The 65,438-nt window shown below is 43.0% G+C and overlaps 5 protein-coding genes and 2 pseudogenes across 8 annotated transcripts; 5 read left to right on the forward strand and 2 right to left on the reverse strand.

The window, feature by feature from the left end:
* Nucleotides 1-372: 372 nt before the first annotated feature.
* LOC139383490 (angel homolog 1 (Drosophila)) lies at nucleotides 373-8,495 on the reverse strand. 2 transcript variants are annotated; one of them, XM_071128047.1, is made up of 10 exons: nucleotides 7,248-7,424; nucleotides 5,810-6,754; nucleotides 5,449-5,684; nucleotides 5,267-5,336; nucleotides 4,685-5,127; nucleotides 4,402-4,552; nucleotides 4,135-4,245; nucleotides 3,964-3,991; nucleotides 1,797-1,963; nucleotides 373-1,678 (listed from the first exon to the last, which is right to left on the reverse strand). In XM_071128047.1, the coding sequence occupies exons 1-10, from the start codon at nucleotides 7,342-7,344 to the stop codon at nucleotides 1,518-1,520; spliced, it is 2,409 nt and encodes an 802-aa protein (XP_070984148.1). In that variant the 5' UTR covers nucleotides 7,345-7,424; the 3' UTR covers nucleotides 373-1,517. The 2 variants fall into 2 exon arrangements, with proteins under 2 accessions (XP_070984148.1, XP_070984149.1); XM_071128048.1 differs by lacking the exon at nucleotides 7,248-7,424 and adding an exon at nucleotides 8,461-8,495 and having other exon boundaries at nucleotides 948-1,678.
* A 966-nt stretch (nucleotides 8,496-9,461) lies between these two features.
* On the forward strand, nucleotides 9,462-13,720 carry LOC139383579 (leucine-rich repeat-containing protein 74A-like; annotated as a pseudogene).
* LOC139383977 (olfactomedin 4, tandem duplicate 1) lies at nucleotides 12,237-16,647 on the forward strand. Its single transcript, XM_071128603.1, has 5 exons — nucleotides 12,237-14,158; nucleotides 14,239-14,400; nucleotides 14,813-15,025; nucleotides 15,171-15,315; nucleotides 15,652-16,647. Exons 2-5 carry the CDS (start codon nucleotides 14,356-14,358, stop codon nucleotides 16,476-16,478), a joined length of 1,230 nt encoding a protein of 409 aa, XP_070984704.1. The 5' UTR covers nucleotides 12,237-14,158; nucleotides 14,239-14,355; the 3' UTR covers nucleotides 16,479-16,647.
* Nucleotides 16,648-18,077: 1,430 nt separating this feature from the next.
* On the forward strand, nucleotides 18,078-22,247 carry LOC139383580 (uncharacterized; annotated as a pseudogene).
* Nucleotides 22,248-23,131: 884 nt separating this feature from the next.
* On the forward strand, nucleotides 23,132-31,793 carry LOC139384220 (ribosomal protein S6 kinase-like 1). 3 transcript variants are annotated; one of them, XM_071128948.1, is made up of 12 exons: nucleotides 23,132-23,190; nucleotides 25,104-25,226; nucleotides 25,778-25,951; nucleotides 26,377-26,501; nucleotides 27,046-27,138; nucleotides 27,421-27,468; nucleotides 28,449-28,581; nucleotides 28,845-30,317; nucleotides 30,428-30,517; nucleotides 30,670-30,752; nucleotides 30,955-31,050; nucleotides 31,209-31,793. In XM_071128948.1, the coding sequence occupies exons 3-12, from the start codon at nucleotides 25,816-25,818 to the stop codon at nucleotides 31,317-31,319; spliced, it is 2,388 nt and encodes a 795-aa protein (XP_070985049.1). In that variant the 5' UTR covers nucleotides 23,132-23,190; nucleotides 25,104-25,226; nucleotides 25,778-25,815; the 3' UTR covers nucleotides 31,320-31,793. The 3 variants fall into 3 exon arrangements, with proteins under 3 accessions (XP_070985049.1, XP_070985050.1, XP_070985051.1); XM_071128949.1 differs by lacking the exon at nucleotides 23,132-23,190 and having other exon boundaries at nucleotides 25,059-25,226; nucleotides 25,778-25,878; XM_071128950.1 differs by lacking the exons at nucleotides 23,132-23,190; nucleotides 25,778-25,951; nucleotides 26,377-26,501 and having other exon boundaries at nucleotides 25,154-25,226.
* A 3-nt stretch (nucleotides 31,794-31,796) lies between these two features.
* On the reverse strand, nucleotides 31,797-41,361 carry LOC139384223 (dihydrolipoyllysine-residue succinyltransferase component of 2-oxoglutarate dehydrogenase complex, mitochondrial-like). The gene is made up of 15 exons (XM_071128952.1): nucleotides 41,230-41,361; nucleotides 40,092-40,125; nucleotides 38,541-38,580; nucleotides 38,364-38,425; nucleotides 38,168-38,242; nucleotides 38,003-38,058; nucleotides 37,740-37,848; nucleotides 37,390-37,560; nucleotides 37,116-37,201; nucleotides 36,845-36,942; nucleotides 35,700-35,830; nucleotides 35,113-35,186; nucleotides 34,375-34,458; nucleotides 34,132-34,299; nucleotides 31,797-32,917 (listed from the first exon to the last, which is right to left on the reverse strand). Exons 1-15 carry the CDS (start codon nucleotides 41,290-41,292, stop codon nucleotides 32,783-32,785), a joined length of 1,386 nt encoding a protein of 461 aa, XP_070985053.1. The 5' UTR covers nucleotides 41,293-41,361; the 3' UTR covers nucleotides 31,797-32,782.
* On the forward strand, nucleotides 40,422-57,522 carry LOC139384221 (prospero homeobox protein 1-like). The gene is made up of 5 exons (XM_071128951.1): nucleotides 40,422-41,465; nucleotides 45,671-47,328; nucleotides 49,018-49,125; nucleotides 50,620-50,814; nucleotides 56,626-57,522. Exons 2-5 carry the CDS (start codon nucleotides 45,766-45,768, stop codon nucleotides 56,791-56,793), a joined length of 2,034 nt encoding a protein of 677 aa, XP_070985052.1. The 5' UTR covers nucleotides 40,422-41,465; nucleotides 45,671-45,765; the 3' UTR covers nucleotides 56,794-57,522.
* The last annotated feature ends 7,916 nt before the right edge of the window (nucleotides 57,523-65,438 follow it).

A 65,438-nucleotide genomic window follows, 5' to 3' on the forward strand; every position in this document is an offset into this window, starting at 1 on the left:
GTGGGGGTAGGGATGGCAATGTTCAGTGGCAAGAATGATTTCAAATGTATGAGGGCACAGAGGGAGACAAAACAGAAGCCCAGAGGTAACAAACACTAGGTACTACCGCCCCCACCACTGTTTATGAAATGAAGACAGAAGGAATAGTGGCCTACTTTGAAAAACCTACTGACCCATTTCTCTTCAGTGCATGTGTTTTGTGCCACGGGAAATGTATTTTCGTGCAGCACAGTCAAACTCATGTATAGGTTAAGGTAGATCCTGGAATTCTTACACACTGAACCCACTGCCTGCCTTTATGCTAACTTACGTTTAAAAACTCTTTCAGTGATTCATTATGAGATACAGAAAATAATTCCCCGGAAGACCTGAGAGAGAACACCTACTGATTTATTGTAGTTAGACTAAAGGAAGTGTCAGACCTTGACATTTGTGTCATTCCAGTGAGCTATAACTAGAGGTCTTAGTGTTGACAGGAGTCTGTTGGCTGTTCCTCTAGACCAGGCTTTCCCAAACTCAGTCCTGGGAACCCCCCTGCCCGGTGTACCTTTTGGTTTTGCCCAAGCACTACACAGCTGATTCAAATAACCAACTCAAGTTTTGATTATTTGAATCGGCTATGTATTGCTAGGGCAAAAACAAAAACGTGCACCCAGGGGGAGTCGTAGGACTGAGTTGGGAAAACCCTGGTCTAGACTGCAGTGTACACACACACACACACACACACACACACACACAGAAGCCCCGACAGTGCCCTAGCATGCATGAACGCTCCCTCCCTGCAACCTGAATGAATAATTGATTCATGCCTCAGCCAGCCACACTCATCTTCTCCTTGACAGAGTGCCTCAGTAGAGCGAGAGCGCTTCCATCTCAGTGTGGCACTGCCAAATTTCAGGTCACAATTTTAACACCCAAAGATGATGTAGATCACCCTAATTAGACTGCCAAGCTATTGTTAGATTTATTTAAGATTTCTACCATTTGAACAAATAATACTGACTGGACCAAAGCCAGAGGATAGGGGGGAAAACAGCTAAATAAATAGAAAACATTGACATTCAATTATTTCACAGTTTGTAAATGTTTTAAGACAAATGTTCCAATTTACTAGTGTAGCAGATTGTGAACAAACTGAGTAAACAAAATCCCCATAAACCTTTAAATCTAAACGCTTATTGTATTCATATCTTAACAGTAAGAGCATTTGTCAAATAAACTCCAACTAACTGAATCTAACCGTTTTGGTTATTTTCTCTCTCTATACATGTAAACAAATATAATTCAGAGGACATCCCATCTCTTCTGGAAATGGGGCTGAGTAGTTTTTCTTCAGGTAGGAAACAAGCAGAGTATTAGATGGGACTCAAAACTCTCTGTGAGCCCCAGGGACCAAGTAAGTATTCACTTTTAAACATGGAATTGTGCCATGGACAAATCATGTAAGGTTTGAACAAAAATGTTTAAATGCTTGACCTCTGTCCTCCTGATTCTTCATTGACCATAGACAGCCCAAATCACACAGGATTCAGGTCCAGCTGGAACTTGGCCAGGAGACTGAGGTGGTCCGAGGGGAACATTTCATTGGGTAAACCGTTCATTGACCAGAGGTCCTCCTCTGGTAGGAGGGAGAGACGACCAAGCAGCTTCAGACCTTGGCTCTGCCGTTGACCTCCACCTGAAACAACGTTTTTGGTACACCATCTCTCAATTCTTCTTTCTCTATACACTTACTAGACTGGAGGACAATATCAATGGCTATTATATATATTTCCTTTGGATTACATGCCCCTTACCTTTCTGATCAGCACCAGAAATGCCACGCCTTGGAGAGTAGAAGATGTAGTCGACTGTAGCTCCAACCTCGGAGTGCAGCGTGGTCACCTCAGCACGGTCTGTTCCAAGGATGAAGTGGCCGTAGGCTGACCGCAGGTTCAGGTAATGGGAGATAGTCTGTCTGAACCTGAGGAAGGACATGGACAATGTTATTACATTTAACATGTATTCAGCACTGTCAGAGTGCCTTCAGGAAGTATTCAAACCCTTGACGTTATCCCCATTTTGTTGCGTTACAGCCTGCTGCTACTGGACTCCTATTTACAGTTGAGGTCGGAAGTCATTAAAAATATTTTTTCAACCCCTCCACAAATTTCTTGTTAACAAACTATAGTTTTGGCAAGTCGGTTAAGACATCGACTTTGTGCATGACAAATAATTTTTCCAACAATTGTTTACAGACAGATTATTTCACTTATAATGCACGGTCTCAATTCCAGTGGGTCCGAAGTTTACAACCTCAAAGTTGACTGTGCCTTTAAACAGCTTGGAAAATTCCAGAAAATGATGTCATGGCTTTAGAAGCTTCTGGGCTAATTGATATCATTTGAGTCAATTGGAGGTGTACCTGTGGATGTATTTCAAGGCCTACCTTCAAACACAGTGCCTCTTTGCTTGACATCATGGGAAAATCAAAATAAATCAGCCAAGACATCAGAAAAAAAATTGTAGACCTCCACAAGTCTGATTCATCATTGGGAGCAATTTCCAAATGCCTGAAGGTACCACGTTCATCTGTACAAACAAAAGTGCGTAAGTATAAACCCCATGGGACCACGCAGCCGTCATACCGCTCAGAATGGAGACATGTTCTGTCTCCTAGAGATGAACGTACTTTGGAGCAAAAAGTGCAAATCAATCCCAGAACAACAGCAAAGGACCTTGTGAAGATCCTGGGGGAAACAGGTACAAAGGATCTATATCCCCAGTAAAATGATTCCTATATCGACCTAACCTAAAACGCCGCTCAGCAAGGAAGCCACTGCTCCAAAACCACCATAAAAAAAGACAGACTACGGGTTGCAACTGCACATGGGGAAAATATCGTACTTTTTGGAGAAATGTCCTCTGGTCTGATGAAACAAAAATAGAACTGTTTGGCCATTATGACCATCGTTATGTTTGGAGGAAAAAAGGGGAGGCTTGCAAGCCGAAGAACACCATCCCAACGTGAAACACAGGAGTCGCAGCATCATGTTGTGGGGGTGCTTTGCTGCAGGAGGGCCTGGTACACGTCACAAATAGATGGCTACATGAGGAAGGAAAATGACGTGGATAAATTGAAGCAACATCTCAAGACATCAGTCAGGAAGGTAAAGCTTGGTCGCAAATGGACAATGACCCCAAGCATACTTCCAAAGTTGTGGCAAAATGGCTTAAGGACAACAAAGTCAAGGTATTGGAGTGGCCATCACAAAGCCCTGACCTCAATCCTATAGAACATTTGTGGGCAGAACTGAAAAAGCGTGTGCGAGCAAGGAGGCCTACAAACCTGACTCAGTTACACCAGCTCTGTCAGGAGGAATGGGCCAAAATTCACCCAACTTATTGTGGGAAGCTTGTGGAAGGCTACCCAAAACGTTTGACCCAAGTTAAACAATTTAAAGGCAATGCTACCAAATACTAATTGAGTGTGTTAACTTCTGACCCACTGGGAATGTGATGAAAGAAATAAACGCTGAAATAACTAATTCTCTCTACTACTATTCTGATATTTCACATTCTTAAAATAAAGTGGTGATCCTAACTGACTGAAGACAGGGAAGTTTTACTAGGATTAAATGTCAGGAATTGTGAAAAACTAAGTTTATATGTATTTGGCTAAGGTGCATGTAAACCTCTGTATATATTACTGCACAATGTCTGATCACACAATCCATTGCACAATTCTTCAGCAAGTGTAAATATCCTACTTCAATTCATTGAGTGCCTTCTTCTATTGCATAAAAAATAAAAAATAAATAAAAATGAATTGAGCTTTCAGTATGGTTTTATTCACTTAATTACTTTCCCATTGTGGAGTGGTGAACCTGCAGGTCAGCATTTTATTGCACATCAGGTGTATATGACATATAAACAAAATTGAACATGAAATGTGGCCCTTTGAAAAGGGACATAAAATCTGACCTTGTTGTGGGATGCTTGTCCTCAGGATCTATTGGAAATAAGTGAAAGAGTAACATACAGGAGTCATTAACTGTTCTCTACACAACTGTGCTCTGGGGTCTCACCTGCCGTGGGTATAGTTGAGATTAAATGTTTTGGGGTCTAGTTTTAGTGTGTGTGTGTGTGTGTTACCAGGTGTGTTGTCAGTGACCCCTGGGATGAGCTCCAGGTCCTGTGGCCGGATACAGGCAGCCTCACAGAAACGCAGCTGAAGCAGGAAGCCATGGTTGTACTGCAGGTTCCCTACACAGGAAGAACAAATATAGAGTGGCCAGTCAGACCATCACACAAGACTTAAATGGAGATACTGAGTAAGAAGATTAATCGATCAATTGTCATAATGGGAGCTTGACCAACAATCCACCCTGACATGGTCCAAACAGAAAGACTGACACATACGTTCTGGACTCTGGGTTGACGTGATTTGACTCTTTGGCTCATTTACAGTTGTGTACTGGCAGTTGTCATCGATGCCCACGGTGCTTGGCCAAAGGGGAGCGAATACCCTCCTATGATGGACGTTGTAGGACAGATCCTCTTGACCTGATATCTGCCACACATAAGGAAACAAAACACAGAACCCATTGGCCAAGGTAACATACTGAACACCAACTCACCATTGAATTATTAATTAAGTAGCTTAAAATTGACAAGTCATTTTCCATAGGAGTAGTGTGCTCACCATCCAGGCAGGTAGACCATGATAGTAAAGCTGTCTTGTCGTGATCAGTTGGTACAGAGGCATGTTGGGTAGAGCATTGAAGTCTCCACATAGAACAACATTGCAGTGCTCTCCCTTCACCTTGCAGTTCCTCACGATGTAGTCGATCTCTGCCAGCAGCATTGCAAGCTGGGTCAGCTTCACGTCACCCCTCCTGGTGTTGAACAGGAGGTGGGTGGTTGCCACACAGACGGGTGGGCCCTTGGCAGTGACTTCTGACCCCTGTGTGATAATTGGCTGGAGCAGCAGGACAATGCCCACGTTGTCTCGGTCCAGCAGCTCACACTCTGGCCTGTAGAACTCCAGCAGACTCTCTGACACCTGGGAGAAACGGTCGCCGCGGTAACAAATCACACAGCCGTCAGTCTTGGTGCCGGTGCGCCGCTTGTAAACACAGGTGTAGCCTTGAGGATTGAACCACAAAATTACAAATATTGATATACAAACAGCTATTACATGTCTGTTACTAAGTGTAGCTGACTTGCATTATTCTGCAATGGTCTTGATTGTGCCATTAACAGATGCTGAGGAACTTGGACCTACCCATGTCACGAAGGACAGGATGGAGTTGCTCTGTAAAGTGGTTCTCCTGGACCTCTTGCAGACACAGGATCTACACATGGGAATAACATACAGCTCAATTCACAAGGAGACTCCGATGACAATTGTTCAGCAACACAGTGTCAATAGATGTTACTGTATTAATTTGGTAAGGTCAGACTGACATCTGGTTCCCATTTCTTGAACTCCTGTGTGAGGTTTGGGAAGCGGTAGTCCCAGCTCAACACCCCTAGAGGGCAGTGTGTGTACAGCTCCTGGTTGGCCTCCAGCAGGTCCTGGGCCAGGATGTTGTAAGACATCACTGTGAAGTCAAACAGGGGCCGGGGTTCTGAGGGGGGCCTTTGGAGAGGCTCTGGCGCTGTGTGGGTCTCACTGAGTTCCTCCCACACCCTCCACACCACTGAGGGGGAAGCAGAGAGATGTCTAAGCAAACGGTAACACTGATATTCTGATGGTGATGTGGGTTCACAAACAATCAATCAAAAACCTGTACTTAATGTTACAGATATCATGCAAAATGCTCACCTTGGAAGGTCTCTCTCTCCAGTGAATGTGGGTAGTAGCTCATGCTTGGGAACGCTGTGGAAGGGCAGAACAACACCTCTTTCAAGCCAGGGCCGATGGGGAAATGCCAGCCCTTGGGTGGGGGATGAGCCCTACTCTCCCATGGCTGTGTCTGGGCCTCTGCCTCACAGAGAAGGGAGACCAGGTCCAGCCCAGGATCCCATATCTCAGCAGGCACTTCACTAGTGCTTGCATGTGGGTCTACAAAAGAGCTCAAGTCTAGTCCTGCTGCAGTCTGGCTCTCCCACTCTGGTTTTTGCACCTGTGCCTTGGTTACTGACTCTCCCATGCTCATCTTTTCAACTATCTGTTCTAACAGGACATGGACAATCGCTTTATCGTCTGTTGTCCTGCTGTCCTTGACTGATGGATTCTGTACTTCAGATGTCTCTGTTGTTAGCCCCAGTGCTGGGTTACTGTTCTCCGACTCCTCTGTGGGGGAACAGGGAGCCTCCTGCACGCCATCATCCCTCATGAGCTTCTCTGAGTAGAGGATAGTCTGCTCCTGGTCCTGCTGCTTTGGACCTTCCTCTCTGACCCCGTCCTCCTCCACGCCGTCTCTCACCTCTGGCTCCTCTTCCTTCACTCCATCAAGCAGCCGACCCTCCAGAGTTATGAATACAGGCTCTTTCCTGTCTTTCTCTGGTTCAGACCCCATCACCTCTTTCACGGTGCTTTTCTTCATCTCTGCCTCTTTACTCTTCTCCTTTTCTAGTGCGCTGTTCTCCTTCAACCATTCCCCAGTCACTCTCCCGGGATCCTTCTTGGCCTTTGGGGGCCCGCTGCTTGTACTAAGCCACGGATCCAGCAGGCCTGCCTGCGTTTTAGGAAATCTTTTGGAAGGGACTTCAGCATCCCACACCTTCTTGCCATTAATGGACACAGAGGGACCCTTTTTCAAGGGTTCTGTATAAAATAAATGGTGCGATAACTTACATATGTGTTCAAACCCTAGCTTATAATTACTGCATGCATCTATAATAAAACAAATATTTTAAGCAATTATATCATTACTCCTCATAAAATCAAACAAAAAGCTGTCAGTCACTGCACACACCACAACATATGCACGTGGTACTCATATGACGTCACGCGGTACATTTAGAATCCATTGCGCCTAGCTAAAATGTCAATGCCATGTGTTTGCTATTTAGATTATGTTCAAACTCAAATAGCATGCGGTAGCTAAAGCAGACCAGATTAGCCTTTAGTTAAATCGTCGATTAAAAATTGGTCTCCAACTAAATATGTGCTACGAGACGTGTAGTTAGTTAGCTAGAGCTAGCTATTCGGCCATTCGACTTTATGCACCCAAACGAGCCATCATGTTAGGCGAAAATGTACAGGCAATAAAACAAAAATCTATGTGTCAAATGTTTTTTGTTTGTATGTGGTTTACCTGTGACGCAGTTTATAAGCCGTGTTAACGGGTAAAGCCCGTAAAATATCAGGCTCCCAATCATGCTCCGCTCCAATGATTGGGCGGACCCGATCATGCCGAGCCGCGGGGCACCGGGCTATGGCCCGTGATATGAACGGGATGAGTGCCCTTCTCAAATCGAACAATAATCTGCGCCACGAGGTCATGTTCTCAACAAAACATCCATTTCCATAAAATGTTTTAATTGTCTAACTAGTTTTCAGTTGGAAGGCAGATTACGCGTTTTATCAAAAACAATCACCTTTGAAAAAACTAAGAATCCTGTTCATTACTCCATGTGCTTAATTTACATGTCACTTTTGTTTTGACACGATTTAACGTGGGCATTTTCCCTATTCAAAACAACTAGGAACTCGGAAATCTCCGACTTCTGATTTAAATGCGTTTTGTATTTAACATTTAACTAGGCAAGTCAGACAACTGGGTACTCGGCGAAAGAAAATAGTTCCGACTTGGGAACATCGTTTTGAATGGTCATTCAACTCGGAATTCCATGTCGGAAATTCTTTCTAGAACTCCCGAGTTTTTTTCGTTTTTTCACCGAGTTCCCAGTTCCTCATGCCCAAGGGCAGCCAGGCCGTTTCCAAAACGAATGCAATCAACTTTCATCCGGGCCAGATTAATCGAATCCCCTCACTGGTATGCTCACATGAATTATGTATAATTGTCTTTAAAAAAGAAGTTAACCCATACACTACAACCATCTCAGTGGCAGACTTCATTATAGTGATAACAAGAAAGCTGCACGTTGGAATATAGAGACTCCTTTTATGTGTTTGTAAACAGTGCTGCACGAGGTGGTGGCAAAACACGCGAGTTCTTATGGAATGCCAGCTAATTAGTGCAGTTCACACTACTTTTGGATTATAATTGGATTTTAAGGCTCGTATGAATGACCTGCTTAATATAATGTGTGTCATCATCGCAAATCAACTGCATTATGCTTACAAAAACACTTAAACTTCAACCAGTAAAATGGCCCATTGACTTTTGCTACACCCAATGTCAATGAGCGTTAGCATTCTAGCTACCTGCTGCATTAAAAATAGGTATTTTGCAAAGATCACAACCAACTATAATCTTAGCGACGGTTCAAGCAAGAATCGAAACATTATTGTAAGCGCATGACAACCCCAAAAAGTTATTTGGTTTAGAAGTAATAACAACGTACGGGCGTTGCAGCCAAGAGTCGCGTAACGTCAGTGTGTCGTGCACTGGAAATTGGCCTATTTGTAAAACATTATGGTCTGGAACTGTGAATGCAGAAGTTTTATGGATTGACAGTGAAAATCGTCCCAAATCTATAATACTCAATGGTGTACTACCCAGGAATATTTTATATATTTTTTCATGATAAACACTATAAATACAAAAGTATATGGACATGCCTTCAAATTAGTGGATTCGGCTATTGCAACCACACCCGTTGCTGACTGGAATAAAATCGAGAACACAGCCATGCAATCTTAAATCAAATGTTATTTGTCACATGCACCGAATACAACAGGTAGACCTTACAGTGAAATGCTTACTTACAAGCTCTTAACCAATAATGCAGTTTTAAGAAAATACCCCCCCCCCCCCCCCCCCCCCCCCCTCAAAAAAAGTAAGAGATAAGAAAAACAAATAATTAAAGAGCAGCAGTAAATAACAATAGTGGGGCTATATACAGGGGGTACCGGCACAGAGTCAATGCGTAAATGTGCTGGAGGCACCGGTGTTGAGATAATTATGTACATGCAGGTAGGATTATTAAAGTGGCTATGCATAGATAATAACAGAGAGTGGGGGGTGCAAATAGTTTGGGTAGCCATTTTATTAGTTGTTCAGGAGTCTTATGGCTTGGGGGTAGAAGCTGTTTAGAAGCTGGGGTAGAAGCTGTTTAGACTTGACGCTCCGGTACCGCTTGCCGTGCTGTAGCAGAAAGAACAGTCTATGACTAGGGTGGCTGGAGTCTTTGACAATTTTTAGGGCCTTCCTCTCCAAAGACAAACATTGGCAATAGAATGGCCTAACTGAATAGCTCAGTGACTTTCAACGTGGCACCGTCATAGGATGCCACCTATCCAACAAGTCAGTTCGACAAATTTCTACCCTGCTAGAGCCAAGGATTTTGGAATAAGATGTTCGACAAGCAGGTGTCCACATACTTTTGTTCATGTAGAGTACCATATGGTGGGAAGTACTGTATCAATGAAAGACATACTGAAATGCAAATAATATTTCAACATGTATTTGTGGTGGACCTGGATCTGGTGAGAGTTGAACACAGGAGATGTCTATCCTATCTCTCGAGTCTGCCAAGCAGATAATCTCAGTCCATCCCTTGCAGAAGACCTAGACCTGCATGATGAGTGGGATACAGACCTGGAGGTTGATGAGTATGCTATTTTATTGACATTTTATGGAAAAAAAAACCATCAGATCACAGTAGTTATTACAATGTATTATTGTTTGTATTGTAAGTTGATTTGTTTTATGCATATCTCACCCTGATGGTTGTCTGATAGTGACACCACTTCTTATCATCGTTAGAGGTGAAAAAGACCACCGCTGAGATGTACCTGCAGGCCTGCAACCTGGTCCGAGTGGTTCCTGTCTCTTACTTCCTCTGGAATCTGGGCACCTCCACCATGAGCCACAACCACCACGGCGTGGGACCCCTGGGGGGAGGCGCTGGTCATTGCCCTGGTGATAAGTCTGCTGGATGTCTATTGACACATTATCAACTTAAAGGAATGCTCATCAACAGGACATGGACTATCACTCTATCATCTGTTGTCCTTGACTGGTGGATTCTGTACTTCAGATGTCTCTGTTGTTAGCTCCAGTGCTGGGTCACTGTTCTCAGACTTCTCTGTGGGGGAACAGGGACCATGCACATCACCAACCTGGAGCTGGCAGGAAACTACCTGCTGGCTGAGGGAGCCAAATACCCTGTGGCGATGTTGAAGGCCAAATTTCACCATTCGCCATCTGGTAAGTTTGTATGAGTTCTTTGTAAGAAGGTAATGTAAATGTATCTGGTAGCATTAACATCTCTTATTAAACATGTTCATTCAGAAGTGGGACAAGTATGATGTGCTACATGTCCCACAATCTGCCACAAGAGGGCATTGGAGTCGTGCAGGCCATGCAGTCCTTGACATTAAGAGATGTATTAAAATGGCCACTGTCTAGTAGAATTTGTCCAACAATCGCTTACTGTCTGAAGGCGCTGAGTGCAGAGCAAAAATGTTGCTTGACAACATCAAATCCGTCAAACTTTCAGGTGGTACACACAGATTTGAACATGAAAACAAAAAACTCTGTTCATTAGATACACTGAAAAAAATATAAACGCAGCATGTAAAGTGTTGGTCCCATGTTTCATGAGCTGAAATTAACGATCCCAGAAATATTCCATACTCACAAAAAGCCTATTTCTCTCAAATGATGTGCACAAATTTGTTTACATCCTTGTTAGTGAGCATTTCTCCTTTGCCATTTCAGTTGAATGCATTCAGTTGTACAACTGACTAGGTATCCCCTTTTCCCTTATGATGCGTTTATATTTTTGTTAAGTATATATTATATTTCTCTACTTTATTTGTGAATCTTTATTTCAAAAATTTCAACAACGTGGAATGGATACATAGAGGACGATGCTAAAAGTTTTGCAGATGCCCTGGCAGTAAGTGAATAGAAATTACATTAAAAAATGCAGGCATATTGATGATAATACTGTCATTGGAGTCTATAGCTAGCTACTTGCAATATCTCTCCCTTTTGAACAACTACAGAGTAAAGGAGCTGGACTTGAGCCACAATCAGTTCTGTGGGAGAAATGGGGAGCATCAGGGGCAGATGTTAGGTAGAGACCATTTCACTTTATGTCTGCATCTCACATCATTACGGTTGAGCAGTCTCATGGAGTCATTCGGGTTACAATCATTCACAATGTGAGTGTTTAGCGTTTTGCATCTGCTGTCACTGACCTTGTAATCCTACAGCAAATTATGAAGATCTGGCGGTACTAGACTTAAGATGGAACATCTGCAAATGAAAGGAGCTGTGGCTTTCTGTGCCGGCCACAAGGTTTGGATAAACATACTCATCCCAATTCCCACATTCAAAGTGTAATTGTTCCTTTAAAAAAAAATAGTTAAACAGTATGTGATGAAGATATCTCCTCTTCACAAAGGTGAATGTGACCCTGAAACACCTAGACCTGTCCTGGAATGTCTTTGGGAATAAGGGGCCTTGACTTTAAGAGAGGCACTGAAATTCAGCAACACTCTGGTATCGAAATATCTAGACCCCAACTACAACCGCATCACCAATGAGGGGGTGGGCATGCAGTGCAAGGGCTGGAGGCCAACGACACTCTTGGAATGCTGACAGTAGGTGCTTGATTGACAGCGCTCACATCCACTGACCTGTGTGGTGTGGAACTAGGGGGACTTTAGATGTTTTGTGTCCCTGCAGCTGACTTATAACTCTCTGGAGGGGCGCTGGCTCTTGTCACTGTGGTCAAGAACACGCCCAGAACTGCTCTGGAGGAGTTCAACATATCTGTGAGCATTGTTGTTCTCTACTTGATGTACACGAACAGTGTTTTGGTTCCTCTGTTAACACTCCAAACCATGGTAAAAAAGTCCTTTGTGTTTGTGAGTAGAATCCAGTCTAGAGGTGCTGTATGGAGGTGTCAGAGGCTTTATCGCTAAGAAATCATCCAAATGCCTTGACCCAGGTACACTGACTGGTCATATAATTTTTGTCAAATGTGTATTCACATGCAGTAGTTACAAGTGATTGTAAATCATAACTGAATACAGAGTATTTAAACAATTTTTAAAATAAACTTCAAATTCAACTCACTGGTACCTAATGTTTTTCAAACCAGTGCAAGATGTGAAATAGGGAGGATTATGTCAAGGAAAAACATCTCTGCTCTTTTCTTTGAAGGATTATCTGGATCAACAAAAGCTGCACCTTTGGGACTGTCCCAAAAAGATGGGACAATGCAAGTGCCTGTAGCAGACTTCAGGAAGGCTGTGCAGCTCTCAAACTAATTGCTCATCTCATAGTCTCTGACATTTGCAGGGTCCGTTGAGCTAATGCATTTCCAATGCTCGAAGATACCCCGGAATACCCTCACTTGCATGTACTCGTATGAGTGGTTTCTGTAATGTTATTCTCATACACTGAGTGTACAAACCATTAGGAACACCTTCCTAATATTGAGTTGTACCCCCCACCCCTATTCCCTTTGCCCTCAGAACAGCCTCAATTTATCGAGGCATGGACTCTACAAGGTGTCGAAAGCATTCTACAGGGATGCTGGCCCATGTTGACTCCAATGCTTCCCACAGTTGTGTCAAGATGGCTGGATGTCCTTTGGGTGATGGACCATTCTTAATGCACATGGGAAACTGTTGAGCGTGAAAAACACAGCAGTGTTGCAGTTCTTGACACACTCAAACTGGTGCATCTGGCACCTACGTTCAAATGTACTTCAATCTTTTGTCTTGCCTATTCACCCTCTGAATGGCACACATACACAAAACATGTCTCAATTGTCTCAAGGTTTAAAAATCCTTCTTTAACCTGTCTCCTACCCTTCATCTACACTGATTGAAATGGATTTAACAGGTGACATCAATAAGGTATCATAGCTTTCACTTGGATTCACCTGGTCAATCTGTCATGGAACGTTCCAGAGACTGGATCGTGAAAGGACAGGGATGGTTGATTACAGGTGGGCTTTTCTCATACAGTACACACTGTCAGGGTGGGGTGAACTAGCGACATTATTTGAAGACCGCTATGAGTGTGTAAAGAAAACACCAAACATCAGCAATAACCTGTGAACTGAACAGAAACTTGTCATAAACTGTCCACACATCTGTTTGCCCTAAAAAAAAACTCATCATGAGCAGACGTTTATGGTCAAAGTGTCGAAGTAGGGCAAACATATCTATTTATTATTGCTTGTAGTGTCATGCCAATGTTTTTCCTTTTCAAACGCTAAGAAAGTCCTTTTAGTGAAACATCACATTAAATACGTTCTTTGGAGTCTCTCCTCAGGGGTCTGGACGACACCAGGAAGCAGAGGATGCCAGCTGCATAAGATGGAGTCCCGTCAGAAGAAGGAGAAGCATTAGAGCGAGCGCATCCTGAAGACCTTCCACCACCCCCCGCAGCTCATGGTCATGTTCCCGGGGGGCACCAAGGAGGACTCCAGTGGCCCCCAGCACTTCTCTGCCACCCCACTGAACTCCTGGCACCACATCATCATGTCCAACAGCAGCCGCTACTCCGTCACCAACCTGAGCAGGGAGCGCATCCACTATCCCATGCCCGGGAGCAGGACCCACCACAGGCCCACCAGCTCCCCCACCATGTGCTCCTACTCCCAGCCCAAGCTGACGGAAGACTCTCCACGCTAGCCCCAATCTAAACCCTGTTATGTAATTTTACAGAGAAATCACTGGCTTCTACATACAGTCCATGTATTACACATATAACCATAAAATATACATTCCTCCAGTATACATAACCACGTTTCAGGCCAACTTTATGAATCAACTGGGGAAATTATAATACCACACCATTATGACATCCCTGCACCTAAAATATCCTAGCAGTTAGAATCTGCTTGTCAAAGATAACTGACGTCTCACAGTTGTAAAAGGAGTCTAGATACTCTGTGACGTGTATCTATAATGGTGTGGGTGTGAAGGATACAGGTGCTGATTTTCTCTGAGATATGACAGGCTTTATAAGTCTGCGGACCAACAAGTCTGAATCATAACCACCTCAACTACTCCAGAATGACTTCCACTCTGTTTGTCTTAGCTCTCCTGAGAACCACCTTGGCCTTTGGGGTACGTGTGATGTGATTCTGGTGCATCTCTCTCATACTAACTGATGCCTATAGAAGTGACTTGTTTATTTGCCTTCTCAGCCTGTAGGCCCGTAGAGCGAGAGGAATGGGACGGAGGATGGAGGTGGGAAGTGCTCCTGTGAGGCCTTCCTGCCCGGCTCCACCTTCCCAGTGGGAGAGCTGGTCCTCCTGGAAGAGATGGCTATGCAGATCAACCACAAGCTGGAGATGGAAATGAGCAAGGTACACCAGTATGGAGTTACATAGATGGTTATAATGGTGGTTATAATGGCCTATCACTCTCTGACACACTATATACACCATACATCCTATCATCAAATCCCATTTTATTTGTCACGTGCGCGGAATACAACAGCTAGACTTTACCATGAAATGCTTACTTAAGAGCCCTTTCCCAACAATGCAGAGTTTTCAAAAGTAAGAACAATTTGCAAAAAAGGAAATGGTAACACAATAAAAGAACAATAAGGAGATTATATACAAGGAGTACCATCGTAGACCTATAGCTAAGCTATAAAGATTGAGCAATAAGCACGGGTTCTGATGACCTACTCTTTCCTTAACAGTAGCTCAGTTTTCCTATTATAATATGACTGATACGGTCATTTGTATTTCAAATATCCCTTCCCTCCAGTTTGAGACATATGAGAGCAAGCTGACAGTGTATGCAGAGAGGATAGTGAACCTGACAGTACTGGTGGAGCTGATGGAGAAGAACCCTGACGCGTACAGTGACGCCTACATGCAGGAGGTGAAGGTGCAGATCAAACAGTTGGAGGCTCTGGTACAGGAGTTCCTGGGCTCCATACAAACCTCCACTACCGTCTTTGAGTCTCTGCACCAGCAGGTAACTACCCGAAGACTGTCCCCAACAACTCATCTGGCCACGATACAGCTATAAACAATGACCATGTCTACTTTTCACTTCAGACATGTATCTTTTGAAGGACTTAAACTTCTGGTCTTATGGTTGTTTATCTGTGTTCTCACAGATCTCCTCCATGGTGGTGGTCGTGACCAAGCTGGAGAGATACAATAAGAACCTGATGTTGGTGACCCGTCGTGAGTACATCAACATACAGCTCAAACTGGAGGAGTGTGAGAAGTGCCACAATGAGATCTTCAACCCCAACATCGGTAAGTCTAAGACTACTTTTATGGTCTCCTTTATGGTCTATCTATGCACAATCACTTCACCCCTACCTACATGTACAAATTACCTCAACTAACCTGTACCCCCGCACACTGACTCGGTACCGGTACCCCTTGTATATAGCCTCGTTATTGTTATGTTATTGTGTTACATTCTATTATTTGCATTTCACGGTAAGGTCTACACTTGTTGTATTCGGCGCATGTGACAAATAAAGTTTGATTTGATTTTGAATTGATGGTGATACACCCCCGCCTCATGCCAAAACATTTGTAGACCATTGCATCTTTGATGTCACTGACTTTACCCTCTTTTCTCAGGGTCCTGTGAGCACGGAGGTATAACCAGAGTCAGCAAGCCCATTGTCAGTCAACTGAATGCCCACTTGAATGCTGGCTTCAAATGGGGAGGCTGGGGGAAAGATTCTAAGCCTGTGCATGGTTCTGAATCTCAATACAGGTACTCTGGGTATAGTGGGGCCTCAATTGTTGACATGAGATTTTATAGTAGCTACAAAAATCGTATTTTGAGAACTCCATTTAAACACCAAAGCTTGTCAAGTAGCTGGTATGGAACTGGTAACAACTTCATTGTTCGTGATAACACCCTGTATTATCAATTGAACAACCCATTTAGCATGGCCAAACTGAATTTTACTACTATGAACTATGAGTACAGGGTCATTGCAAAGGCTAGCACCAGATTCTCGTATAGTCACTCACCCAATCAGAACCTAGACTTTGCTGCTGATGAGAATGGGCTGTGGGTGACCTATGCTACAGAGGAATCCAAGGGTAAAATGATCATTGCTAAAATTCATGAGCCATCATTTGGTATAGAGGAGTTGTGGGAAACCAGTGTGTACAAACCATCTGTGAGCAATGCCTTCATGGTGTGTGGAGTCTTCTATGCTGTCAGAACAGTTGACATTCACTATGAGGAAATATTTTATACTTATGACACCAAGATAAAACCAGAGATCTACATGAGTATTCCATTTGAGCGGTTCCAGGACAAGTATGTCAACCTGGACTACAACCCCACTGATCAGAAACTCTACATGTACAACGATGGCTACTATGTCAACTATCATCTCTGGTTTGACAACCAGGCCACTGTAAACACAACACACCCCTTGGTCAGATAAAAGGCCTATTGTGGCATCTCTCATATTGAAACTCGTTATACTCAAGTCAGATTTAATCTCTTTTGTAGTTGCTCTGATTATATAGAATATCCGGGCTCATCGTGTTGATTTTAAATAAATTGCTTAAGCATTCTCGTTGTGTTCAAGGGTTTACCTTTGATATTCCATCTGCAATAGTACTGTCTTCATTGTATTAAAGTATTATGATTCCGTAATCTTCAGTATACATCAGCATCTGTATAATGAGGTGTATACTAGACCCCAGAGTCAGCCAAATTAAGGTCAGTTGTGGCTAATAAGCATGATACAGTGTATCTCATATAAAATACTTTAAATGAGTCCCTTATGCTTAACAAATTCGGTGCCAAACATAAAGTCAGATGCCAATACATTTTCTGTCTCTAGACTGTCTTGTTAATCTTCATGTAGGCCTACTGTAGGTACTAAACAGTCTTACTCACCAACATCACAGAGGGGGTTTGTGATACTGTTTTAGAGGAAAATCTCTTTCAATATGCAGCACATTGTTAGGAATTAATGAACAGTAACACACTTAATTCCTGAGAATACTTAGACTGCTCATTATTGATATCTAAACATATAGAAAATAAAACTTGTACAATATTATGTGACATTTTGCAAGGATGGGCTACTGCAAAGTCTTGAAAGAACAACATTTGTCTGTTCCTTGTCTTATCTAAAAAATACTATGGTAAAACCATGTTGAACACAGACCCAATCCTCTTTTTGCCTCTTTGGCCATTTATTTTGTTAGCATTACAGTATGGATTTGAACTATGGAAAGTGGCTTAAGTGTTAACTATTTAAACGTAGTTTGTGTACAGGCGCGCTATTCAGTCTGTATCGCCGAAGCATCGCAGATGATCCGAATCCCGATTGAGCCGACATATGCAGCCCGTGAATGCATTCTCCGGGACAGCAGAAACATTGCCTTTATTAATTGTCAATCACATTATAACGCAGATCTTCAGCACCTATACTTCTTACCAGCATAATCTAAAGTCTCAGGTGGAGGACAAAAGTTAGCATAATACTTGTGGAATTGTGTGATGGAACTTGCTAGGCTATATCATTGGAATAAGGATGAAAATGCTTTATTATACTATGCTTATCTCAACATCCTGCCACATTGTTGATGACTAATAGTAAGATCCAGTTATGTAGTTGATAATATCAGGTGCCATCTACCATATGCCATTGTAACGGATGTGATTATTTTATTACAAGCAAACAAGGATGTCTGCATATAATTCCTCAAGAATTGAAGGTAGTCTCTTAAGAAACAGCAGTAATTATGGGAAGAAGCAAGATGTTTCTCATTAGCTGATAGGAGGGAGTCTTTAAAAACCCAGAACAGATGGACAAGGACCCACACCAGAACACTGGATACAAGATGGTTCTGTTTCTAGTGCTCCTGTCTCTCCTTTGTCCTGTAGTGGCTTGGCTGTTAAGGGACTCTCATTTTCTCCTTCCACTAAACCTTGACAGTTAGAGATACTTCCAAAAAGAGTGCTAGTTTACTACTTGAGTGAGCCACCACTGTGAAGTTCAGTCCAAACTTGTATTTTCCTCCAGCCAATGGAGGACTGGGACTCTGGAAATGTGACTGCAAATGTAAGTGAGTTGGGGCAATGTCTTAGTCATGTGTTTCTTCCTGACATCCCTTTCCCTGCTGACCATGTGGAACACATGCAGCAGGTCACCAAGGATCTAATGCTGGAAGTGGGAATCCAGATAAAATCATTTACTGTTGTATTGTAATGAACACCATGAGGTTTGAGCCCCCTGAACAGGATGAATCCATATTGCATTTACACACCAGGTTGTAGAGTGATGTTAACAGTAGCCTACTCCAGTTTATGGAACACGTCTTGTAAACCTTGGGGGGGATGCTTGTGTATATTTAACCGAGACCTCATTCACAGTATACCCTACTAGATATCTTACATCGGGACTACTACCTGTGTCTCTCTTGCAGCTGGACAGTTACAAGGGCAGGATTGTGATCTATTTGGCTGAGTTAAGCAACCTGACTATCCGAGTGGAGGTTGTGAAGAGCGGCCCTGATAAGTACACCCGACTGGATTTCGAGCTTCTCAGGATCGAGATGAGAGAGTTTGAATTGTTGGTGACACAGCTGAAGGAATCCCTCAACTCCTCCTCACCTATGTTCGACAGCCTGTGCACTGAGGTAAATGGGTGATAGGTAGACAGACATAGCAGAATGACTATTAATGACTGTCATTGGCATTATAAATAAGTGACAGCTAATATCATGTGAAGAAAGAGTAATGTTGTTATATGGAACAAATGACCTATTTGTCCTTTGTACACATGCATCCATAGATTCACAACATGAGCCTGATTGGGAACCAGCTGGAGAGCTATGACAAGAGTAACCTGGAGGTTATCTGTATTGAGTTTGGAAAACTGCAGAAGAAGCTGGAGGAGGGCCAGAAGAACCAAGAGGAGGGGACAAACCCAGGTATTGGTAAGAAGCCTCTGTGATGGTAGCATTGTTAACACATTGTATCATTATTTCAAAGCCAGTAGTTTGTGGATTTGTTTGTCTTATATATTATTAATAGCTATTTATGTTTCCCCCAAGGCTCCTGCAACCATAAAGGCATTGCCAGTGTAGGGAAGCCAGTGATCAGCCAACTGAATGCGAACATGAATGCGGGCTACAGATTTGGGGGGGTGATGGAAGGCTCAAAACCCAATCGTGGCTTTGAATCAATGTATTGGTATGGTGCCTATAGCAGTGCCTCAGTGCACGACTTTTATCTTTACTCCGGCTATCAAAATCTGGTTTTAAGGAATTCATTTAAACAACATAACTTGCCAAATGGATAGCAGGGTACTGGCAACATTTACATTGTTCATGGTAACACCCTGTGTTACTAGAAAAACAGCCCATTCGGCATGGCTAAACTGAATTTGACCACCGGAGGATATCTTGGACGGTAAGGGATCCTGGACGTGGGAGGAGATCCTGGCTAGAAAGGATTGCCTTCCATGGGAGCATACAGAGGCAGCGAGGGAGGAACAACGATGACACCGGGGTTCGCAACCATGACGCAAGCATGAGAGGCAGCCCCCCAATTTTGGGGGGGGGCACATGGGGTGGCTGGCGGAGCCAGGTTTCAGACCATAGCCAACTCCCCGCACTCGCTTGAAGGAGCGTGTGACCGTTCAGGCACCATGTTATGCGGTGATATGCACTGTGTCTCCAGTGCGCATTCACAGCCTGATGCGCTCGGTGCCAGCTCCCCGCACTTGCCGTGTGAAAATGAGCATCCAGCCAGGACGGGTTGTGCCGGCTCAGCGCTCCTGGTCTCCAGTACGCCTCCTCGGACCAGGATATCCTGCGCCGGCTCTATGCACTGTGTCTCCAGTGCGCATTCACAGCCCGATGCGCTCGGTGCCAGCGCTCCGCACTTGCCAGGCTAAAGTGAGCATCCAGCCAGGACGAGTTGTGCCAGCTCTAAGCTCCAGACATCCAGTGCGCCTCCACGGCCCAGAATATCCTGTGCCAGCTCCACGCACCAGGCCTCCAGTGCGTCTCCCCAGCCCGGTACGACCTGTGCCTGCTCCACGCACCCGGCCGCCAGTGCGCCTCCGCAGTCCGGAGCCTCCTGTGAGGGTTCCCAGTCCGAAGCCTCCAGTGATGATCCATGGCCCAAAGCCTCCAGTGATGATCCATGGCCCGAAGCTTCCAGTGATGATCCATGGCCCGCCGCCTCCAGTGATGATCCATGGCCCGACGCCTCCAGTGATGATCCATGGCACGAAGCCTGCAGTGATGATCCGTGGCCCAGAGCCTGCAGTGATGATCCATGGCCCGGAGACTGCAGTGATGATCCGTGGCCCAGAGCCTGCAGTGATGATCCATACCCGGAAACTGCAGTGATGATCCGTGGTCCGGAGCCTGCAGTGATGATCCATGTCCCGAAGCCTCTAGTGATGATCCAAGGCCCGGCGCCTCCAGTGATGATCCATGGCTGGAAGCCTCCAGTGATAATCCATGGCGCGGAGCCTCCAGCGAGGGTTCCCAGTGCAGAGCCTCCAGCGTCAGTTCCCAGTCCGGAGCCTCCAGCGGAGGTTCCCAGTCCGGAGTCCCCGGCGACGATCTACGGTCCGGAGTCCCCGGCAATGATCCATGGTTTGATTCCTCCGGCGATGATTCACGGTCTGGAGCTTCCGGCGACAATCTCCACACCAGAGGCGCCACCGAAGTTGGCAGGGCCACGAGCGGAGCGGGGTCTGCGTCCCACACCGGACCCGCCACCGAGGGTAAATGCCCACCCGGACCCTCCCCTATAGGTTCATGTTTGCGGCCGGAATCCGCACCTTTTGGGGGCGGGTACTGTCATGCCCTGACCTTAGAGATCCTTTTAAATCTCTATGTTGGTTAGGTCAGGGTGTGACTAGGGTGGGTAATCTAGTTTTCATATTTCTTTGTTTGGCCTGGTATGGTTCCCAATCAGAGGCAGCTGTCTAATCATTGTCTCTAATTGGGGATCATACTTAGGCAGCCTTTTTCCCACCTTAATTTGTGGGATCTTGATTTTGTATAATTGCTGTGTAACCTGCAGAACTTTACAGTCGTTTTGTATTTTGTTGTTTTGCGGTGTTCATTTGAATAAAAGTAAGATGTTAGCCTACCACGCTGCACCTTGGTCTCCTAATTCAAATGATGAACGTAACACATTGCCAAAGTAAACAAGGTTGAATTTGGCATAGAGGAGCTGTGAAATATCAATGTGTACAAAGCGTTGGTAGGCAATGCCTTCATGGTGTGTGGGGTTCTCTATGCTACCAGACCAGTAGATGTTTACACAGAGGAGATCTTTTACTCTTATGACATCAAAACAGAGCAAGAGAACTACCATTTGAGAAGTTCCAGGATGAATATATAAACCTGCACTTAACCCTATTGACCAGAAACTCTACATGTACAAGAAGGGCTACTATGTTTTTTTTAATTTTTTTTTTATTTTACCTTTATTTAGCCAGGCAAGTCAGTTAAGAACAAATTCTTATTTTCAATGACGGCCTGGGAACAGTGGGTTAACTGCCTGTTCAGGGGCAGAACGACAGATTTGTACCTTGTCAGCTCGGGGGTTTGAACTCACAACCTTCCGGTTACTAGTCCAACGCTCTAACCACTAGGCTACCCTGCCACCCCATGTGTCTTATAGTGTCACGTTTAGCAAAAACTAGAGCCTCCCTCTGGTCTATCGTATTGTGACTGAAATGACTCTGACAGCACGGGGCTTTGACTGAATAAATACTCATTACTTTGTCTGATGCACTGACTTGCATTCAAAACTCATGTCCCTTGAATTTCTGAAATAAAATCAAACTGAAGCATTTAATCTGTTTGTGTTGTAGTTCAGTTCATTTTAAGTTGGGTTGAAAATTTAAATGTTCATTATTACCATAATGATTAAAATACCCAGCCAACTGTGTCAGATTCCCTCCCATTACCTAAGGCAGTCCAATGAGAAAGAGTATAGGGGTGCAGTATCCCACCACTTATTTTTTTGTAGAATATGAGTCACTCCGTCCGTATAACTAGTACCACAATATGACTCATCCCCAGTATGATATCAGACCCCTCCCTCCCTAGCTTTGGCCTGGGCTGTGGTTTACTCTCTCACACCCTCTCCTCTCATTTCCCCTTCCCCCTCCCAGCTCTCCTCCTTGGGCTCAGGCTGGGGCTTCCGCCTTGCTCCTCTGTAAGCAAGCCTTCCCCTGGGGTGGCCCTCCCCTTTGTGCTCCAGCGAGAGTCTGGGTCCAACTGTTACTGAGGACCAAATCAGAGCAGATTAGACTAAGCAGGCAGGGTGAGGCCACATAGCATCCATTCACTGCATGTACAACAATGAACCATGCACATTGTTTTATTCTTACGGTTTCAGGTCATTGTTGTACAAATCCATTGACTAATTAAAATGTGGATACAACATTATACTGTAATAAATTGCCAAATCTATCTGAAATAGAAAAAAGGTCTGAGAACAAAAGCAAGACAAAAACAGAACAGAACAGAATATTTTTTATAACTAAACCAAGATAGACAAAAATCTGTCGTTTTCAAGGGGAACAAATGAGCCATAGTGGGCAGAACACACAAGGAGGGGGTAGAGCCAAGCACGAGTTAGCGAGATCCCATTGGTGCGTTTTAGCATCATCTGCATATTTCCGTTAAGAAACGCCTACTCTCTGAAGTGCGCTTTTGCACTCCTTCTAAACAACGTGATTTAAAAAAAACTTTTGCAAAGGCCAAAGTGTACAAACCGTAGCCCACTCTGTTCATAACATATTGTAGTTTTGCGAAAAGAAAACTGTATTGAATGTCGGCCAAAATCCATCTCGTTCCATCTTCTCCCACTGCGCGCCAGTGTGTTTCCCCTCAGCGGAAACGCCAAGCGGATGCTTCACGTTTATATACATCCAGTAAAATATATGTCTCATTGTTCTATCTGACAGCTCCGTCTCTTTAAATATAGCATCTGTCAGGATGAGACGGGGGAAGTTAAGGCCTCGTGGCTAATGGTACCACTTTACATAATTTCAAGCCAATAGGCAGCCTCGCTGAACTCTCCTCCTCTTCCTGATATCTGTGCAGAGGGAGGCTGCTGCTGGGGCAGTGGGTCTAGGGGGCATGCTCTGGTCACATCAGGTAGGATATATGTGTGCATGTGCTGTCTGTCGTGTGGCGACCAAGATGAATGTATGATGCAAGCATGTCTATCCATTGCAGACAAACAAATGGGATTATTGTATTGTTAATCTTGTGTATTCTTGTTTGTCTCTACGCTGACAATGTTTGTCGTTAGTATCAAGGATATTGGTGCATGTAACATGGAAATACTGCAGGAGGCGGACTGATTCTCAACAACAGACACACTATGACTTCTCCTCATTTGACTGTATGAGGAATGATAAAGTGTATGTGAGTGGGATACAAAACTAACCCCATGTCACAATGATAGACAATGGTAAGGCATCAGCACATTTTCATAGTGCACTTGTATGGTATGCTAAGAGCTACCTTAGGTTGATTATTTTTTCCAACTCTAATCAGTTTTCCACGTTAATTCAACATAAACAAAGATTTGTTTTTAGATTAAAGAATTAAACTTTTTTTTTTTGCAAATGTATTAAAAATTAAAAACAGAAATACCTTGTTTACATAAGTATTCAGACCCTTTGCTATGAGACTCAAAATTGAGCTCAGGTGCATCCTGTTTCCATTGATCATGTGCATGTCAGAGAAAAAACCAAGCCACGAGGTTGAAATAATTATCTGTAGAGTTCTGAGACAGGATTGTGTTGAGGCACAGATCTGGGGAAGGGTACCAAAACATTTCTGCAGCATTGAAGTTCCCCAAGAACATAGTGGCCTCCATCATTTTTAAATAGAAAAAGTTTGGAACCACCAAGACTCTTCCTAGGGCTGGCCACCTGGCCAAACTGAGCAATCAGGGGATAAGGGCTTTGGTCAGGGAGGTGACCAAGAACCCGATGGTCACTCTGACAGAGCTCCAGAGTTCCTCTGTGGAGATGGAAGAACCTTCCAGAAGGACAACCATTTCTGCAGCACTCCACCACCTTATGGTAGAGTGGCCAGACGGAAGCCACCCCTCAGTAAAAGGCACATGACAGCCCGCTTGGAGTTTGCCAAAAGGTGCGTAAAGACTCTCAGAGTTAAACAAGATCGGCCTGAATGCCAAGCGTCACGTCTGGAGGAAACCTGGCACATCCCTACAATGAAGCACGGTGGTGGCAGCATCATGCTGTGTGCATGTTTTTCAGTGCCAGGGACTGGGAGACTAGTCAGGATCGAGTCAAAGATGAACGGAGCAAAGTACAGAGAGATCCTTGATGAAAACCTGCTCCAGAGAGCTCAGGACCTCACTCTGGGGGCAAAGGTTCACCTTCCAACAGGACAACAACCCTAAGCTCACAGTCAAGACAACGCAGGAGTGGCTTTGGGACAAGTCTTTGAATGTCCTTGAGTGGCCCAGTCAGAGCCTGGACTTGAACCCGATCGAATGTCTCTGGAGAGACCTGAAAAAAGCAATGCTCCCCATCCAACCTGACAGAGCTTAAGAGGATCTGCAGAGAAAAATGGGAGAAACTCCCCAAATACAGGTGTGCCAAGCTGGTAGCATCATACCCAAGAAGACTCAATGCTGTAATCGCTGCCAAAGGTGCTTCAACACAGTGCTCATTAAAGGGTCTGAATACTTATGTAAATGTTATTTTGTTTCTTTTATTTTTTATAAATTAGCAAACATTTCTTAAATCCTGTTTTTGCTTTTGTCACTATAGGGTGTGTGTAGATTGATGAGAAGAAAAAAAAACAATTTAATCAATTTTAGAATAAGGTTGCAAAGTAACAATGTGGAAAAAGTCAAGGGGTCTGAATACTTTCCGAAGGCACTGTAAGTACTTTGAGTCATCCTTCCTCCTCACCACCCCTGCAGCACTGACAGTGTTTATTCATCAGCAATATAGTACCAGAGCTGCACACTCATACTCACTTCCGGTGCTCTACTGAAGTAAAAACTGAACTCTCTGATGACCCAGGTTCGTATCATCATGCTTGAAAACAAAGACTTTAACCTTCAAGTGGAGGAGGATAACCCCCCAGTGAGCCGACTAACTGCTGCCAGAGATGAGTCCCACTGCTGATAGGACCAGGGAGAAAAGGTGAGACACTCCACATGCTTATGATCTGATGAGGAGGCTGGTGAGGGGAGAATGGCTCATAATAATGGCTGGAATGGGGCGACTAGAATGGCATCAAACACATGGTTTCCAATGTTTGACACCATTCCATGTATTCCTTTCCAGCCATTATTATGAACCCGTCGTACAACTGACTAGGTATCCCCCTTTCCCTTCCTCCCGCCCCAATTACAGTGCCACCAGCTGCCTGTAAGGGGAGAGGAACAGAAACAGTCTATTATTGGTCACATTACTTTCACTTTGCTCTCAGTTTCATGCTTTGCCGTCATGTTTTTCTCAGACAAGTGACTAGTTAAGGGATTTACTGTAGCCCTGGGGAAATCTTGGCTTTTGGTAGTTAACCATCTCTGGAAGATTTGATCAATTATTCTCTGCCATCGTAAGGATTATTCTTAGGAACTTCCCTTAAAGAGAGGAACGTCTTAGCGGTGGCTGGTCGTGTTATGACTCCTCCTAGGACATACAGGTCTGTGTGATTACATATAGCTCGGTACACTCTGTGTGGCTGCTAGGCCCGTCTGGACCTCCACAGTGCCGAGCCAGGACAGCCATGGCCAAGAGAGACTACCTGGTGGAGGCAGCCAAGCAGATCCGAATGGCTCTGGACAGGGAGGTCAGTGAAGACTATGAAGCTGCCTTCAGCTACTACAAGAATGGGGTTGACCTGCTGCTCAATGGAGTTCAAGGTACAGTGGTAATCTACTGTACTCTAGAGTATTCTGTCAACATGCAGGGTTCTGGTTAGGGTGATATTGAATAGAGCAGGTTAAGGCGCTACAGACTTTAGCTACTCAACACAGTGAGAATAAGTCATGCGGCATGAAACAGGAACATGTGGATTTATCTGCTCATGATTCATCCATTGTAAAGCAGAATTAAATCATTCCTATGAAAAACAGGAAGTCAGGAAGCCAAGGTCAGAGAACGATATCCATACTGGTAAAGCATGCCGGATATTCTCTCTCTACTGTGCTAGTGAAGTATGTCAGCTATATTCAAACAGAAGCGTTTGAATGATGAGGTTATTTCAGTTTCAGTTTAGTGGAGTGAGGTTTCTCCATTGTGTGAGAGGGAGAGAACTGAGGTCTGATGTAGTTGGTCTGTCTTCCAGTGGACCCTAACAAGGAGCGCCGGGAGGCTGTGAAGAGGAAGACTACTCAGTATCTGAAGAGGGCCGAGGTAATCTTTATCTCCCACCTGCAGGACAACCTGGGGAAGGGGAACTCTCACTTAGGGGTAAGAAGATGACCTTTGAACCCTCATTTTGACAAGATGAACATTCCATAATACTGTGCAAATCTTATTGATGAAAATCAACCCACTCTGATCATCCATGTTACTCAGAGAACTGGACACTCATTTTTCAGCTTTTTACTCCTGTGTTGATTTATATGTCTGGTCTGTTTATTGAAGAGGTGGTTAAGTGCTAATCTTCCAGTTAGCACCTCTCTGAATCATTTCCTTCTGGGAAAGCCTGAGTCACATCCTCAAAGCAACCAGTATGTGCTGCTTATAGCCTCTCTCTAGAGATGGGCTACAGAACAGCACAACAACTCCATCTCCCTCTGTTACACTACACCCGACATGGGTGAGAAGTTCACATCTGCCAGGATGGGCGCTCTCTCTCCCCCTCTCTCTTATGCAACATGCTAATATCTGTTCTAAGATTGTAACTAATCCTTGAGTAGAAGCAACATTTCAGATCTGAATTAAACACAGACACGTGTCCACATCGCTGTTATCTGTCCTGTACTGATTTGTAATCTCTTTTTATCACCAGGGTTACAGTAGTCTGAGATTCCGGCCAATCAGACACCTGAGCTGCCCAGTGGAGGATCTGGAGATGTGTAAAGTGGTGGGGATCATCGATAAGGTAAGGACGTTTTTACACTCACTGCTCTCAACCAGACATGGGTACTATAACGTTTTGTTAGACTGATGATACTCTCTTGAACAGACATCCTGGCTGTAGTTAACCCTTTATTAACCAAATCACATTTTATTGGTCACATACACATATACCATGTCTTATAGATCCAGTGACAACCATGATGCTTACCTAAGCAAATAGTACCTTGTCCTAAAATGTCACAACCATCTAATAACATACTATGTTCTATTTAAACTAAAATAAAATGTACGTCTTCTCCCCAAGGTCCTGATTGTCCAAAGCCTGATTACAAAGGAGAAATGTGTTGTTAAAGTAAGTACTTAACACTACCAATACAGTATGTCAAAGGACAGAGTGGCAGACGTGCAGCTGTCACAGTGCAGCTGTCTATCTGTGTAGATGCATATCCAGTGCACAGATGGCTGTTGTACTGTCTGGACCCCTGCCAGCCATTCTGTGGCAGCCCAGTCAATGGGAATACTCTCAGTCTTGAGTATCCTTCACCATTGATTTGGCTAAAAGCCCTCTACTCTGACCCTCTTAGTCTAAATGCACCTCTGATTTCCGTAACCAGAGAGTTGTTATTGGAAAATACTGTAGCAGGGTCTCTAAGGCGCAGGTCTCAGTAGTCTCGTTTACACCTGGCACTATCATGCATCATGTGTCTTGATCTTGTCCACATTATGATTGTGCCCAGATCTTGAGAAATGTGTCTACATATGATATTAAGATGTATCTTTTTATACGACCACTGTTTCCACATTGTGACCAGATTTCCTGGTCGCTCCCTGTATATAAATTATTTGATGGATATTCTTTCAAAATAATATTTATTTATTTATTTTAAGACACATATTGATGCCATAAGTCAGTAGTGCCACCTGTCAATGATTTTACAGGGTGGGATAATGAGGATTTAAATGGTTTCACTATCCAGATCTGTTTACACTAACGATATCCAGACACAATGCATGCCTGACTACCTCCGTAAGTGGTCAGGAAGATCTGATCACAATGTGTCTTTTTAATCGTCTACACCTGTCTTAACAATCAGAATGTGGACAAGATCAGGACAAAGGACACGTGTTAGAACCAGGTATAAACAGTGCTAGAGAAGAGCCCGCTTTTGTTGAGATTAGTTTTTAGATTTCTGTTTTTATCAATGAACTATAGACAGACTAAGACTAGACAAGAGAACAATGTGTATTACAGTAGAGAAGTTGTATTTTGACCAAGGTAATAGTAACAGCATAGTCATACATCTATTGTTCTATTGCGCTGTGTCCTCTCAGAGCCTGCCCAAGTCGAGCTGGGAGAGCCGGGACCAGCCCACTATCATCCCCCAGGGCGTCCCCTATATGGTGAAGCTGCTGAGGTACTATGTCAGTGAGGATGCTGTGTACCTGCATCTGGAGCATGTTCAAGGTGAGCTGAACACAGGCTCTGCCTGCCAGCCCTGCAGTATGTGAGATGTAGCGGATGCTCTTACCTAGCCTATCGCCATGCAAAGGGAGATTTATGTCCATATGGCATAGCAGTGGACCTACAGGGTACATTTTTTTGTTGATGGTTGCACTCTTCAGCCATTTTGGGTCAAGGTTGCCAAGGAGATTAGAAAAAATAGCTGAATTAAAATAAAGAAAAACTACTATTGTCTTATGATGTATTGACTTTTCTATGCTCTGTAGGTGGGAAGCTTTTCTCCAAACTGTCCAAGGTGAGGAACGACCGAGCCAAGGAGCACCCAGAATGCTACATTGCCAGCCAGCACAGGATCAAACTGAAGAACAGCTACACCTCCCCTACTATCAGCTCAGACTACCAGCAGAATGACAGAGGGGACACAGGGACAACCTCTCTCCTGGAGAGGGAGAACGAGGAGAGCCCAGACACAGACTCCCCTCCATCTTGGCATGAGGCTCAGCATCGTCTGGAAGGCTGTAGGACCCACTCCTACTGCGAGGAGACAGGCTGCCTGCAGAACAACTCAAGGTCTACAGCGCTACAGCCCTCTTTATCTGGGCCAATGAGGACAGACGTCAGTCCCCATATCCATCCAGCAGGCCACAATCAGTGTTTGCACTCTGAAACTCAGGACAAGCCTGCTCCTCCTAGTCATCTGTGCATCGATCAGGTTCCTGATGTCACCTCTGAGCCTTCTAGGAAGGCCACTGGAACAGAAAAAATTGAATCCAGTTTGGATTTTGACGTGGTGTGGAAGGCTGCTGATCTGACACAGAATTGTGAGAGTGACTCCGATATAGCTGCAGGTAAACCTGTACCTCAAACAACTCACACCTCTTCTGGTGGGACAGTGTCAACAGTGAACTTGAAGAATCATTCTATTAGTTTGTATTCACAGAAAAGTTATGTTCCCCTCCATAATCAAAGCCAGGCTAGTGAGATGGCAACTTTGACCTCCTATGGCTCTCACCAAGGCAGTGTTTCAGGTGGCGACCTTGAGAACACTGTGGGTGTAGAGCTATCCACACACCAGGAGAGAGGGCAGGAAGAACAGGTAAACCGTCACACTACTGAAAAGAGCATTGTGAACTTAGTAAGCAGGGACACAGAGACTTCCCAGCCTGGCAGAGCTGTGTGTCCCTCTACAGTAGACGAGCTGAAGGTCATGAGGACATCCTCAGGGATCTCTCACCCCCCTTCCCTGCCTCACTGTCTCAGTGCTGGGACACAGCAGGGGAACCAGGCAGGCATCTCCCTGGCCCTCACAGGGGCAAAGTATCATGTGGGGCCTCCTTGCAGAGAGCCAGGGGAGGAGGTGGAGGAGGGCTGGGAGCTGAGCCCTTTGAGTAAGGACATCCCCCAAGGGAAAGGATCACTGTGTGACCCCAACACCACTGGCCCCACAGGGGCCTCCCCACAGTGTCGGAAGGAGGACATGAATGCTTTCCTGAAGTCAAATGGATCAGATCGACAGGGTCAGGATCAGATCATTGAGGTGGAGGGCTGGTGCCACCAGCCCAAGTTCCCTGCCAAGGCCTCCAGAGGGAGAGACGGGGTCAGGCAGGGCTGTTGGGGGCTGCCTGAGGCAGAGGTGCGTCTGTTGGGAGCTCAGATCCTCCTGGCCCTGGAGAGTCTTCACCAGCAAGGTGTCATGTGCCGTGACCTCAACCCAAAGAACATCCTGCTTACCAGCATCGGTTAGTCACCTAAATCACTTTAACTCCGTAAGGTCTCAGTTTTTGGCACGAGTTGAGTCTTGAAAACTCAACAAACTTTGATTGTGACATATTGTCATGTTTCTCAACAGGAAAGGTCTGCCTGACATTCTTTGGCCAGTGGAGTGAAGTTCAGTCAGAAACCAACTCTGAAGCTATGGACCAGATGTACTGTGCCCCAGGTGGAAACACTGTTTATTTAGTAAACCTGTCACAACAGTTCCACATATGGCTGCTACCCTAAAGTGCCTTCTAGTGTTATTATATATCAGACATTTAGTTTGATCCAATAAGAAACCTGTTAATAACAGTTCTGTTTGTTGTTTGCCAATAGAGATTGGAGGTGTGTCCAAAATAACAGAAGCTTGTGATTGGTGGAGTCTGGGGGCATTGCTATTTGAACTTCTTACAGGAATGGTAAATAACATTTGTATTGATTAATCCTTTGAAGAAAAAAAGAGGCTAGAATCTTGCCCTCCGTCATAGTAAAGTTTTTTTCCAATCCAAACGTGTGTATGTAAATTGATTAGAGTGCTGCCAACTGGTCTGTTGATAGTGTATCTGTGTTGGTACCATTATCAAGTCCTTGTTGAAACTATGCCTGTTCCTGTGCCTCCAGCCTCTGTGGCAGTTCCACCCAGCCGGGGTACATTCTCACACCCAGCTTCTGATCCCAGACCAGCTGAGTACTGCAGCTGCCTCCCTGCTCACTGAGGTAAGGCCTGAGTCCTATTACACACATGACTGGTAGTGTAAATACCGTAGACATATACACACATGCTGCTAGCCTGCAACCACAGATACACACAGCCACACACATTGTACAAACTCAAATTGGCTTGAGTTTGAGTGAGTGACTATTGTGTTCCACAGCTTCTGCAGTTTGACGCTGGTTATCGTTTGGGCTCTGGAGGCGGTGGAGTGAGTGACATCAAGTGTCACCCCTTCTTCAATGGTGTCTCCTGGAAGGCACTGAGCAGTTAGCAGGTCAACAGACTCTGTAGCCTGAACAGTTATCTGCAGCCAAGTGAAGTTGGGCAGCCACTGCCCCCTTGTGGCTAAAATAGAAACCCCAACTCTGGAGCTACTTCCTGAGCATCTTGTTCTTCCCAAAGAATGATAGATTAGAAGGGTAATTAAGAGCAATATGCACACAGCCAACATGTCAGCCCTGCAACAATCAAACTCTGCCTGCAGTGTTGTCTTTGTGACCTCCATGTTTGAATAATAGAGGCGAGTGTAAACATAGTAGGGCAAAATGTACTCCTGGGTGACTTTTGGGGTATTTGTTGTACAAATGACATGCAATGCTACTGTTAACATCCATGCATAGCATCACCAAGTATGGAAACAGATGTTTTTCCATTGTCAAACACTTACTACACAAATACTTTTTGGTCAGCCAATGGCTGTGATAAACAGCGTTGACAATAAGGTTAGTAAAATGAAGCAATGCATCTGTGCTGTGTTAGTCTTTAATACACTCATGGTCAGCCTTTTTTCTGGTCATCTGTACATAGCCTATATCAGGGTTTCTCAAGCTCAGTCCTGGGGCCCTACCTGGGTGCACGTTTTGGTTTCTGGCCTAGCACTACACAACTGATTCAAATAATCAAAGCTTGATCAGTTGGTTATTTGAATCAACTGTGTAGTGCTAGGGCAGAAACCAAACATGTGCACCCAGGTAGGGCCCCAGGACCAAGTTTGTTTAACCCTGGCCTATGACTATTTCTACCACAGCTCAGACAGTCACTTCCTGACTTGTAAGTGATGTGGTGTGTTCTCAGTCTCTTTAATGTTTCCATTTCTTAAAGCTTCCAAGGCCTGGCAATATCTATTTTACACTACACACCAGCCACTTGGTTTCTGAATTGTTCTTATCGCCAGTCATTGAGAGCATTCTGTAAAAAAGGCAAGTGTCTGTGTAAACAGAAAACAAAAAGCATAGTTTTTAAACCTTGAAATCTTGTCTTTAAATAGTTTTGTTTTTTTACACAGCATAAACAGAATTTAAGTGTGCGTGAATGAGATGACATTTCATCAGTGTAACAAAGCATCAATAACCTGTACCATGAACATCTTAGGATATAGTGTTTTCACAGTCCATCTTCTGATAGGCTACAATTGTTCTCAGAAAAAGTACATGAAAAATACTTAATGCAACTTTTTGCCATTTATATTATAATTATTGTAGGTAGAAAATAGCAAATGGTGCTTTGAGATGTACAACACCTACTCCCTGCCCCAGACACACAACATTTAGCATAAATTATTTCACAATTTCAGCCCATGCAATAAGTCCAATGCACCTTTTGGTCTATTCAAGTATCCCTTTTCCTAGTTAACCAACACAAAACGTCTGCAGTTTAGGTTAATCAGGCAGGTATAGCTGCTGCGTGTGAAGGGCGGTAGGTTGGTTTGTTTAGCCATTGACTGGGGAGGCTGGCTCACATGTCCAGTAGCAGCACTCTGGGATCTTCTACCACAGTCTTGATCTTACGCAGGAAGGTGACCGCCTCTCTGCCGTCGATGAGGCGATGGTCGTACGTCAGAGCCACGTACATCATGGGGCGGATCTCCACCTGCAGCAGAGGAAGAGGAGCTTCAGAGACAAACTGCTTCTTGTCTCTATTCCACATAAACTAAAGTCCTCTCACGGTCAACTGCATTTATTTTCAGCAAACTTAACATGTGTAAATATTTGTATGAACATAACAAGATTCAACAGACATAAACGGAACAAGTTCCATAGACATGTGACTAACAGAAATGGAATGTGTCTCTGAACAAGGGGGGGGGGGGGGGGTCAAAAGTAACAGTCAGTATCTGGTGTGGCCACCAGCTGCATTAAATACGGCAGTGCATCTCCTCATGGACTGCACCAGATTTGCCAGTTCTTGCTGTGAGATGTTACCCCACTCTTCCACCCAGGCACCTGCAAGTTCCCGGACATCTCTGGGGGGTGTGGGGGGGGGGGGCTAGCCCTCACCCTCCGATCCAGCAGGTCCCAGACATGCTCACTGGGATTGAGATCCAGGCTCTTCCCTGGCTATGGCAGAACACTGACATTCCTGCCTTGCAGGAAATCACATATAGAACGAGCAGTATGGCGTGGCATTGTCATGCTGGAGGGTCATGTCAGGATGAGCCTGCAGGAAGGGTACCACGTGAGGGAGGATGTCTTCCCTGTAACGCACAGCGTTGAGATTATTGTTGTTGTCATCCTGTACCTGTCCCGCAGGTGTGATGTTCGGATGTACCGATCCTGTGCAGGTGTTGTTACACGTGGTCTGCCACTGTGAGGATGATCAGCTGTCTATCCTGTCTCCCTGTAGCGCTGTCTTAGGCGTCTCACAGTACAGACATTGCAATTTATTGCCCTGGCCACATCTGCAGTCCTCATGCCTCCTTGCAGCATGCCTAAGGCACGTTCACGCAGATGAGCAGGGACCCTAGGCATCTTTCTTTTGGTGTTTTTCAGAGTCTGTAGTGTCCTAAGTTTTCATAACTGTGACCTTAATTGCCTACCGTCTGAAAGCTGTTATTAACGACCGTTCCACAGGTGCATGTTCATTAATTGTTTATGGTTCATTGAACAAGCATGGAAAACAGTGTTAAAACCCTTTACAATGAAGATCTGTGAAGTTATCTGGATTTCTACGAATTATCCTCTTTGAAAGACAGGGTCCTAAAAAAGGGATGTTTCTTTTTTTGCTGAGTTTATGATAAGGAGTTCTCCTGAGATATGAATCTACAATATATGGAGTAAAATCAAAGTCTACAGAACAGAGCCAACCTTGCCCTCGATGGCCACTGGCCTCTCGAAGATACCATGCATTCCCAGGATGGCAGACTGCGGAGGGTTGATGATGGGCGTGCCAAACATGGATCCAAACACGCCACCGTTGCTGATGGTGAAGGTTCCTCCATCCATGTCCTCCACGGCCAGCTCATTCTTACGAGCCTGCAATCAACATCATCAACTTAGAAAATGCACAAAGTCCAAACATAAAGTACAGAGAAATCCATGTTATCCTACCTTCTCCCCCAGCTCGTTGATGGTCTTCTCAATGTCAGCGAAGTTCATTCCCTCCACTCCACGGATGACAGGCACCACCAAGCCCTGGGAGACAGGACACATTAGATATTCTGAGTTTTGGTTCATGTACAGTACCAGTCAAGTTTGGACACACCTACTCATTCAAGGGTTTTTCATAATTTTTTACTATTTTCTACATTGTGGAATTATAGTGACGACATCAATACTATGAAATAACACATTTGAATCATGTAGTAAACAAAAATAAGTGTTAAATTATAATAGATTTTATATTTGAGATTCAATGTAGCCACCTTTAGCCTTGATGACAGCTTTGCACACTCTTGGCATTCTCTCAACCACCTTCATGAGGAATGCTTTTCAACAGTATTGAAGGAGGTCCCACATATGCTGAGCACGCGTTGGCTGCTTTTCCTTCACTCTGCGGTCCAACTCATCCCAAACCATCTCATTTGGGTTGAGGTCGGGAGATTGTGGAGGTCAGGTCATCTGATGCAGCATTCCATATTTTGATTTGTTTAACACTTATGGTTACTACATGATTCCAAATGTGTTATTTCATAGTTTTGATGTCGTCACTATAATTCCACAATATAGAAAATAGTACAAATAAAGAAAAACCATTGAATGAGTAGGTGTGTACAAACTTTTGACTGGTACTGTATATTAGTCCTGTTGTAAAAGTGTTCAATGTGAGTAGCCAACCATCGGCATTACCTTTGGTGTTGCTACAGCCACACTGATGTCCACGTAGTCCCTGTACACAATCTCTTTGGTGGTGTCGTCAATGACTAAAAATATAAACGGTATGAAAGGGATTTGAACATTTTAAATACTAATAAACTTTAGTTAGAGGTAAAGTGACTATGCATAGATAATAAAACAGTGAGTAGGAGCAGTGTAAAAACAGGGGGGGTGGGGGGGGGGGGTTGAAGCTGTTAAGGAGGCTATTGGACCTAGACCTGGCGCTCCGGTATCACTTGCCGGGTGGCCATTTGAGAGTACAGTCTGCTTTGGCTTCTATGATTCACTTCCTTGAAGCATACAGCGTTTTTGTGTCTGTGGGGAGGTGGCCCACAGACAATTTTACGAGTGAAAATTAACCACTTCTTGACTGTGGCTCGTTTAAATAGGCCAGAGAGGCATTGGTGGAGTACACACTAAGCACGGTTGTCTATGTAAATCTCGTTCCTGTTCTTAACCAACTTAACCACATACGCCTGATACCAGTGGATACAAAATGTGTGTTGCCTTATTCAGACTGATATGACAAGTAAAGCAACTTCTCAGAAAGAAGAGCCCACCTCCGTTGACGGCAGGCTGTTCCATCAGAGCATATGCTGAAGCCTTGACAAATGCAGACATGAAGCCCAGCTTGATGTTGTGTTTCTTCAGGAAAGCGTCTTTGTAGGCCTTCCTCATCTCACTGATGTTGCTGTGGAGAGAATTAGGCTCTCATATCGATCGCAAACATGCATTACACTCAATCTTTTCAACCAAACTTTAAAAAAACTATACTAATTTTTTCAGTAAAAGTTCAGCTTCTCCAGGTCATGGTGATCGAGTGCTATTGACACTGGGCTAATGTTTCACCATCGCTCATTTCTCCTCTGTATGATGAAAAAGGCCTCTTGTATCTCTATTTGTTTGTTTTCCTGTCTCTAACCTGGTTTAAACTCTAAAGTTTCTTCGCTAACGGCATTAGCTTCTCCCAAGGCACTGAGAAAGGAGAGAAGAAGCGATAAAAATCTTCACTTTCCAAAACCCTCTAAATCTTACTGGCCTGTCATAAAAACCCATATCGGTTGGGGCAGCTCGTCCACTCAGAGCGCAGGTCTCTGTGGGCCCCAGTAGAAGCTCTGGTCTCCAGGTCTGACTGCTCCTTCGGCTATAGATGAGCCAGGCCTGGAAGTCTTCTTCCAGACCATCAATGCCAATTCAAATAGGATGCAGAGAAACCCCTGAATAGCTGAAAGCTGACACCCCACATTTGCAAAGGAAAATAAATCCTCAAAGTGTAATCTTTAGTACAGGGGTCATTTCCTTGTAAATGAATAAAGCCCCTGTTTTAAGAAATCTTATCTTTTTTTTCACCAATATTAGGACCAAATATTTACATTCCATCGTTTAAGAGGAGATCTGGCTTTAAAAAGCGTATCCCATTGAGCAGATTTCAATCTCTAATCATTATCTGTATGGCCTCAGCTTGAATAGCATTTCTTTACTTCTGACTTTACTTTATCTAGACACCTTTATTTTAGACAGGACATATAATCCCTAATATAAATGTATACATTTATATAAGTGAATCTGTTGTACTGAAAGTGTAGTGGTAATGTTTAAAATGTTCTGGATGAGTAATCAGCTCCTTTAAGACCCATTTCCTATCTAATTATGTTACTAGAGATAGGGTTTGATTATGTAGGACAGCTATTCTGTTTTTGCCTACCTCATGTCGACCTCATTAAATGTTGTCAACATAGCGCAGGTGTTCTGGGCTTCCTTCAGTCTCTGGGCGATTCTCAGACGCATACGGTTCATCTTCACCTGAGACAGAAAAAAAAGAAAAACTAAATATTTAAAGAATTTTCACAGAAAAATCACAACAGCTATGCATTCTATCAGACACTGTTTTTGTATACCAACACTATGGTCTGAACCATTGTGAATATTAAGAATAATGTTCCTTTACTGCAGTATTCCTGATTATGATGCCTCACCCTGTGCTCTGTCCTGACTGGTTTACCCCCTCCATCTGTGACAGCGGCTGGGGCAGCAGGAGCAGCAGTGGGTTTGATGGCTGAAACTGTACCGAACAGACAGGTGAACAGGAGTTGTTAGTGCCACGCCACCTCTTCTTAGCCATTACCAAGTGTCACTGTCAACAGGCAAGGGCCAAGTGATTTATCCTATTTCCATAATCAACAGTAAACACTGGACAGGTTAAATACTTCTCACTTGACATTGAGTTCATTGAGTGGCTGACAGACTAACCTGGTGTGGCAAAGATGGCAGCTCTTGGGACGGGTGGCACTGGGGGCATAGTGGTAGGGATGGGGCCCACTGCAGAGGGAGCAGGAGAGGGCGTTGTGGCTGCATCATGGGGGGGTGGAGGAGCGGCTACTACTGCTGCTGCTGGGGCCTCTGCAGCTTGGGCAGCAACAGCTGAGGAGAGAAAGGTATAAGAATGCATTAGGCAATAGCAATGTGTTTACTTTGTAGGTAAGTATAATTTGTAAGTATAATCTAATAGCTCTGTAAACACAACATCTCCCATGCGTCTTGAATTTAGAAGATTTTTTATGTGGTCCTACCATAGACATGGTAAACTCAGTGGTACTGACCTCCTTTCCGGAGTTTGAAGAGAGCCTGTCCTCCCTCGACCTTCTCCCCATCAGGGACCAGCAGCTCCTCAATCACCCCAGCAGCAGGAGACGGCACCTGCACAGATGTCTGTGGGTCGAGACAAAACATCAAGGACCATGCATGATACATCAAACTTTCCGTGGGTCTGTTATTCTAACCATCTACAGTTAACTGTTAGTTTACTATAAAAGGCTGTTGTGAAAATGGCAGTTCAAAGGGTGATTCAGCGACCATTAAATACCTTGTCCGTCTCAATTTCACAAACCACCTCATCCTCTTTGACAGAATCACCAACCGCTGTAAAGAGAGAGTTGCATTAAGCGTGGCAAACAGAAATATCTACCTGGCTGCAACCAGGTAGATCTGAATGAGCACAAGAATCAGAGACAAACATAAGTTACTGTACCTTTCTCCCACCTCACATCCCCCTCCGTGACAGACTCTGCAAATGCAGGTGTCTTTACTGTGATGACTTCATTCCCTAAAAGACGGAGACAACACAATACCGACTTAATACAACTCTTGTAGTGTTACACAGAATCACATTACTGCTTAGATCACAAGGGTCAAATAAACAGATGGGAGTCCAGGAAAATACATACTGCAAGCTACAGACGTCTTGAAGTATCTGATTTGGAAGATGCTGGACCTGGCTTCACATTTCCTACAAATAAAATACAATCAATACAGAAAGTATAACTGCATAATACAAGGCTAAAACACAGCTAAAGCAATGTTTCAATGAGAAGACAGGTCAATGGTGTAGCTATAATACTTACGTAGGGTTATTGACAGTGACACTACAGCTAGCTGACAATCCTGCAGGACAGATGACAGCGGTACTCAGTTCTAGCGCAGAATCTCAAAAGTCACTGAACAAAAATATAAATAGGCAACATGCAACAATTTCAAATATTTTACTGAGCTACAGTTCATATAGGGCTCCCGAGTGGTGCGGCAGTCTAAGGCACTGCATCTCAGTGCTAGAGGTGTAACTAGACACCCTGGTTCGAATCCAGGCTGTATCACAACTGGCCCTGATTGGGAGTCCCATAGGGCGGTGCACAATTTGCCCAGCATCGTCCAGGTTTGGCCGGTGTAGGCCATCATTGTAAATAAGAATTTGTTCTTAACTGGACTTGCCTAGTTAAATAAAGTTTACATTAAAAAACACAAATTAATTTAAAGAAAGAAAGTCAAATCCATTAGGCTATGGATTTCACATGACTGATGATACAGATATGCATCAGTTGGTCACAGATACCTTAAAAAGAAGTAGGGCGGTGGATCAGAAAACAAGTCTATATCTGGTGTGACCACCATTTTCCTCACGCACTGTGACACATCTCCATTGCATAGAGTTGATCAAGCTGTTGATTGTGGCCTGTGGAATGTTGTCCCACTCCTCTTCAATGGCCGTGCAAAGTTGCTGGATATTGGCGGAAACTGGAACACGCTGTTGTACATATTGACCCAGAGCATCCCAAACATGCTCAATAGGTGACATGTTTGGTGAGTATGCAGGTCATGGAACTGGGAAATGTTCAGCTTCCAGGAATTTTTGTACAGATCCTTGTGACATGGGGCCGTGCAGGCAGGTGAGGTGATGACGGCGGATGAATGGCACAACAATGGGCCTCTAAACCTCGTCACGTATCTCTGTGCATCCAAATTGACATTGATAAAATACAATTGTGTTCGTTGTCCGTAGCTTATGCCTGCCCATACCGTAACCTCACCCCCACAACTTTGAAATCAGCAAACCACTCGCCCACACGACGTCATACGTCTGCCCTGTACGGTTGAAACTGGTATTCATCCGTGAAGAGCACACTTCTCCAGCGGCCATCGAAGGTGAGTATTTTCCCACTGAAGTAGTTTACAACGCCGAACGTAAAGAAATTAACATTACATTATCTAACAACAGCTCTGTTGGACATTCCTGTAGTCAGCATGCCAATTGCACTCTCCCTCAAAATTTGAGACATCTGTGGCATTGTGTTGTGACAAAACTACACATTTTAGAGTGGCCTTTTATTGTCCCCAGCACAAGGTGCACCTGTGTAATGATCATGCTGTTTATTCAGCTTCTTGATATGCTACACCTTTAAGGTGGATCTTGGAAAAGGAGAAATGCTAACTGACAGGGATGTAAACAAATTTGTGCACAACATTCTAAAGAAATAAGCTTTTTGTGCATATGGAACATTTCTGGTATATTTTATTTCAGCTCATGGGACCAACACTTTACATGTTGCATTTATATTTTTGTTCAGTATAAAGAGTTGGGTTCAACTACTGTAATTAACATGCAGTTTCAAAACACTCACCTGGCACAGCCCGCCGTGCAGACACATTGATTCCCTGTCAAAGAGAACAGTAACCTGTTAGCTATCAATATAAAGTAATCATTAAACAACTCAAAATATATATCATATGCATATGTTATATCCCCCCCTTCTAAAACGAGGGAGTGAAAATGCATAAAATCAACAACAGGTGTTTGTTACCAAGGACCATGTTTACAATGTTCACATGAACAGTCTGACAGACAGACTTTGACATACTGTATCTCCCCAGTCAAAGGTCAGTAGTGGGGGAGGGCTACTGCCACGTTGAAAAAAAAACTGGGGAACTCGGAACTCTCCGACTTCCTAGCGTTCAAGTCAACTGGGAACTAGGAGAAAAACTACCTCCGACTTGGAAAAATAGTTGATTGTTCATCCAAGTCGGAAACTTGGGCATCTTTCGAGAACTCAGACCTGCGACCTGAACATCACCGACGTGATGATTTGACCTCGTTTTCACCGAGTTCACAGTTGTCTTGAAAGCGCCATTAATACATGCGTGTTGTACCAATCCGTGACTTCAAACCATGGAAACAATGTAGGCATACACTATTATACAAACAGACTGCTAGGGGATAACTAGCTACTATGACTAAATATATAACCAAGTGAAAATAGATTGATAGAGGACTGTCATCTGTGTATTTGAGAGTTCGACTGGTTTGTTTAATCCAGTTATGCAAAGATTGGACAGTCAATATGATGTCAAATCTGAATGAAAAAAGAACATAGCTTGTTCAAAATATAGCTAGCTAACTAGGCAAAATACAACAGTCTATCATCACTAAAAAATAGCTGTGTGCTCTCAAATAACCTCAACATATCGTAGCTTGGTAAGGTTAGATAAATAAACCACTGGTTGGCTAACTAGCCAACTTCGTGAAACCAAATAAAATGTTAGCTATAATCAAATGATATGGGAGATATTGCTTTAGAATTCAAAACCGGGTTGAACCAATGTCTTGCCGGGGAATCGGGTGTCATGCTGTCCTTGGCTTGCAATGTGAAGGCCTACTGCTCAACCGGCGGCGCTTCTACACCTCTCGCTAACCTAGACCTCAACGTTGGCAGCAGCATGATGAAGCTCCGCGTGAAAGTTTTCCATTTATCTAATGCCTACCTGACGAAAGACCGAGAGAGAACGACCGAAGTTCCGGGTGAGACACCGGGAGTAGGATAACATGGTGTCTGTAATGACAGCAACCTGTCGGCGGGAGGGAATCTCCTCCCCTGTAGTACGCCAAAACCTGCTAAAGGCGGAAGCAGTGTGGGAGGAACCAAGAGCCACAACTAAAGAGGGGATTGATCAAAGGGATGTCCCAAAAAAGGATCCACTGTGGAAAAGCTAGTGGCTCAGTGAGTGAAAATAACTTACAATACATTTGCATAATGCATGTTTGATTTTTCCTCATCTATTCCTAAATAGGATTGGATAATTACACAATAAGATTATTATTTTGTATTTTATGTCAGTTTATAGCTTTAAAAAATGGTAGGGCCATTAAATCACTGATAATGTGATATCTAGTCGACACTCAATAAAGTGAGTGCCTATCAGTTCAACACAAATTGTAGCATACAGTTTCTTCTCATTTCATAATCAGTTTTCTTGCAAATTGTCCTCAAACTCACCACTCTGAAATATTGCCATATTATGCCAATACATAGATTTGTTGAAAATGACAAAATGATATCTATTAAACAACTAATATGAGCTCAACTAATTAGTTCTATTGAGGATTTGTTTTGAATGATGGGGAAGGCCGTCATTGTAAATAATCATTTGTTCTTAACTGACTTGCCTAGTTAAATAACGTTGAAATGAAATTTAAAAAATCATCCTTGGCCTCAGAGTTGAGTCAACTCCGAGGCCACGCCCCTGTTTCTTTTTGATGCATTGACAGTAGCTCCAGCTCTCATCACATTCATTTTCAGTGTATCAACCAGTGTATCAACTCGACCCTACTCCACGCAACAGGTAAGGTGCGCGTTCTGTGTGCTCGTTTACTTTGGGACATTCTCAGGATGACAACTAAGCCTACATTTCGCAGCTACATCCTTAGTTTCACAACTAAAGGCTATGATTGTTGACCTTATTGTTAGTTGATGTCAGCATTGTCCACATGCAAATGAATTGGTTGCTTATGATTTCAGCTATGTTGAATTCTTTACGTTTTTTTTGTGTATATCATTAACTCAGTAAATAAAGGCACGTTTGTTTTGTGTTTTTAAGCAAATCTTAGGCACACTTTAGGCTTATTGATTAAACATTTGACATAGAAAAACTCTCAATGAGCACTTATAGACTACTTTTCACTACAGATTACAAGCTGCACTGTAACATTTTGTTATGTTCGTCTTGTTTAAAAATATATGAATAACTCTATAATTGATTAACTATAGTTTTATGGATAGTTCTGTCATTTCCATGCAGATGGACGTAGGCTATAGGCTACATTTACTATTATGTTAGAATATCATGCCACGTTTGTGATTGATCCAAATAAATGTACTTGATAATCATTAATTGCCTAAAGAAAAATACTCTCCTATTAGATAACCTTACTAAAAAAATTGTAAGGATGATTCAACAAACGACAGAAAGCGTTTCCATCCAATAAAGAGAAAATAATCCATCCTCAAATTGTAAATCAAGTATAGAGACTACCAGTTCTTCAGTCACTGCCATACACCAGGTAGCCTACACAATGTGCAATGTGTTGTAAATTATACATTAAAGTCGTGCTGTAAGTGGAATATGAATGACTTCACTTTATTTATTGAGGATGTCTATTTTTCCAACTTTCTGTAGTCATAGTGGTCATAAGATTATTTGTATTTTTATTTTGTTGTGTTTCTCCCTCCAAAAAAAGTTATTGCAAAGAAAATGTCCATACTGGCTATAAGGCTATTTACTCACTTATGTAAAGCTAAATATTTATCACATGAGGGCTTGGTGAAATATACATTAATTGTGTGTTGTTTTTATAGAATGCAAGTCTGTCATTTGTAATGTGTAATTAATAGTGATTGTGGTAAATTTGATCAATGCATGTTTTTACCAGGAGACATTTTTACTAGCTATCTTAACATGCTGTTATTACAGAGATTAAAGAAATATGCAATAACATGATCCACACATTGGAATAAATCAATTTACAAAGAAACTACAATTGAATGCAAATGAGAGATAAAAACATTAATTGATTTATTTTCCCCTTAATAATATACAGTATCCGTCAAAAGTTTGTAGACACCTACTCATTCAAGGGTTTCTTTATTTTTACTATTTTCTACATTGTAGAATAATAGTGAAGACATCAACATTATGAAATAACACATATGGAATCATGTAGTAACCAAAAAAGTGTTAAACAAATCAAAATATATGTTATATTTTAAATTCTTCAAAGTAACCACCCTTTGCCTTGATGACAGCTTTGCACACTCTCGGCATTCTCTCCATCAGCTTCATGAGGAATGCTTTTCTAACATTCTTGAAGGAGTTTCCACATATGCTGAGCACTTGTTGGCTGCGTTTCCTTCACTCTGTGGTCCAACTCATCCCAAACCATCTCAATTGGGTTGAGGTTGGGTGATTGTGGAGGCCAGGTCATCTGATGCAGCACTCCATCACTCTCCTTTAAGATCTAATAGCCCTTAGACAGCCTAGAGGTGTGTTTTGGGTCATTGTCCTGTTGAAAAACAAACAATAGCCCCACTAAGCGCAAACCAGATGGGATGGCGAATCGCTGCAGAATGCTGTGGTAGCCATGCTGGTTAAGTGTGCCTTGAATTCTAAATAAATCACAGACAGTGTCACCAGCAAAGCATCCCCACACCATCACACCTCCTCCTCCATGCTTTACGGTGGGAACCACACATGCAGAGATCATCTGTTCACCTACTCTGTGTCTCACAAAGACACGGCGGTTGGAATCAAAAAACTCACAATCTTTGTCCTAAGGACAGATTTCCACCAGTCTAATGTCCATTGCTCATGTTTTTTGGCCCAAGCAAGTCTCTTCTTCTTATTGGTGTCCTTTAGTAATGGTTTGTTTGCAGCAATTTGACCATGAAGGCCTGATTCCCGCAGTCTCCTCTGAACAGTTGATGTTGAGATGTGTCTGTTACTTGAACTCTGTGAAACATTTATTCGGGCTGCAATCTGAGGTGCAGTTAACTCCAATGAACTTATCCTCTGCAGCAGAGGTAACTCTGGGTCTTCCTTTCCTGTGGCGGTCCTCGTGAGAGCCAGTTTCATCATAGCGCTTGATGGTTTTTGCGACTGCACTTGAAGAAACTTTCAAAGTTCTTGAATTTACTGACATTTTCCGGATTGACTGACCTTCACGTCTTGAAGTAATGATGGACTGTCGTTTCTCTTTGCTTATTTGAGCTGTTATTGCCATAATATGGACTTGGTCTTTTACCAAATAATGCTATCTTCTGTATACCACCCCTACCTTGTTACAACACAACTGATTGGCTCAAACGCGTTCAGAAGGAAAGAAATTCCACAAATTAACTTTTAACAAGGCTCTCCTGTTAATTGAAATGCATTCCAGGTGACTACCTCATGAAGCTGGTTGAGAGAATGCCAAGAGTGTGCAATGCTGTCATCAAGGCAATGGGTGGCTACTTTGAAGAATCTCAAATCTCAAATATATTTGTTTAATACTTTTTTGGTTACTTCATGATTCCATATGTGTTATTTCATAGTGTTGATGTCTTCACGATTATTCGACAATGTAGAAAATAGTACAAATTATGAAAAACCCTCGAATGAGTAGGTGTGTCAACTTTTGACTGGTACTGTAGATTGATCCTTTGTGTGTTTTTTCAGAATATTTTCTTGCCTTTCATATTCTGATTAAATAATACCTTTCATGAGTAAAACTGTTATTCTTTTTTATCATTCATATTGACTATGTCCAACCCAAGATGAAAGGGAGACACAACTGTGCACTCCCCTGTGCCTTGAGTTCTTAGAGATTTCTCTTATACATCTGAGGATCTCCAAATAATGATCTAATAACGAGTGGCCTTTGACATTCCATGCTATGAATATGTAGTAACAAGTTTGTTAACCGAGGTAGTGATTACAAGATCACAGATTAAATGTCAAGTTCTAAATATGAAATGGCAGGATCACATGTGAGGCTATTGCGTTATATTTTCAATTCTTTTGAGTAGCAGTTTATTTCTGTGCATCGCCACTTTAAGATGTCATAAGCATAATGGAAGAAGCAGATTATTGTTTCCCACCATGATTATATACATTCAATCAACTCTGTTGAACATAATTGAAGTGGCATGTAATAGAGAAATGAGTGAGCACTGTCGACTAACATTTAGTAACCGAAGTGTTCTGGTGCAAGCCCTCAGCTCTATGTTCTGTTTAACTTGTACTCGTGCTTTCTACTTTCCCCAAAACATAATAATTTGAACCCCAAATATTGTTAAGTGTTGCATACTGTTCACAGATATACCCCATGCTATAGATGCTGTACTGAATAAGATATTTATGGTGTATTCAGGTTTTATCCTTTGCTTTTCAGATACCTGCATTTCCAGAGCAGTCTGTGGTCCATTCATCTCATTGTGACTCACTCTAAGGTGTCCCGACACAGCAATAAAAAGGTTCACAGTGGGCATGAACCTAAGCCTTCCTGACCAGAACATGCACAACCCCAGTGACGGCGGTGTGGAGGATGACAAGGCTGAGCTCATGATCCCCTGCTTCCGCAGAAACATGTACGATGAGCCTCTAACCTCATACTCCAATGGATCCATCATTTCCCACCTCCTGCGCAAAACCGTCCAAAACAAGAGGGCTCTGGACGAAAGCCACTTCTACCTACCGACCTCTGCTGTGTCCAGCTCCACCATGGCTGACTCCAGTCAGGAGGACCAGAGCAGTGTCTCCTCCAAGGACAGCACGGCGGAATTTGCATCCCCAGGCAGTCACCTCTCAAACGGAGCCAGCCCTGAGGGGGACAGGCCGCTGAGTGATCACCTCCAGGCCAAGCGTGCCCGTGTGGAGAACATAATCCGAGGCATGGCGGGGTCTCCCAACAGCAGGCTCCATGGGGACAGTGAGAGGGCCGTGTCAGACACCAGGGAGGCTAGAGAGGCCTACAGGGAGAACAAACGTAAACAGAGGCTCCCCCAGCATCAGGAGCACAGTCTCAATGCTGCTGCTCTGGCTAACAGAGGCAGCAGTAGCAGCAGTGGCAGCAGCAGTAAGGATGAAGAGTGCAACAAGCTCAAGGAGCAGCTCCAGAGCATGCAGAGGCTCCTGAGACAGCTCCAGGAGAAGTTCTTGCAGGTTTATAACCAGGAAGACACTGAGCGTGAGGACAGAGATGGCACAGGCACAGCCAGCACCGCAAAACATGATGACACCACACCAAGCAACGAGTCTGGGTTCCGTAAAAACATGGATGAAGAGTTAGAGAGGAAGCATGACGGAGCTAAAGGGGACTGTAAGGACAGAGTGAAGAAAGACGGAAGTTATCTGACACATCAAACGGAAGGCAAGAACCTACAGGAGACTCTGAAGCATGAGCTCTCCAAAGCGGTGAGTGAGAGTGTAGATATGGTGTTCAAGAAACTCTCCTCCACGGGGCTCAACCAGTCATCCTATCAGCGCATGTGTCACACCCCGGAGAACATCGACTTGGGAGTTGAGAGGAAGGGCCAGGTAGCCTGTAACCAGGAGCAATCACACACTGAGGAGCCAGTCAAACCCCAGGCTCTAGAGTACTACGAGAGCACTGAGCCTTGCAGCCCTGAGGATCAGACTGAGGCTCTGTCTCTTGTGGTCCGTAAGCCGCTCCTAAGCCAGCTTAGCTCAGTTACCCCGACGGTGAAGAGGCCTTACCCCTTACACCATTCTCCATTCCAGTTTAACTACAGCACACCTCTCCATGACAGTCAAATCCTGGAACACCTCCTCAAATACGGGCCCCACACTAATTTCGGAGGTCTTCCATGCGTGACCCCATCCATGGACAGAACCTCCCCAGACTCTGTGGAGCTGCCCTGGGATGCTATCGCCATGAGGTCCAAAGTGACATCCAGCCACCTGACCCACCACCCTCGCACATCAGGCCTAGGACCAGTGACCGTGGACAGTCTGTGTCTCCCTCACGTCAAGATGGAGTGTGGGGACATGCAGAGCATGGCAGAGAGAAACTCCTACATGTCTCTGAATATATCCTTTTACTGGCCTAAAAAATCTCATAGTGTGGTAGTGTTCCATCTAACATTTGTCAGCATATAGATGTAGTAATGTAGAATTGCATTTACAAGTATATAGTCTATGGATGTATGCATTAAATGTTTCATAGAATATAAAAAAAACATAATGACATAGAGCATTATGTACACTGTATTAATAATCCTATATGTGTTTACTAATATTGAGTTATCTGATATTATCTACATTCATTATAAAATCCACTATACAAACTCCCTCTGTTTTGCCTTCCCAGTTGAACAATGATTCGCTGAGGTTCAATGCAGCATGCGCAGTTCCATTAATACAGACTTCAAGGATCATTTTTTCTTTGATCTCGCTAACCCAAAATAAAATTATAGCATCTTCTTTAATCTGAGCAGAGTAATGACTTTAAGTCTAGAAAAAGACAAATAAAAAGGAATACAAGGCTTTGATAAGAATTGTCAGGAACAAAAGCCAATTTTCAAAGGCAGAGAAAGCTTCTGTTTCTGTCCAGGAAACAGTGTTTTTTCAGACTTGAAAAGGTGCAGAATATATTTCTCTATCATCAGTGTGATAGGAGTGCATCTGAAAGGTCAGAGCTGAGTGCCTGTGGAAAGCAGAAGTGCCTCCCTACCAGAACACTTGTCTTCTTGAGTATATATTGGATACATACACAGCCATCAAAAGATGTGTTTATACACACAAAAAAACATTCCAACAATAAATATAATCCAGTGAGAGTATATTCAATGACACCACTCTGCATTTTATCATGATTATGATCACTTTAATCATAAATTAATATAATCACATTGTCAAACGAAACATTAATAATTATTTCCCATAATCATTATGATAGAAACAGTCTAATAGTCCCCTGCTGCTGTTGTTAAGCATTGTTTGATCACTGGATACGTTAACAGCACATCACAGGTAAACTGTTGTAAGCCAACTCCTGTGCCATATTTCTTTTTCACCTCTACTGAACAACTCTAAGTGACGTGAAGATTGTGCCCGTGGTCAGAAGTGGTCATTGTCCTTAGTTGTAAGGATTTGGAGAAGAATTGTATTAGGCTCTCTGAGGATATGCTTTATCTTTACTGTACAAAGAGCTGTGGTTCTCTTTGAACAATTTCTCATCAATCTTTCATTCCAAATTCCTTATTTCAAAGGTTGTATTCCCTAATAAATGTATAGTGTGCTGTGACCTGCTGATAAGGAAGTATTACCTAAGGCGTGGCCGTGGGCTACAGAAAGAAAGACCTCTGAAGATCTAGTTGAATAGAAACTTTGCTTGAGGTATGATTTTATCTGTAACATGATGAAGCAGATTAATACTAAAAAAATCATACTTCAATCATCGTTTCTAGCTGGAAGATGTCTTCAAATGACCAAGTAACTAGTTACTATTCAAAGCATTTTCCAAACAATCACCATCACCACCGCTAGGCATTAGGTGAAAGAGCCGCAGTGACTAATTGAAATCCCAAATCTAGTTTATAATGTTGTAGGGTCATTATTGACTTCCTGGTTACCACAGAGCTGTTATTTAGTGTCATTCATTTTAATTGGAGACAGAGGCAATTCAGTATTCTAATCTATTAACACTTTGTACAGTGTATGTGAACTGTATTTAATTGTGATCGACTGACAGAACTTGTGGCCTTAACACATTGACACATTCAGGAAGGCCTAACCCCCAACCATCTGAAGAAAGCTAAGCTGATGTTCTTCTACACCCGTTATCCCAGCTCCAATGTGCTGAAAACATTCTTTCCAGATGTCAAGGTAATCTAACACAATATTAATTAACATTAGGTTATTTAATGTTAATGGGCTTGTTCTATGTTCACCATATTTGCCTGCAGAATACTTGTTGATGTATTTTTGGGACAGAATGGTCGGAGGAAGGAAACAAAAGAACACACGGTTTAGAAAAACAAAGCTGTTAAGCCAGTAGCATGTCCTGGGGCATAGACCAGGGAGATAGAGGGGCATTCTTTCTTTAAAAAGCCACTCTAGTCAGCAAATGGACTGACAAAAGACTGTAATAAAGCCACTGTCGTTCTGCGTCAATACAGGGCAGGTTTTAGACATGCATGCAGGCAGGCTGTGAGGCGAGCACTGGGCCTAACCACAGCATCCTGTATTTCTGTGTGCCCTGTGTGTTTCCTCTCCTGTCCCCTCTCCTTCCACCGTGGCCGGGACATGTCCTGCTAGGGCCAGTCTGTGTCTGGGGCCCAGGCCTGGCCTCCACACTACTCTATCTGACCCTAGGGTCAGAAGGGAGGCCTGCAGCCAGCAGCCTACTGCATCTCCTCCTTGCCCACGACCCTGTGGTGGGAAGTGGCACTGAACAAAAGACAGTTCTAATCCTGGTGTCCGATTCCATCCTATCAGGCAGAGTCACTGAGAGGGAAGCTTCCTTCTGTCCTTGCGCTGCACTGTGGCTTTCTCACCGTCCGATAGCAGCAGAGAAAATAAACGTCTTTGATGCCTGCCCAGCCCTTGGGCATTTTTTTCTTTCTTTCTGGATGAAGAGATAGAATAACCAGGCTAATGTCAAGACTGAGTTTAGAAACACACGGCTTTGACAGATGTTTTTTTATTCAGTAAGTTGGTGGGAAAAGATCAGAGCAATTAACGTTGAATAAAATGACAGACCAACACAATCCATATTGCTTACATACAGTACCAGTCAAAACTGTGGACACACCTACTCATTCAAGGGTTTTACTTTATCTGTACTATTCTCTACGTTGTAGAGTGAAGACAGTGAAGGCATCAAAACAATGAAATAACACATGAAATCACGTAGTAACCCAAAAATATATTTTAGATTCTCAAAGTAGCCACCCTTTGCCTTGATGACAGCTTTGCACAATCTTGGCATTCTCTCAACCAGCTTCATGAGGAATGCTTTTCCAACAGTCTTGAAGGAGTTCCCACATATGCTGAGCACTTGTTGGCTGCGTTTCCTTCACTCTGCCGTCCAACTCATCCCAAACCATCTCCATTGGGTTGAAGTTGGGTGATTGTCGACTATGTACATACTAAATATAGATCTTTATTCACTTGTGGAAGGTTTTACCCAAAACAACACATTTATATTCCAGCTCAGATTTGTAAATCGATATGAAAAAGAGAAAAGACACGGTTTTGACATAGAGTAGGTTCTCGATCATCTTGCATCAACTTGATTATTTGGTCGATAAAGACATGTAATCTGAGTAAACGATGCCAGTAAATTTTTCTCAACTTGTTGTCCCCTTGTGTCTCTAGTTCAATCGCTGCATCACCTCTCAGCTCATCAAGTGGTTCAGTAACTTCCGGGAGTTTTACTACATCCAGATGGAGAAGTTTGCCCGCCAGGCCATAGTGGACGGGGTCACGGATGTGAAAGACATGTCCATCAGCAGAGACTCTGAGCTGTTCAGAGCCCTCAACATGCACTACAACAAAGCCAATGATTTCCAGGTAAGTCAAAATGTGTTTATCTTACCATATGTATGGTCAGTTCCTCCCCTGGTATCCAATGTAACTATATACTGTATGTAAACTCGTCAAGGTTTTTCCATGATTTTAGATTATTACATATTAGATTAACATCCTCCCTTTCCAAAGTAAATTGCAGCACGTATTCAAAGAAAATATGGTCAATGCTCACTGAATTATCTTTATGTATGGGAACAGTGTGTTCATTCTGCTTTCATCAGCACTCCTCAGTAGATGCAGCCAATGCTGTGCTTTTTGCCCTGAAACTAAAATGAGTCATAAAGTGAGGAAAACAATGAAGTTGTTTAGGCATGAATGTGATAAATTACACATTGATGTAGTATTAGGGTAATACACCTTCATTAGCATATCAGATAATTATCCTCCTAGTAACCTGTTCCTGATCTGGTCTGGTCAGGAATCTCCTACCTCTGTGGTTCTGGTCTGGTCAGCTATCTCCTAGTTGTGGTCACGTATGACTGTGTCCTTGCCCTGACCCATGTGTCACTGCACCTGTGGCTGCACAGCCTTTGCAGCCATTATCTAAACTCTAGAGCAATGCTTTATCAAACTGTGGGAAGAGGAAGCTGCAGAATCCCACTAAAACAACTCTGGATTAGAGGACCAGTACGCCTGAGCGAGGCTCAGATTGCTACTGATGCGGAATGCTGAGAAAGATGCTGTGAATTCCGAGGGAGAAGGCTGATTGGTGGGAAAGAACCAAGACCGTTTTCTTTACCTTGGGACTAAGACATTCCTTTCCCAGGGATGCTTTGTGTCGGGAGATGAGAAAAAAAAAAGTTATGCCAACAACTGGACTGTTAGCGGGTCTATGGGAAATAATGGCACCGAATAGATTCTTGTCCCAGCATCCAAGCCTGATCTGTGTTGATCTGTGTTGAGAACAGGGTGAAATTCCTGGGAAGGCTTGGTGCTTTCTCTCTTTCCGAACAGCTAAATTCAAGGCAACAAGGCTACAAAGTCAAAGGAGAATCCCACTACAGACAGCTAATGATTCTGACATTGCATTTGTTTTATGAGCATAGAGAACAAAGTGTGAAGGAGCTGTCTGTTTTGAAGTGAGTAAGGGTGTTAAAAATGAAATCATAGGCCCCGGGGCTTTGTTTTTTTTATAGGCACCCCAAACTTTGCTTTCCAAACTGTACGTTTTACCCGCGATTATATTTTGAAATCTGCAAGGCAAACCGAAAGCCGCAACCAACCATAGAACAATAATCCATAGATGGCAGTTCCCATTCAAGTCAGGACTGGTATCCATTGCTACTGTACCCATGAGTTTAACAGTCAAATTGCCAGGGTAAGAAGTTACTAAACCCTTCTATGGATTATATGTCTATGGCCACAATGCAACAAGCTGTATATTTAGCGCATGCTGCCCAAACTGTAGACATACTGGTAACTGCCAAAATAAAGGAAACACTTAAGTCAATGAGGCATATAAAGTATACAGTGCATTCTGAAATTAGTCAGACCCCTTGATTTTTCCCCACATTTTGTTACATTACAGCCTTATTCTAAAATGTATTAAATGGTTTATTTCCCTCATCAATCTACACACTATACCCAATAATGACAAAGTAAAAACAATTATTAAAAATCTTAAATATCACATTTACATAAGTATACAGGCCCTTTAATCAGTACTTTGTTGAAGCACCTTTGGCAGCGATGACAGCCTCGAGTCTTCTTGGGTATGACGCTACCAGCTTGACACAACTGTATTTGGGGAGTTTCTCTCATTCTTCTCTGCCGATCCTCTCAAGCCCTGTCATATTGGATGGGGAGTGTCGCTACACAGCTATTTTCAGGTCTCTCCAGAGATGTTCGATCTGGTTCAAGTCCGAGTTCTGGTTGGGAGACTCAAGGACATTCAGGAACTTGTCCCGAAGCCACCTGCATTGTCTTGGATGGGTGCTTAGGGCCGTTGTCCTGTTGGAAGGTGAACCTTCGCCCCAACCCGCTCTGGAGCAGGTTCTCATCAAGGTTCTCTCTGTACTTTGCTCAGTTCATTGTTCCCACAATCCTGATTAGTCTCCCAGTCCCTGCAGCTGAAAAACATCCCCACAGCATGATGCTGCCACCACCATGCTTCACTGTAGGGATGGTGCCAAGTTTCCTCCAGACGTGACGCTTGGCATTCAGGCCAAAGAGTTCAATCTTGGTTTCATCAGACCAGAGATTCTTGTTTCTCATGGTCTAAGAGTCCTTTAGGTGCCTTTTGGCAAACTCCAAGCGGGCTGTCATGTGCCATTTACTGAGTAGTGGTTTCTGTCTGGCCACTCTACCATAAAGAACTGACTGGTGGAGTGCTGCGGAGATGGTTGTCCTTCTGGAAGGTTCTCCCATCTCCACAGAGGATCTCTGGAGCTCTGTCAGAGTGACCATCGGGTTCTTGGTCACCTCCCTGACCAAGGCCTTTCTCCCCCGATTGCTCAGTTTGGCCAGGCGGACAGCTCTAGGAAGAGTCTTGGTGGTTCCAAACTTCTTCCATTTAAGAATGATGGAGGCCACTGTGTTCTTGGGGACTTTCAATGTATCAGAAATGACACAATCCTGTCTCGGAGCTCTATGAACAATTCCTTCAACCTCATGGCTTGATTTTTGCTCAGACATGCACTGTCAACTGTGGGACCTAATATAGGCAGGTGTGTGCCTTTCCAAATCATGTCCAGGGAATTTAATTTACCACAGGTGGACTCTAATCAAGTTGTAGAAACATTTCAAGGCTGATCAATGGAAAAAGGATGCACCAGATCTCAATTTTTGATTCTCATAGCAACGGGTCTGAAAACTTATGTAAATAAGGTATTTCTGTTTTTTATATTTAATAAATTCGCAAAAATGTCTACAAAACTATTTTCACTTTGACATTATGGAGTATTGTGAGTATTTATTTATTTATTTAATCCACTTTAGAATAAGGCTGTAACTTAACAAAATGTGGAAAAGGGGTAGGGGTCTGAATACTTTCCTGGCATGGTTTAGGTCCACTTGTGAAGTCTATGCCAAGGTGCACTGAAGCTGTTCTGGCAGCTCGTGATGGCCCAACATCCTTTTCAGACACTCTATGTTGGTGTTTCCTTTATATTGGCAGATACCTGTATGTTCCTGTGATAAGGCTGTCTACACTCATTGAGAACGGGTTATTCCTGTGGTTGATGGTTGCATTAAAAAAAAAATATATATATATATATATACCACATATATAATATATAGTATATACAGTACCAGTCAAAAGTTTGGACAAACCTACAATTGAAGTCGGAAGTTTACATACACTTAGGTTGGAGTCATTAAAACTCGTTTTTCAACCACTCCACAAATTTCTTGTTAACAAACTATAGTTTTGGCAAGTCAGTTAGGACATTTTTCCAACAATTGTTTACAGACACATTATTTCACTTATAGTTCACTGTATCACAATTCCAGTGGGTCAGAAGTAGAGGTCCACCGATTATGATTATTCAACGCCGATACCGATACCGATTAATCGGCCGATTTTATTTTTTATTTTTTGTAATAATGGCAATTAAAACAATATTGAATGAACACTTATTTTAACTTAATATAATACATCAATAAAATCAATTTAGCCTCAAGTAAATAATGAAACATGTTCAATTTGGTTTAAATAATGCAAAAACAAAGTGTTGGAGAAGAAAGTAAAAGTGCAATATGTGCCATGTAAGAAAGCCAACGTTTAAGTTCCTTGCTCAGAACATGAGAACATATGAAAGATGGTGGTTCCTTTTAACATGAGTCTTCAATATTCCCAGGTAAGAGGTTTTAGGTTGTAGTTATTATTGGAATTATAGGACTCTTTCCTGCTATACCATTTGTATTTCATTAATTAACCTTTGACTATTGGATGTTCTTATAGGCACTTTAGTATTGCCAGTGTAACAGTATAGCTTCCGTCCCTCTCCTCGCTCCTCCCTGGGCTCGAACCAGCAATACAACGACAACAGCCACCATCGAAGCAGCGTTACCCATGCAGAGCAAGGGGAACAACTACTAGAAGGCTCAGAGCGAGTGAAGTTTGAAACGCTATTAGTGCGCGCTAACTAGCCAGCCATTTCACTTTTGTTATACCAGCCTCATCTCGGTAGTTGATAGGCTTGAAGTCATAAACAGCACAATGCTTGACGCACAACGAAGAGCTGCTGGCAAAACGCACGAAAGTGCTGTTTGAATGAATGTTTACACGCCTGCTTCTGCCTACCACCGCTCAGTCAGATAGTTAGATACTTGTATGCTTGTATGCTCAGTCAGATTATATGCAACGCAGGACACGCTAGATAATATCAAAGTAATATCATCAACCATGTGTGTTAACTAGTGATTATGATTGATTGTTTTTTATAAGATAAGTTTAATGCTAGCTAGCAACTTACCTTGGCTTAATCTTACCTTGGCAAATCAAAATATATGGTACATTTTAGATTCTTCAAACCCTTTGCCTTGATGACAGCTTTGCACACTCTTGGCATTTTCTCAACCAGCTTCATGAGGAATGCTTTTACAACGATCTTGGCTTCTTTTCCTTCACTCTGCGGTCCAACTCATCCCAAACCATCTCTATTGGGTTGAGGTCGGGTGATTGTGAAGGCCAGATCATTTGATGCAGCACTCCATTTTTGTATTTGTATTTATTACGGATCCCCATAAGAAATACAAAATGGTGGAGTGTGGACCTTCTTCCTGGAGTCCAGCAAAATTAAGGCAATTAATACAATTTTAAAAACATTACATTACATTACATTCATTCAAACTGTGTGCCCTCAGGCCCCTACTCCATCACTACCACATATATACAGTACAAAAGTGTGTGTATAGTGCGCATGTTATCGTGTCTGCGCCTATGTTTATGTTGTTCCATAAGGTGTTTTTTATCTGTTTTTTTGTATCTATTTTTACTGCTTGCATGAGTTACTTGATGTGGAATAGAGTTCCATGTAGTCACAGCCTGGAAGTGTGTTTTGAGTCATTGTCCCGTTGAAAAACAAATGATAGTCCCACTAAGTGCAAACCAGGTGGGATGGTATATCGCTGCAGAATGCTGTGGTAGCCATGCTGGTTAGATGTTCCTTGAATTCTAAATAAATCACTGACAGTATCACCAGTAAAGCACCCCCACACCATCACACCTCCTAAAAGTTAAAAGTAACTTTTAACAAGGCACACCTGTTAATTGAAATGCATTCCAGGTGACTACCTCATGAAGCTGGTTGAGAGCATGCCAAGAGTGTGCAAAGGTACCATCAAGGCAAAGGGAAGCTACTTTGAAGAATCTGAAATATAAAATATATTTTGATTTGTTTAATACTTTTTTGGTTAGTACATGGTTCCATATGTGTTATTTCATAGTTTTGATGTCTTTACTATTATTCTACAATTGAGAAAATATTAAAAAATAAAGACAAATCCTGGAATGAGTAGGTGTGTCCAAACTTTTGACTGGTACTGTGTACACTGTATTATTGTTATTATTATTATTATTATTATTGATTAGCCTGGGCCCAGGGGCTTCACTCCCGGTAAGCCCTTGTTTTAATCTGGCCCTGCTTGTAGGTCCAGGTTCCACAGTGTTGATTCAGAGCATTGTACAAAAGAGTTATGTAAACAATGAGACAACACACTTCACATCCACTCTGGGGGTTTGTCACTCACATCAAAGAAGCTGTTGGTTTAGATTTTGCTTGGTTTCAGTGCAGGTAATTCATTGAGACTTGGCTTTAAGCACACCATCGTGTTTGATCCCTCTACCAACAGGTTCCTGAGAGATTCCTTGAGGTTGCTGAAATTACTCTCCAAGAGTTTTTCAACGCCATTTCAACTGCCAAAGATTCTGACCCCTCTTGGAAGAAGGCAATCTACAAGGTCATCTGTAAACTGGACAGTGATGTACCAGATGAGTTCAAGTCATCCACCTGCCTATAGACAGAGCAAACAATAGCCATGCTCGATGAAGGAAGGACATTTTCCAGTCATACAATGACAATAAGTGCTAATTTTAACACATCTTGCCAATAAATTGGATTTTAGTGAGAGAATCAAGGAACAAATGGATTATGTTGTAAATGACATATTATACACTGCAGTATAGGAGCCTACTTACTGCACTTACAGCTTTTTACAGTCTCAGTGAGCTTTATAGCACTGCTCCAGCTCTCTCCTAGGAGTTAAAAAAAAAACTTAGCTGACAGCAGATCGTAGTGTTTCTGTGTATCTCCATAAGGATTCAATTAAGACAAGATGTAGTTGCATGTTTGTAGATGTAGTGATATTTAAGGGCAGTGGTTTAGTACTGTGGTCCACTTGCTAGGTCTGATAGACTTACAAATGTGAACAAAATGGTACTTTCTATACATATTTGACTTATGGTTCCTAATGGACATGCGGTTTTGGATGATTTTGTAGCAAGTGTTATATGTAAATGTGAATACGCTAAATGTATTAACCTAATAGCATGTAAATATTGCAAGTGACCACAAAGAACCAATTGTTTGAGAAAAAATTGTATGTACAAAAAAGTACAAAGTTATGTTTAGATGTTTTGTGCCTATTTCTATAGTCTACTGCCTATTGTCAACTCAATTTCAGAGACACCATTTTCTGAGTGGTTATTTGATAGTTCTGCTGATAGAATAAAGATGCACTTACTTCATCTTGAGACGTCTGTTATATCACTGATTGTAAGTCACTCTGGATGAGGTTGTCTAATGAAATTACTTAAATATAAATAGATGGAAATAATCATTTTTATTTTATGGAATTATTTCACAATTCATTTCAGACATCACCAAACATTTAGTACATTTTGTTCATATTTTTACTGCTATTGTTTGTAACACCACATTGAAAGTATTCTGCCTCAATTCCTAGCCGCTGAGGTGCCACTAATCCATGCCATAAAGACATCTGTTTAAAGTCCCACAGACTACGTTGCTCACATTGCACTAATTGTGTGGGCAGCGTGGATGCGAACAACTGCCTTGTCTTAAAAACAGACACAATGCATTCCCTCCTAATGAGTAATGCCCAATGTGACCTCATATCAGAGTTGTGCCACCAAAGCAAAATTCCTCAAAACCGTTGACTTTTTCTTCCAGGCACCGGCTTGCTCAAAGCGTGTTAATCACTTCACAAAGACACACACACACGCTGACCCACAGATATACACACACGCTGACCCACAGATATACACACACGCTGACCCACAGATATACACACACGCTGACCCACAGATATACACACACGGTGACACCACAACTATGAATGGCGTGATTCCTCTCCCTGCTATCTGATAGAGGGCCTCCTGTGGTTAGCTCAATGGAAGCCTGTCAACTTCAAACCTGACTTGATATTCAGCCATCATTTATTATAAATCTATCAAAAGACTATCAATATGATACCCTTAAATGTATGAAAAAACATGCTGTAAAAATACAGTAAGGCTTTGACTTCTTATAAACACAACTGAATAGAAAGAAAAACAAAGGAGTCTGCATACACTGTGAAAGTAGAAGCTCTTCATTAAAGTAGACTGTTTCATGTTAATGTATTAAATCATTTTGGCACTTCACAAAACAAACATTTAATTGGAAAACCTGTTAGGCACCCAAGCACCAATTACATCTGAAATGATAACATTTAAGAAATTAAAACATTTGTTTGATTAGCTTTATGAGAAGGAGTGGAGTATACCAACCTAGGTAATCATTTAATAGACATTTATTTTCAATTAGATCAATCTTCTTCCGTAAATTGATTTAACATTTCAACTCAATTAAAAAGCCACCGGTTGAACTAAAGTACTTTGTTCAAATTCATTTGTTATGACATTTTCAGTATAAGACTTGGTGCCTGATACGATGAAAGAAAACAAAGAGAATTGTCTCAAATGTCCAACTGCCTCCAGGGCTTACTGTGCTGAAGCTCCCAGTGTGACCGCAAAGGAATAGAAAATATATAGCGTAGGGGAAAAGCAAGAAAATTCTAAATGAGAAAAGAAAACGAGTTGAATTTTAGTATAATTCTAAGGTTTATATAATGCAAATATCCCTACTCATTTGAACACTGTTACCCCAAATTTTAGAAAGAGATTTTAGAGAGGAGAAACCATGTGGGTAGAGCTAGCTGTGCTTGTTTGTTAATTAAGAAACACCCTCTAATCAAGAAGCAATAACGAAAAGCAATTTAATTTAAAAAATGCCCCTACATTTACATATTGTAAAATTGTCATGGTAGTATCTTCATGGAGACTTGTGAAGATATGTGTATATATCTTTAAAAACAGAGAACGTGAATATAGAGGGAATCTCACAGAGGGACATAGTAAAGGATCATTCAATAGAGAAACAGTGCCATCTAGTGGATCACTGAAGTAACATCGAGAGGTCTCGGCTCAATTAGGGTACTGACCACGATCTCCCTTCTATTATTTGATGCATGGACTTTGATGTGCTAGTTCATAGCATGCATACCGTGTTATTCTCCCAACTTGATTTGTTTTCTTTTATCATTTAGCAATCAAACAAAACGTTCTTATACAGTGACACAGTCATGTTGTAAAAGTCTCCACACAGGTTTGCCCTGGTTACTGTAACAATACTGTTGCAACACTGGACCTGAGCCGATCCTCCAAACTTTTTGATTTTCACAACAGATACAAATATGAATGTGACTTAAACAGTCGTCCGTGTGGATGTTTCTTCACCTTGAAATTATCATAGTAGCAACCATTATTATGGATTCCATAATTCAACACTGACTTACTGTCGGTAATTTTGTGCCAGGTTCCATAAACGTAAGAAAAGAACCCCCCGAAAAATGTTCAGGTACCGTGATGAAGTAACAACAGTTTTATATCAATGTTCAGGTACCGTGATGAAGTAACAACAGTTTTATATAAATGTTCAGGTACCGTGATGAAGTAACAACAGTTTTATATAAATGTTCAGGTACCGTGATGAAGTAACAACAGTTTTATATCAATGTTCAGGTACCGTGATGAAGTAACAACAATTTTATATAAATGTTCAGGTACCGTGATGAAGTAACAACAGTTTTATATAAATGTTCAGGTACCGTGATGAAGTAACAACAGTTTTATATAAATGTTCAGGTACCGTGATGAAGTAACAACAGTTTTATATAAATGTTCAGGTACCGTGATGAAGTAACAACAGTTTTATATAAATGTTCAGGTACCGTGATGAAGTAACAACAATTTTATATAAATGTTCAGGTACCGTGAGGAAGTAACAACAGTTTTATATAAATGTTCAGGTACCGTGATGAAGTAACAACAGTTTTATATAAATGTTCAGGTACCGTGATGAAGTAACAACAGTTTTATATAAATGTTCAGGTACCGTGATGAAGTAACAACAGTTTTATATAAATGTTCAGGTACTATGAGGAAGTAACAACAGTTTTATATAAATGTTCAGGTACCGTGATGAAGTAACAACAGTTTTATATAAATGTTCAGGTACAACCGTGATGAAGTAACAACAGTTTTATATAAATGTTCAGGTACCGTGATGAAGTAACAACAGTTTTATATAAATGTTCAGGTACCGTGATGAAGTAACAACAGTTTTATATAAATGTTCAGGTACCGTGATGAAGTAACAACAGTTTTATATAAATGTTCAGGTACCGTGGTGAAGTAACAACAGTTTTATATCAATGTTCAGGTACTGTGATGAAGTAACAACAGTTTTATATAAATGTTCAGGTACTATGATGAAGTAACAACAGTTTTATATAAATGTTCAGGTACCGTGATGAAGTAACAACAGTTTTATATAAATGTTCAGGTACCGTGATGAAGTAACAACAGTTTTATATAAATGTTCAGGTACCGTGAGGAAGTAACAACAGTTTTATATAAATGTATTGATGTATGTGTGGTGCAACGTCCTTTTGATAGTGCAGTAAACCCTGCAAGCACATCTAGCCTCAGCTGGGTCTGGTAGACAAAGCCGGGAGCAAACACCAGAGAGCTGGACACAATAGGAGCAAAGTGATGTCACTGGGATGGTTATTATGCTTAATCTTCCATTTCTTACTCCAAGATATGGGCTCTTTGGCACGTTCACACTGGGAGGGCGTAGGGAGCACAGGAAGGCAAACTTGAGAATGGAAGAGGCTGACTTTAGGCTGCCCTTCAGACAGCCACTCCTTGGCATAGTTTTGTGTGATCACCGGTAAATCTTTATTAATTTTAATTGGAGCCCCCATTTAAAAGAGCAATTAACGCGGATTAATCGAGCCCATCCCGTATAATGTCTTCTGTTAATTAGTTTGTCAGCACTGTTTTAATATCGTCTAATGACTTCATATTTCAGGGATGACATTAAAGAGATGCTGAAGGAAAAGGAATGGCCTTATCAGAATGCCGAGCTTTAATGGTTGATGTACCCCGCCGCCAGGCAAGGTCAGGGCTCTGTGGCCACTGGGGAGGGAGGGCAGCCTGCAGAGTGGCACCAGGGACAATGCTCTGCCTCACTCACTCTCTCCCCCACTCTCTCCCTCACAAAGTTATACAGCCCTGAGAGAACTGGACTCCACTTTGATTAGCATGACAGCTGGATTAGTTACTGAGGGAAATGTACCATTCTGACAAAATAATAGCAAACTGCTCTCTGGTTTGGTGTTCTGAAATGTTGACAATTGTTGTAGTAACTTTTGGTATGGAAGAACATTACCCCCTACAAGGTGTGATGGTGTCCTACTTGACCTCCCACCTCTCATCCTGTGAGAAAGCCTAGCAGACAATAGGGGTTGGAGGTCATGTCCTCTGCCCCACCTGTTTTAGGGTAAACAAACCAAGGCTCAGGATCAGAGAGGGAGGGAGATACTGTAGCCCTATCTCTCTCTTCATCTGTTTATCCATCTGAGAAAACACCATATGTCAGTGTTCTCTGTTCCTCACCCCCTCTACAGCCGAGAGCCACTGCTTGTGAGTTGTGAATAATACCTTCACGGATAATTCAATGGATTCATTATGAGTGGAATAAGTATTGGGCTCTTCTCTCTTTGTCACTATGGCCAGGATGATCACCATACATCCGTGTTAGATGACAAAGGCCTGCAGTGGGACATGGTAATAACAGAGGTTTCAAATGGTTATATGACAATCCACCTCAAGAAGGAAGGATATAAGTTCATCGTAGACACTTTCCATTTGAAGTGGTTTGTCATATAACCATGGTTATTTTATGTTAATGAACACATTTAACTTGGTCCCACCAGCATGAGGTTTCACAAAATAGACACAGAGAGATTGACAGACCGAGTGAAGTTGATTAAAAAAAACAACACTGAAAAAAGCTCACCCAGTTTATTGCGGCTCTGGCGTGCATCCCTGCTAATTTGAGTGTGCCCTCGCACCTCCACTCTCCTCGGCAGATTCATAAATCTCATTCCCATTATCCCGCTAATTAGCCGGGATTACAGGAGCATGTAATGCCCCCGCTTCCCAATAGATGGATTGGAGGACGGTCTCTTTGTTTTGAAATCACTTCCTGATTGATGTACAGAGTCCTAGTTTGCAATTGTAATGGCCCAGATGTTAACAATCAAATGCGTTTACGCTCCAGGAAGTAACAGTCTGTCATGGAAGGGGAGCCAGCCAGGCGTGTAACGACACATCACAGGAGTGTGGGGAAGAAGGGACTGGGAAGAGAGGGGGAGGGCGGTGGGGCTAGCGCATGCCCCTGCCCGTCACCGAGTGCTCTGTTCTTCCCACCATAATACCACGCAGGTCCTGGTGTTGATTGGGCCATCAGGCTACACTGATGTGGCCAACTGGGAGGATTCCTCAGTCAAATATTGATCTCTGAAGCGCTTGTGAGAAACGCAGAGAGACTGTTTTTCATTATGATTTTGCATAACCACTCATGTCTCTTTCTCAAATCTGTCTGTAGCCTATATCCAAGATGATGGTTGTTCAGTGAGAGGGAATGACAGTCCCCTCTGAGAAGTTACTCTTTGGGGTTGGTTCCTTTCAGTAAATTAACATTATGGGGTGAGAACAGCTTGTATTTATACAGAAATAAGAGGTTTAAATGATTTTTTACAGACACAAATTGAGATACTGTCATTTCCAACTGCTGTGTATCCCCATGTAAGAAGTGATGTTAACATTACTAACCAGTAGAGGGCACTATTGTCTTTCTGAATCCACTGTTTTGCACCCTCTTCTCCATCTATTTTTTCTTCCCCTTCGCCAATAAATCACTTCCCAGGATAGTTAATGGATCTAGAAGCAGATCATGAGTGAGCTATCTACAGGCCGATAATTCAAGTGAAGATCCCCACACTGATTGTACTGAAAGGTTATTTATTTCAACAATAATGCAGGACACAAAGGAGAAATCTGGGGAAGATTCCTGGTGGGGGAATAGTGAAGCGTTCATCTCAAATGGAGCAGCGTGTAAATTGGGTTCACTTTCCCCCAATGAAAATATGGACTGCAGTTTATTTCTACTCTATGCACATGGGAGACTTTTGCTGTCCTCTCGGGGGTGGGTGAGAGAGGTGACTGTGTGTGGGGTCCTTGAAAAAGGCCCTATTCATCCCCGGGTTGGTTGTCTGTAGAGTGGGGAGCACCCCAGGGCACAGTGGTTGGCTCGGCACAGATACTCCAGCTCTCTCATCATGCAGAAAAATGCATGATTAGGACCCAGCTGACATGTCTGAACAGGGCTGGGGAGAGTGAAGGAGATAGCTCCATATGGCTTCCCATGTGGCCACAGCATCCCCTGAGTATGGCGCTGTTGACTGGCTATGCATTACTTACAGTGGACTGTTGACCTAAGAGTTTCAAAATACACTACATGACCAAAAGTGTGCTCGTCTCATTCCAAAATCATGGACATGAACATAGAGTTGGTCCCCCTTTGCTGCTATAACAGCCTCCACTCTTCTGGGAAGGCTTTCCACTAGATGTTGGAACATCGCTGAGGGGACTTGCTTCCATTCAGCCACAAGAGCATTAGTGAGGTCGGGCACTGATGTTGGGTGATTAGACCTGGCTCACAGTTTGCATTCCAATTCATCCCAAAGGTGTTTGATGGGGTTGAGGTCAGGGCAGGCCAGTCAAGGGCTGAAAAACAGCCCAGACCATTATTAAACTTTACAGTTGGCACCATACATTCGTGCAGGTAGCATTCTCCTGGCATCTGCCAAACCCAGATTCATCCGTCGGACTGCCAGATGGTGAAGCGTGATTCATCACTCCAGGGAACAGGTTTCCACTGCTCCAGAGTTCAATAGCGGCAAGCTTTACACCACTACAGCGGGCGCTTGAAATTTTGCATGGTGATCTTAGGCTTGTGTGCGGCTACTCGGTCATGGAAATCCATTTTGTGAAGCTCCCGACCAACAGTTCTTGTGCTGACGTTGCTTCCAGAGGCAGTTTGGAACTCAGTAGTGAGTGTTGCAACCAAGGACAGACGATTTTTACATGCTACGCGCTTCAGCACTCTCGGTCCCGTTCTGTGAGCTTGTGTGGCCTTGAGCCGTTGTTGTTTCCACTTCACAATAACAGCACTTACAAATTGACTTGTTAGATAGGTGGCATCCTATGACACTGCCACGTTGAAAGTCACTGAGCTCTTTAGTAAGGCCATTATACTGCCAATGTTTGTCTATGGAGATTGCATGGCTCGATTTTATACACCTGTCGGCAACGGGTGTGGCTGAAATAGCCGAATCCACTCATTTGAAAGGGGTGTCCACATACCTTTGTATATATAGTGTATTATTGAAGCTGTGAATAATGGAGTGAAGGACAATGGAAAGACATACAGTACCTGAACACATATGGGACATGACATGTATACTTGAACATGTGCTGTGTAGCATGTTGCAGACCTTCAACAGGCCTGTCAACTTAAGCATTAAATACAGAAGATAAGCATAAGACATGAATCGGCTGTGAGATATGTCTAATGGGTATTCTACAGTATGAGAGCCAGTATGTTGTGTGATAAGCAGTGTGATTTAGAGATATTATGCATGTATCTATGCTAAAGCAATGCTAAATGGCCATACTGATTCTACAGGGGCTGGGAGTTGTATTCCCTGCAGTGGAAATCACCACCTCACCAAGAAGGACCAGATTATGAGCCCAGGTACCATTCTCTTTGTGAACATCCTAGGGTGAGGAGGTGTAAGCTTGAGGAGCACAGTGGAACATCCTTCCTGGGGAACTCTGTCCAGGGACTCTTGGGACCCCCAGATCGACCTGCTGATCAGCCCCCTTCCCTGGGGTGGGAGAGACCTTTTTTGCCCTTCTCTCCAGATGGGTGGAACACAGGTCAGTCCATCCCAGACGCCTCACAGGGTACATCCTGGTCGCTGGTCCCAGGAGACAAGGGACCCGGTTGGGACTGGCAGCTGTACCCCTCCATCAGCTCCCTGGCCCACACACCCCAGGGTATACCTGCTGCTCAGCTTCTGCCCCAGTGGCATGTGACAAATGGTGACATGTTTCTGCTCTCCTGCTTGGTTAGATCAGAGGTCTTGATGGATATTGAAACAGCAGGCGACATTCAAATCCTTGTGTC

Source organism: Oncorhynchus clarkii, chromosome 25, assembly GCF_045791955.1.
Source record: "Oncorhynchus clarkii lewisi isolate Uvic-CL-2024 chromosome 25, UVic_Ocla_1.0, whole genome shotgun sequence".
Taxonomy (NCBI): Eukaryota; Metazoa; Chordata; class Actinopteri; order Salmoniformes; family Salmonidae; genus Oncorhynchus; species Oncorhynchus clarkii.

Excerpts from the sequence above, each read along its gene's own strand:
- LOC139383490 (XM_071128047.1), bottom strand. The coding sequence starts at position 7,344 with ATGATCGGGTCCGCCCAATCATTGGAGCGGAGCATGATTGGGAGCCTG. Across the intron at positions 5,685-5,809 it reads GGAGAGAGAGACCTTCCAAG|TGGTGTGGAGGGTGTGGGAG; the intron begins GTGAGCATTTTG and ends CTTCCCCCTCAG. Across the intron at positions 1,679-1,796 it reads TTCTGGTGCTGATCAGAAAG|GTGGAGGTCAACGGCAGAGC; the intron begins GTAAGGGGCATG and ends ACGTTGTTTCAG.
- LOC139383977 (XM_071128603.1), top strand. The coding sequence starts at position 14,356 with ATGGCTATGCAGATCAACCACAAGCTGGAGATGGAAATGAGCAAG. Across the intron at positions 14,401-14,812 it reads TGGAGATGGAAATGAGCAAG|TTTGAGACATATGAGAGCAA; the intron begins GTACACCAGTAT and ends CCTTCCCTCCAG. Across the intron at positions 15,316-15,651 it reads GATCTTCAACCCCAACATCG|GGTCCTGTGAGCACGGAGGT; the intron begins GTAAGTCTAAGA and ends CTCTTTTCTCAG.
- LOC139384220 (XM_071128948.1), top strand. The coding sequence starts at position 25,816 with ATGGCCAAGAGAGACTACCTGGTGGAGGCAGCCAAGCAGATCCGAATG. Across the intron at positions 26,502-27,045 it reads AGGGGAACTCTCACTTAGGG|GGTTACAGTAGTCTGAGATT; the intron begins GTAAGAAGATGA and ends TTTTATCACCAG. Across the intron at positions 31,051-31,208 it reads CTGCCTCCCTGCTCACTGAG|CTTCTGCAGTTTGACGCTGG; the intron begins GTAAGGCCTGAG and ends TGTGTTCCACAG.
- LOC139384223 (XM_071128952.1), bottom strand. The coding sequence starts at position 41,292 with ATGTTATCCTACTCCCGGTGTCTCACCCGGAACTTCGGTCGTTCTCTC. Across the intron at positions 38,243-38,363 it reads CAAGACGTCTGTAGCTTGCA|GGAATGAAGTCATCACAGTA; the intron begins GTATGTATTTTC and ends TCCGTCTTTTAG. Across the intron at positions 35,187-35,699 it reads ACAGCCTGCCGTCAACGGAG|TCATTGACGACACCACCAAA; the intron begins GTGGGCTCTTCT and ends TTATATTTTTAG.
- LOC139384221 (XM_071128951.1), top strand. The coding sequence starts at position 45,766 with ATGAACCTAAGCCTTCCTGACCAGAACATGCACAACCCCAGTGACGGC. Across the intron at positions 47,329-49,017 it reads ACTCCTACATGTCTCTGAAT|ATTCAGGAAGGCCTAACCCC; the intron begins ATATCCTTTTAC and ends ACACATTGACAC. Across the intron at positions 49,126-50,619 it reads CATTCTTTCCAGATGTCAAG|TTCAATCGCTGCATCACCTC; the intron begins GTAATCTAACAC and ends TTGTGTCTCTAG.